General features: G+C 35.5%; 6 protein-coding genes and 1 long non-coding RNA gene across 8 annotated transcripts; 6 read left to right on the top strand and 1 right to left on the bottom strand.

Moving 5' to 3' along the window:
• The first annotated feature begins 1,092 nt into the window (after positions 1-1,092).
• LOC133796486 (chaperone protein dnaJ 8, chloroplastic) lies at positions 1,093-2,251 on the top strand. Its single transcript, XM_062234016.1, has 3 exons — positions 1,093-1,540; positions 1,641-1,709; positions 1,801-2,251. Exons 1-3 carry the CDS (start codon positions 1,316-1,318, stop codon positions 1,978-1,980), a joined length of 474 nt encoding a protein of 157 aa, XP_062090000.1. The 5' UTR covers positions 1,093-1,315; the 3' UTR covers positions 1,981-2,251.
• Positions 2,252-17,348: 15,097 nt separating this feature from the next.
• LOC133796485 (magnesium transporter MRS2-1-like) lies at positions 17,349-20,463 on the top strand. Of its 2 annotated transcripts, none has more exons than XM_062234015.1 (6): positions 17,349-17,526; positions 18,135-18,736; positions 19,159-19,287; positions 19,382-19,714; positions 19,811-19,858; positions 20,160-20,463. In XM_062234015.1, the coding sequence occupies exons 2-6, from the start codon at positions 18,146-18,148 to the stop codon at positions 20,388-20,390; spliced, it is 1,332 nt and encodes a 443-aa protein (XP_062089999.1). In that variant the 5' UTR covers positions 17,349-17,526; positions 18,135-18,145; the 3' UTR covers positions 20,391-20,463. The 2 variants fall into 2 exon arrangements, with proteins under 2 accessions (XP_062089999.1, XP_062089998.1); XM_062234014.1 differs by having other exon boundaries at positions 17,350-17,526; positions 18,125-18,736.
• Positions 20,464-22,788: 2,325 nt separating this feature from the next.
• On the top strand, positions 22,789-24,201 carry LOC133796484 (early nodulin-like protein 17). The gene is made up of 2 exons (XM_062234013.1): positions 22,789-23,131; positions 23,444-24,201. Exons 1-2 carry the CDS (start codon positions 22,960-22,962, stop codon positions 23,773-23,775), a joined length of 504 nt encoding a protein of 167 aa, XP_062089997.1. The 5' UTR covers positions 22,789-22,959; the 3' UTR covers positions 23,776-24,201.
• A 7,027-nt stretch (positions 24,202-31,228) lies between these two features.
• LOC133796483 (non-functional pseudokinase ZED1-like) lies at positions 31,229-32,826 on the top strand. The gene has a single exon (XM_062234012.1). It carries the CDS (start codon positions 31,413-31,415, stop codon positions 32,178-32,180), a length of 768 nt encoding a protein of 255 aa, XP_062089996.1. The 5' UTR covers positions 31,229-31,412; the 3' UTR covers positions 32,181-32,826.
• A 6,504-nt stretch (positions 32,827-39,330) lies between these two features.
• Positions 39,331-43,764, top strand: LOC133795172 (non-functional pseudokinase ZRK2-like). The gene is made up of 3 exons (XM_062232625.1): positions 39,331-39,604; positions 43,274-43,441; positions 43,535-43,764. The coding sequence occupies exons 1-3, from the start codon at positions 39,331-39,333 to the stop codon at positions 43,762-43,764; spliced, it is 672 nt and encodes a 223-aa protein (XP_062088609.1).
• An 8,789-nt stretch (positions 43,765-52,553) lies between these two features.
• LOC133796482 (serine/threonine-protein kinase ZRK1-like) lies at positions 52,554-53,713 on the top strand. The gene has a single exon (XM_062234011.1). The coding sequence runs from the start codon at positions 52,583-52,585 to the stop codon at positions 53,585-53,587; it is 1,005 nt and encodes a 334-aa protein (XP_062089995.1). The 5' UTR covers positions 52,554-52,582; the 3' UTR covers positions 53,588-53,713.
• A 6,323-nt stretch (positions 53,714-60,036) lies between these two features.
• Positions 60,037-60,982, bottom strand: LOC133796481 (uncharacterized). Its single transcript, XR_009875460.1, has 2 exons — positions 60,725-60,982; positions 60,037-60,603 (listed from the first exon to the last, which is right to left on the bottom strand). It is a non-coding gene; the product is annotated as an uncharacterized LOC133796481 (long non-coding RNA).
• Positions 60,983-72,089: the final 11,107 nt, after the last annotated feature.

The raw sequence follows: 72,089 nt of genomic DNA, 5'->3' as shown, positions 1-72,089 counted from the left end.
TTAATATTAATAATTATATTCATTTTAAATATTTATAAGTAAAATAAATAAATTTATAATTATTATTATTAACATACAAAAAGTATGGATGAACTAATATTAGTGACGAGAAAAAGATAAAAGAAAAAATAACAGAAGTGTAAATAATGGAAAAAAAAGAATGAGATAAGTGAGATATTATTATCTATGTATAAATATATATTTATTTATTTTGCAGTTTATAAATGGCCGGTTAGCAAACAAAAATTACTTAGTTACATGTATTATATAAATATATATATAGACATCTATTTACGTATATAGATAATATATTAGTCTGAGTATTGGAATTGATAGCAAATAAATTTTAAGGGGAGCAAATATGTTATACGGCAAACAATAATAAATTTTACCGTAAATGTATAATTATTTTAGTTAACCGTAAAAAACGATATTTTTTTAATATTACCGTGAAGATTGTAATTTATCCAAAAAAAAATTGTATTGGTATAAATTTATAAATTTTGTTTACAAAAATAAAACTCTGTATTTACGCTTATGTCAATTCGTATTTTTGTAATTTTTTACAAATTCTGTAATTTTAATATGTTTGTGAATTTTCTTTAAATTAAATCTTGTTCTGGATAAACTTTTCTATTAACGAATAAACCAATCAATACGCACCACATAATCATTTCAATCTTCTAAGTTTCATCCATTTTATCATTCAAACTTATATTTAATTCCGAATTAAACGTTCAAAATATATAGAAAATAATACAAATTAACAGTCCTTAAATTCAAACTTACATATTTCCTCCTTTTTTTAAATAATTATAATAAAAAGTAGAAAATAATCAAAATAACAGTCCTTAATAAAGTTAAAATAAAAAATCCAAAACAAAAGTTATAATCTGACTCGGATCAACAGAGAATTGATAAGCACAGAAGCTCTTACTCTCTTATTTTGGGATTTTTATTTATTTAATTTTAAATTTGTAAGGGACACGTCAGCATGAAGGATGACCCAGTTGGATAAGGACTATCCACCCCACCCTCCACACCACACGATTTCTATAAATACACATGTTCCATCCCGTTTTTGAAAGGGTCTATTCTTATTCTATTCTCTCATTTCCCTTATTTCTTCCTAATCTATTTTTCTTTTTCTATTTAATTCATCGAATCATTGAGTCTAAAGCAAAGCTTCCCATCCAAATCAATCTCCCTTGCCCACTGATCCATCCAATCCACAGGTTTTGGTTTCTGGTTTTGAGATCGTCTAGATTTCTGATTTTTATTGGTATCTTTTTCTTCGTAATCTCTGAGAATCGCAATGGCTGCTGCTACTACTGGGCTTATCGGTCTTAATGGATCGTCTTGGATTCAGTTCAAGGAGAGTGATAAGAAGAGGTCTGCGGTGAACAGAGTTAGGGTTTGCCGAGCTTCTTATTCGTCGTCTCCTTCCTCTTCTGTAATGGATCCGTACAAGACTCTCAGGATCCAACCTGGTGCCTCCGAATCTGAGGTCAGGAAGGCTTTCAGGCAACTCGCTTTGCAGGTTCGATTTTTATTTTGATTTTTCTAATTTTTTAGATTTTTTTTTAAAAAAAAAATCTTTGGTTTTCCTTTTTCTTATTTTTTGATTGTTTGGATTACAGTATCATCCAGATGTGTGCAGAGGAAGCAATTGTGGAGTACAATTTTCCAGAATCAACGAAGCTTACGATGTAAATACTTACTCATACCTTTTAAATAATTAAAAATATATTTTATTTTTGGATTTATGAATTAATTTGGGATCATAATCTAAATATGCAGATTGTGATGAGTAATCTGAGAGAAGAAACAACAACGAGGGATTTATACGAGTCGTACGATCAAGGAATTGATGAACCGATGAGAGGAATGAACGATGATTGGGACATGTGGGAGGAATGGATGGGCTGGGAAGGAGCTGGAATTAGAGACTACACTTCTCACATTAATCCTTACATTTAAAAAAAAAATACCTAATTTGAAAAGAAAAAAAAACTGTGAATTTGTAAATGGGTCATCTGGATTGATCGAGTAGTTAAAATGGTGGGTCTAATATATTTTAAATATTACTATGTGAATATTAATATTAATAATAGTAATAATAATAATCCGATTTAAAGGATATTATTATTGAATGATTAAAATGATTGTAATCAAAATTGTGTACATATAGTTGGTGCTGAGTTTATGCGCTCGGCCCTGATAATTGAAAAAGTACACCAATTTCATTCTCTTTTTTTTATTATAATTTTCCGTTTATTACAATAATTATTTATTTTATTATTATGATGAATGGATGTTGTATTTATCGCAATATAGTATTGTTGTGATTGTTTTTTTGTTTTTGTTTTATTATTTGTTTATTCTAAACTTGGTTGGTGGAATTACTCGGCCAATAGTTTCCATTGACGTTGTTTTGGAATATAATAAAAAAAAAGGAAGATTATTTGAGGAAGGACCATTCATACTTTATTGGGTCCACTCCATTATTATATTTTTCTGTGACTGTGTTGAAAAGTAGAGTTTTTCCTGGTCTTTTCTTTCTTTTTTGGTACCATTATGGGACTGGACGGGAGTGAAGTGGATAAAGATGCTTCTATATCTATGTTATTTATTTGTTTATTATTAATAATTAGCATAACTCAAGTAAAATCAAAAGGTCTAAATGCGGATAATTCATAGGTGGATAATGATTGATTACCCTCTTTGGTTCCTTTAAACTCTTGAGGAATATTCGTTTGTTTTCATAACTTTCACCTGTATTATAGGAGATTAATTTGAGTGTAGAAAACTTTTTAAGTGTGAAACAAGTTAAAAGAACTTTTCATTTTGAAGAACAATATTATAGAAGTGGATGGATAAGATGCTTCTTTCTTTATTTCATGCTCTTTTTTTTTTCTTTCAATAATGATCATAGGATAGGAGGATAATGATTGATTACCACATTTGGTTTTTTAAGCTGTTGATAACTTTAGGTTAAGGATTTGTCATACTTATTCTCTTAACTTGACTATTATATTTGCCACAATTTTTAGTGCTATGCTCCAATGCATAATTATAAAAATGGATGCAAAAATTAATATTTCTTTAATACTTATTTGATATTTATTTAAAATATATAAAAAATAATACTTTTATTTTATATTTTATTGTTGGTAGTTAAAAATAATAATAAAATAATAGAGTAAAAACTCTAGCATTTAACGATGATAGATAAATATAATAATAAAATGATAAAAAATGACATAAAAGTAAATAAAAAAATGTATCATTTATGGTGATGCAAATTATGCATCATACTATATTCTAGGGGTACACAAAAAAAATGCTAATCCGCCCTACCGGCCCAACCCATCAAAATCCGCCTGCTTTGAACTCGCCCATTAAAATCTGTTGAATAATATAAGGTGGGTCCAACCCGCACCTATTACTTTATTTTTTTTATATATATTTTAATCATAATATAAACTTAAAAATACAGCCCATAAATGATTCATTAAAAATTATAAAGTTTGTGACCTTTTAACATTGAATTTTGAGATAAGAATCGTTGTATTCTTTATATTTATACATATATATATACATATTTATATAAGTTCAAATATTTAACTTTTTCTAATGAAAGCTTTCGTTGCAATGAGATTAATGGTAATAACTTAGTAATTGTATATAAAAACTTGTTTAGGAAAAATAGATGAAAAAATAAATAATGTTACTTGTATAGATTGTTTAAATATTAGTAAAACTTTTCATAATAAAACTCAAATTATTGAAATTATCAATGTGTGGATTGATAAGTTTAATACCATTTATAATTTGTATAATTTAGATAATTATTATACTAATTATTAAAAAAAATTATGAAGTTTTAAATTAAAGTTTAAGATATAATAATATTTTATCAAGTTATTATTCATAATGACATTGATGAGTGAAAAATGTATAAGTTTGAACTTTATAGTGTACAATTTTTTTTTTTTAAATATCATAAGTCGATAATTTTGAATTTTAAATCAACTCCACTCATCTATGAAAACCGCACAACCCATTAAAAACCACCCAAACTGCATACTTGTTGGGCAGTTATGAGTTGCATTTTTCTAAAACCGCAAAATAAAAAAAATCGCGCAAACCGCCCAAAACCCATCCATCGTGCACCCTTACAATATTGTTTGCCAAATTTGGTAAAATTTTTAGCATGTGCTAAATTTGACACAACTTGTGGCACGCCATTGAAGAAGCATTTCTGTAATGTGAGCTATATTTTAGCATTGCATCACTAATTTGGCACTCTGTTGTAGATGCTCTAATTTTATTCCAGAATACGTTTTTAAAAAGTGTATGGAATAGCTAAAAAAAGAAATTTTGTTATAGGCCCATACTTAGGGTCAATTTCCTTTGAAAAAAGGTTAATTTATCAAAGTTTAGTACAAATGAAATCACTAATAGCACAATAAGCTAATAAAATTTCACCATCTAAATTTATCCCATCAATAACCTCATCCTTGTGCAAATAGCAACAATTTCTTAATTCCTTAATGGCAAAGAAGTTTTGCCATTTCTACAATAAATCGTTGAAATATAGTCTAAAAAATGGTAAATACTTTTTATATATATGGGATATTGGGGGCAATAATACCCAAATTTTTTTAAAAATTACAATTTAATATCTATTTTTTTTGCAGTAATGATACATAAATCTACAATTTTGGTACAACCGTTAGTACTCACCGTTAAGTATCCACGTGATACATTTTTATACTCGTAAATTTAAGTATTAAAGTATAACTTTATAAATGATTTGAGTATTATCGCCACCAATATTCATAAATTCTTTAAATACTATAAAAATTATTTAAAATTTTAAAAAATATAAGAGATTATTAGAAACTAATTAATAAAACTAAAATTTGTAAATTCGAAACAACTCAAAGTAAAATTTAAACTCAAAATCATCCCTAAATCCATATTATTAATTAATTTTTAATAATCTTGTAGATTTTTAAAAATTTAAAATAATTTTTTATAATATTTAAATTTTTTTAATAATTTAGTCTAAAATCATCCCCAAATCCATATGTGTTACATGGATACTTAACGGGCAGTTAACGGTGAGTACTAAATGTTGCTCCAAAATTGTAGATTTAGATATTACCGCAAAAAAAAAAGTTGGGCATTGAAGTGTAACTTTTGAAAAGATTTGAGTATTATCGCCACCAATTAGACTAATGAAAATGTGTCACGTAGATACTTAACGGGGAGTTAACGGTTGCACCAAAATTATATATTTAGATATTATTACAGCAAAAAAAAAGGGTATTAATTAAAGTGCAAATTTTGGAAAAAAATTAGGTATTATGGCCGTCAATATCCCTATATATATAATAATGATCATTTCATACTTTCTAATCCTACTTATTTAGTACCTGTGACAAATTTAGTTAAAAAAATATGACTAGATTACCATATTTTAACGTTGAAATTAAATTTCTTTTGTTATTTTATTATTTTGAAAGGGTAAATACTCATTTGGTACCTGTGTTTTATCGAAATACACAATTGATACTCTATGTTTATAATAATGACCATTCGGTACTCTCTATTTTCAATTTGTACTGGTTTGGCATTGGGCGGGTTGGTCGGGTTATAAGGCATTTTTACCCGTCCAATGTCATAATCGGGTTAGCAAAAGTGACCCGTAACTTGCACAATTAAAAAAAAAAAAAATTTAACACGTCCAATAATTTGGGCTGGTTGGTCGGGTTAACCCGCCCAAACCGAAATGGTATTTTTTTTGGCGGGTTGGTCGGGTCAACCTGCCCAAACAAAAATGGTTTTTTTTATTTACATTTTTGTAATTTTTTTCTTTTAAATATTAGTACTAATAGTGCGAAGTTTATCTTTTTAAGCTTAAAACAATATTTTAAATTTATAGTAAAAAAATTAAAACAAAACTTAATTAATTTATATATTTATTTGAATATATTAAAAATAATAAATTCTTAATTGGGCGGGTTGATAATTATTTTCAACCCGCCCAATGTAACAATTGGGCAGTTTAAATTTTGGTCGGTTTATTCGGGTTGCGTTTTTTGGCGGTTTTTTCGGGTTGGTTTGGGCGAATTATTCGGGTTGGGCGGGTTGTAAAAATTTCTGTACAGCCTTAGTTTGGCACCCTCTGCTGGAATCTGATCAACGCAAAGTTCAAATATGACCATATTGCTCATTCTTTTAATGATTTTTTTGATTTTCTTTTGTATTTATTCCTTTAAAATTATTTTATGAATTAATAAAACAAAAAAAAATGTTTATAAGTTAATCAATGAAAAGTAATTGAAAATAAAATTTTAAATAAAAATTAATTAATTAATTTTAAAATAAAAATATGTGATAAAACAATTTTAATCGAATAAATAAACATAAATATTTTTAATTTCAAATATAGGTTTTTTTAAAAAAAAAAAAAACTAAAGTAATATTTTAAAATTGGGTTATTTGCGGCAATAATGCCTATGTAGTTAAGTTTTTTGTACTTAAATGCTTATGTAAAAAAAATTGCGGCAATAATGTCTACCGTTACGAATTTGGTGCAGCCGTTGGTCCCTGGCCGTTAACTCTCATTAGGGACCAACGTGTAGCCATGTGGCGGCACCTGATTGGCCCAATCATTTTTATTTTAATAAAATATTATAAAAATATATTTTTTAAATTTAGTTAATTAAAATTTTAATTTAAAAATATAAAAAATATATTAAAAAAAATTAAACTGATTATTAAAAAATAATGTCTTCTTCAACCTCATCTCCCCCCGACCCCATCTTCAACCTCTTCTCCCCCTGACCCCATGGGTTTTCTTCAACCTCACCTCCCCCGACCCCATGGGTTTTCTTCAACCTCTTCTCCCCTCGACCCCATGGGCTCCAACCTCCTCGATCCCCTCGACAAGCTCCGGTCCCCCGACCCCATGGGTCTTCTTCATATATATTCCATATGTAATACTATCTAAAATCTCTGTAGCTTTCCTTCTATTTTTATTTTTCTGGGTTGAATTGAGTTCTTTCAAGCTTGGGCGAGCAGGAGGTTCATACACGGTGAGTTTCATATATATTCTTCTTGTTTTTTTTCCCAGTCGGTTCATACACAATGAGGTTGGGCTAAATCTGAAGATGAGATCGAGGTTGGCAGAGAGAAGAAATTTCAACTCCCCCCGACCCCTGCCTTGCGATGGTCAACTGGTTTGGTTCGTGGTGTGATGGTCAATTTTCTCTTCCTCCCGTCCTTCTTCTTCTTCTTCTTCCCGTCTTCTTCTTCTTCTTTTCCAGCAGTAGATCTCGATTGCAACCTTGACTATCTAGGCAAAACTTTGATGGCCAGCGACAGATAGGTTCGAAGCTTTGGGCAAATCTTGATGACGACTGCAACTTTGACTACCTGGGCAAAGCTTTGAAGACCGGCGAAAAACGAGTTCAAAGCTTTGAAGATCTCACCCAGGCCTTCTTCTCCGGCCCCGTCCCTCATCTCGCCTAGGCCTTCTTCTCCGGTCCCTTCCCTCGTAGCCCTGCTCGCCCAAGCATAAGACCTTCAGATCTAGATAAAGAAAAATGAACCCAAACAACAAGCATGAAGAAGAAAAAGATCTTGAGTTTTCGGGTTCAAGCTTCTGGTTTGTGTGGGACAATTGGGAGAAGAGAATGAAAAGAAGAAAAATAAAATGAGGATTAGGATTAGGATTCGGGATGAACAAGAGGTAGGAAGAAGGGGAGAAAAAGAAAATAAAAAAATGTTTAAAATAGATTTTTTTAAAAAAATAATTTTTAAGGATTTTTAAAATATTTAATAAATTAAAATTAATTTGACCGAATCAGGTACTGCCACGTATACCCCTTTATACATTTAACGGCTCAAGGACCAACGACTGCACCAAATTCGTAACGGTAGGCATTATTGCCGCCAAAATTTTTACATAAGCATTTAAGTGCAACAAACTTAACTATATAGGTATTATTGCCGCAAATAACCCTTTTAAAATTAATTAAAGTAAACTATAAATCTATTTTTTTCTACAAAGTTTCAATTAAACTATTTTGTTTGAATTCTGTTTAAATTTTGGCTTTTAAATTTAGGGTGTTGATTTAGGTCTAAGTTTAGGGGTTAGATTTATTTATTTATTTATTTTTAAATGATTTTAAAAAAAATTCTGAACTAATAAAACAAAAACAAAAAAGGTTGTTATTAGATAAAAATTATTTGAAAATAAAAAATATAATAACAGAGGTAACAAATGATCATTATTATAAACATAAGGTAACAAGTGTATTTCAATATGAAAATTTGACTATTGATGCATTAAATATGGTACCATAACAAAAATACCCTACCCACTTTATACATGTCCATTTGATTATAGTATTTTCCTTAGTTCCAAAAACACATTTGTCATTTGTTTCCCATTTTCTCTCTCTACTCTCTCGGTCCCTCTTTATTCTCTCCCCCACTCTCTCGGCCCCGAAACCAAAATCCTCAAAATCCCCAAAATCTCTCACTCTACTTTCACATTCATTGTCAAATCTGTGGGCATTGTCTTCCACAACCACAACCACAACCACAACCACACATCAGTGGCAATAAATCTCGACCAGAGTAGGCGAGAAAATCCAAGAGATCGACGAAACAACCTTGAAATAGAAAAATGTGAGGGAATTACTTGTTTATTCTGCAATAAATTGTCTGGGCCTGGTTTATTTGTTAATTTTTTGTTCATAGGATAGATCGGGGCTGGGGAATGAAGAAATCTGAGTTTTTTTTTCTTCGAGATTTTTATTCATCTCGATAGGCCTTGATAGTATATGTTAGGTTCTGAGTTTGATTGTGCCTCGATAGGCCTTGATAGACCTTGTACGCCCTGATTTTCCAATGGGCTATTAGCGAGCTGAGATGTGGCCTAATTATATCAGCCACGTGGATACCCCATGACCGGAGCTTCCGTCGTCAGGTTCTACCTCTTTAGCTCGAGGTAACCAAAAGGTTCGTCAAGATTACTCAAGGGCCGAGTCAGGACTATGAAGGCCGCAAGTCGACGCTATGACCTTTTATAAAGTCAACCACGCAATGTAAACGTGCATATATCAGACATCACGTGTCTGATATATCCCTGAATTCTCGGACACGCAGCATGAACGTGCGTATTCAGACACCCACGGCTGGGTTGGGCCGTGCGGCCCATTATCCTTCTTACCTGTTGATTAGACCACACTTCATTTGTCAGGGTTTAGGAATTAATCATGAATGTCACAGAAGTGATATGATGGATACGAAGGTCACGGGATGATCCCCCTTACCAACTTCCAGGTGTCCTCTCCTATAAATATGGAGACCCTGGGAGTTGCAAGGGGTTGGATTCTATTGTGTAAAAAAGTACCATGTAAAGAATACCATGCATATAGCAATAATATTGACTGGTGGAGTAGAATGATTTTAACCTTTGAACCACCTAAAAAAGTAGTTGTGTCATCAATCCATAAAAATATCATTTATTGATTTTGGTTCATTATTAAGCACTAATCTCTTTTTCTTATTTTCTTAATTACCTGTTGGCGAAGAACCGCGTCAACAGACCTCGATAAACCTCGATAGAATTATGCATACTCTAATTTTTTGCACCTGTCTCGATAGGCCTTGATAGAGTTAGACATATTATGATTTTGCACTGTCTCGATAGAGTTAGATATATTCTGATTTTCCATTGCCTCGATAGACCTCGATAAGCCTTGATAGACCTCGATAGCCCATGCAAAATCATAAAATACCTAATTCTATCAAGGCCTGTTGAGGTCTATCGAGGCAGATGCAAAAAATCAGAGTATGCCTAATTCTATCGAGGCTTGTCGAGGCTTATCAAAGCCTATCGAGGCACAATCAAACCCAGAACCTAACATATACTATCGATGCCTATCAATTTCTATCGAGGTGAATAAAAATCTCGAAAAAAAATCTAGATTTTTTCATTCGTCAACTCCGATCTATCCTATGAACAAAAAGTTAACAAATAAACTAGGCCCAGATAATTTATTGCAGAATAAACAAGTAAATGCCTTACATTTTTCTATTTCGGGGTTGTTTCGTCGATCTCTTGGGTTTTCTCGCCTACCCGCCTTCTCCAGTTGAGATTTCTTGCCATTGATGTGCGGTCGTGGAAGACAATGCCCACAGATTCGACAGTGACTGCGAAATGGGAGTGAGAGATTTTGGAAATTTTAGTTTCGAGATGGAGAAAGCGAGGGAGAGAATAGAGAGAGTAGAGAGAGAAAGTGGAAAACAAATGATAATGTATTTTTGGAATTAAGGAAAATACTAGAATCAAATAGACATGTATATAATGAGTATGGTATTTTTGTTATGGTACCCTATTTATTGCATAAATATTCAAATTTCCTGCCATAAAACACAAATAACAAATAAGTATTTAACTTTTTAAAAAATAAAAAGTAAATAAATTGATATTAAAGTTAAAAATATATATCTATATTTTCTTTCTTTTCCTTTTTTCACTGTCCGTCTTCCTTCTTTCTCTCTCTTCACCGTCTTCTATGCATAGCTCGTGAATTCAACCAATCTGATGAATTCCGAGTCCCTTTTGAGTCGCTGGCAAGGCATCCTCCGTACACGATAAAGGCCTTTTTAGGAATATAAAACCATCTTTCTGTATCTTGTCGACTATATATAAATTTGATGAGCTTTTTGGTATATGGTATAGTATAGATTTAAGATTGATTATACAAAAAATGTGAAAGAGATATAAAGCCTTGCAAATGTTCCTAAGGCCAAGTTACAGTCTATGTATTAAAAAAAAACCCATTTTTATTGGATATTTATTGCTTTTCTTTATTGTGCTATCATTCCTCTCAAGCAATCTTCATGAATGTACTCGAACCAGTAGCATATATTACACGATTGAATAGCTTAACCAAAAAATAAAAATAAGATAAGATAATTGATAAAGTGGTGATAATCATGCATTTTGCTGGGTTCTTGAAATTGGGGCCATGAAGAACGAGAGTTAAAGGAAGGGAAGGAAGGAGGGAGAGAAAATACTTTATTATTTGTTTCAATGTTTAATTTTTATCAAAATATACTTTAAAATTAATTTTTAAAAATTTATAAACCGAACCATTGAAATTTGAGAGTTGTTTTTTTTAAAAAAAAAAATCAATTTTAATTAATTACAACTAGAGTAATCTCATTGTTTTTAAGATAAGAGTTGACTAAATTTGAAATATTAAATATGTATTATTTACAATTAAGGGTTTATACATTTTTAGACCCTGTATTTTATCTCATTATCTGTTTGGACCCTGTGTTTTGACAAATTATTTTTTAGACCTTATGTTTTGTAAAATAGTTCAAATAGAACCATAAACTCAATTTTGATGAAGAAAAAATTGAATATAACAACACAGTTTTTAAGCAGAATGATTTTATTTTTGTTCTGAATTGTTAGGTTGGTAAATTATTTGTGATTTTAGTTGAGAAAACATAGACCAAAATCGGGTTTAAGGTTCTATTTTAACCATTTTATAAAATATAGGGTCCAAAAAATAATTTATCAAAACACAAAGTCTAAACATATAATAAGACAAAATACAAAGTCCAAAAAAATATAAACCCTATTTTGAAATATAAATGAGCAAATTTGTAAATCGATAAATGACCATCAACCAAATAAGTATTTACTTTCTAAAAAAACATATAAAAAACGACCGCAAATAATCTCCAATGACTTTACATATACATCCACGTGCCTTAATTTATTAAATTACTATCAGTTTTAGTTTACTAGCAAATGTGGTTTACTAGCAAACTATATAAAATTAGTATAAATTAATCAAAAAATAATAATGTTATAAATCATTAAGTTTACATATTTTTTGGTACATTTAACAGTTCGAGCATGGACATTATAGAAGGAGGTTGGCTTTAATGGTAAAACTCAATTTTTAGATACAGCCCAACTTTGACAGGTTTGGGCCCACTGTTCTCGGTTGGGCTAATGATATTCAATCCAGGGAAATCTACAAAAATGCACTAAAAGTTAAAAAAAATCTGAAAAATACGGAATTTTTGGATAAAAATATAAAATGACAAAATTGTAAATACGGAGTGGCAAAATAATAAATAAAAGCTGTAAAATACAATTCTTTGTGATCAACGTTTACAAACTAGTAAATATCTGTTACAAACTTGTAAATATCTGTTACGTGTTTGTAAATAATATTTACAAAATCAATTATAGAATTGTAGATTTTTTTTTTTGTAGATAAAACTTACAAACAAATTCGTAACTAAATTTTTTACTTTTGTAACAATAGTTTACAAATCTAGTTTTACAACTAAGAAATATATTTTTGTAACTAACATTTACAAAAATATTTTATAGTTAAGAAATCATAAACAAAATATACATAAAAATATTATACTTTTCCATATTGTTACAATATTGTACCAAAAAATTACATGAACCATCATATTTATGCTATACAACTTAAAAATACAAATTTAAGATATTCATTATTTATAAAACACTTTATTGAATAAAGCGGTAAAATACAATATTTTTTTAAAACAAGTTTTACATTTTTGTAACAACAATTTACAAAACTAATTTCACAACTAAAAAGTTTATTTTTGTAACTCACATTTACATAAATATTTATAAATTTATTTAACATGATTATTACAAAGATTTACAAAACTAATTTTTTAACTTTAAATATATTTTTGTAACAAAACTTGAAACTTGGATCATATTATGATTTTGGTTCAACATTGAGTGTTTAGACTTGACTAGTTATGATTTAAAAAATATATATACTATTTTTATAAAGAATAATAATATTGTGACATATAGTTATTAATATTAATTTTAATTAACAGCATATTGTAACTTGTATAAATATTTATTTATTTTTTGAGTAATTGTATAAATATTAATTTTAATATTAATAAATACATTCATTTTAAATAAAAATAAATTAATCTACTTTATTTTATTTTATTGAAGGTAGTAACTATATTTTTTATTATATTATTTGATATACCTAAATTCTTATTAAAAATTAAGATAAAAAAAATAAAACAAAATGTCAACATATATATATATATACAGCTTTTCCCAGCTGTATTTTTGTAATTTATTGAACATACCGTATAAAACAATTTTTTTTTTATATTACGGTGGAAGATGTAATTATTCCTTCAATCTAGAAGAAATTACATCAAATATGAGATTTTTTTATAAACTTTGAAAAATATGGTAGTTTTTTTTTTTTAAGTTTTTTATGGCATATTTTTTTTGTTTACATTTTTATGGGATTTTTTCCCCATATATATGTACAACTTTATTTGTATACCATATTTTATCTTTTATTATTTTTTAGTACCTATTTTTGATATATTTTGAAATTATTTTAATAATTTTAATCTATTTGTGTTAATTTTTATCATTTATATTTGATAAAATATTTTTTTACATAATTCTTTAAAAGAAAAAACTAAGATATATTCAAAAGAAAACACATGTATTGATTATTCTTATATTATTATTGGTAGTATTATTTTTTTTCTTCTTTTCTCTTCTGTTGATTTTTCGGATTCTTATTGTCTCTCTATATTTATCTATCTATATATCAATCTCTCTCTTCTCTTCATATGCTTTGATTTTTTTTCTTAATTGTTTGAAAGTTGCTGTTGGGTTTTCAAATTCATATGGATGTGTCTTCATATAATTTGGATTGATCTTATCTTCTTCGTCTTCTTCTTCATCATCTTTTTCTTATTTTCTTGGAGATATATTAGAAAGTGTTTGCATTGCATATTACAGCAGCCTAATTCATCCACTGCTACTCTCACTTCCTCAATTGTTTTCACCACTGCTCCGCCAAAGAAGAGAAGAAATCAATCATCATCAAGCAAGTATCATTTATATTTTGAGATTATTTTAATAATTTTAATCTATTTTTGTTAATTTTTATCATTTATTTTTTATAAAATATTTTTTTACATTATTATTTGAAAGAAAAAACTGAGACATTCATCACCGTACTTTTTATTCTCATTTCTTCTTTTTTTTTCCCATTTTTTATCTTCTTTAATCATTATTTTATCCACAGTAACTGCTTATCCTTATCAAAATAATTTTGATTTTTTTTGTGATAATAATCGTATGCCATTGTCTATTTTTTTTAATGATGTGTGGTAACCAGTTACAACTATAAAAATCAGATTTATTATTTAAGAGGTGTTGTAGTAACTGGTTATAACTATAAAAATAATTTTTATTTTTTTAAGTAATGTACCATTATCAAGATATCAACTGAATTGTAACTAGTTACTCAGTGAGATTTGGAAGAAAAAAAAATGATATGAAAAAAATAAACTAAATTGATCTTGAAAGTAACTGGTTACAACTAGATCTGAAAAAAAATGAAAAAAAACAGAGACAATTGCAATTTTAAACGATTACTTAGCCAGACTTGGAAAAAAATAAGATTCAAACAGAAAATCTAAACTAATCATAATCGTAACTGGTTACAGCGAGGTTTGAAAAAAAAATCAAATCTAAAAAAAGAACCAATTGCTATGGTACCTCGTTACTTAGTCAAGTGTGAAAACAAAATCAAATCTAAACAAAAGAATCTAAATTAATCGTTATTGTAACTGGTTATTCATAGGTCTAAAAAAAATCAGATATGAATAAAATGAATTAGGCGTCATGGTACCTGGTTACTTAAACAGATTTGGAAAAAAAAAACTGATATGAAAAAAAATAAACTAAATTGATCTTGAAGGTAACTGGTTACAACTAGGTCTGAAAAAAAAAAAACAGTGACAGTTGCAATGGTAAACTATTACTTAGCCAGACTTGGAAAAAAAATAAGATTCAAACAAAAAATCTAAACTAATCATAATCATAACTCGTTACAACTAGGTCCACAAAAAAACTCAGATCTAAAAAATAAAATAAAATCGTGATAGTAACTGGTTACTTAGGTAGTTTTATAAAGAAAACCAAATCTAAAAAACAAAATCATATTTTAAAATAACAATGAAGAAGGAAATTAAATAAAGTAACTGGTTATGGTTACAGCTAGGTCTATAAAAATTGGTAAGGAACATCCAGTAAACACGCACCCTCTACGAGCCAAAAATCCCATAAAGTCCAAGTACCGTAGTTCCTAAAACTATCAAGAAGAAACATTTCAAAGGGTAGTAGCTAAAAGAAGACCCAATTTCGTCAAACTTTCCATAAGCAACACATTGAAGACGACTCTGCTTTCCATTCTCCAAGTAGTTCTTCCTTTGGTTAGCACTTTCGTTAATCACCTTGGTAAAGCGAATAAATGATTTTTTAAGCTCACTCTGGTCAATTTCAAGATGCTTATGCGTCCCTTGATCACCACCACTAGCACCGCCACCACTACTAGAGCCTTGCCTGAACCCTACATTATTATCATGACCCCCAACACCCCTCATATATTTGTTAGATCTCGAATCTTTGCCATTTTTCCCGGCCGAAAACTCACCACTGCGATGGCCATGACCCGCCGGAAAACCATTCGGATTCCCATATGGCATGTAGTGCTGTTCATGCTGCCTTCGTTTCACGAAATCTTCCATAAGATCCTTCTCTTTCTCATTCTCCTCCTCTTCCGAGTACTTCCTCTTCAGTGACCCTTCACTGGGTCCACGCCCGTCAAGCCCAAGCGAATTCCAGTAATCTTGGTTCCGATTATACCTTCCTCCACCGGGACTCGTCGGTCCACCATGTGGAAAACGTCGGTCCAACCCTCCCATTTCATAACCATGACCCGGTGGACCGGAAGAGAGAGTGTGTATTTTTTTTATGGTATTTTGTGGGATTCCCATATTTAAATTTTTTTTTGCTAGAATTACCATATTTTGTGGCATAACTTTAATACCCATTAATGTAAAAAATAATTTATTTTTTCCCATATTTTTGTAAAGTTCTCTTCAATCTATGTGCCCACTATGTCAACATGGGCAATGGAATGGGCCCTTGTGAATTGGTTTGGTTTTTGGGTCTTTAGGGTACAACAATGTATGTGTATCCAAAATATAAATATGTACTTAAATTTTTGTGAGGATAACAAATTTTTGTGTAACTTTTAATTATGGATTAAGTATGTTAACAACAATGTTTTTTTATTAGTTTATTCATTATCTTACATATTTTTCTTTGGTGGTATTATAGAATAAATAAACTGTCTCTACTACGTCCACGCTCCAAATCTTGAAAGATCAGCTTAAGATTATTTAAAGAAAACTTATTATTTTACCAAAATAAAAGGTGAAACAATGACACCACTCTAATTTGTCCTGAGGTTTCCCTTTTAACAGAATTTTTAATGCTCAAATAATATTTTTTCTCATTAAATTTCAATGATATATACATGAAATTTGTTGTTTCGTCATTTTTGTTCTAAGTGATTGAGATTTGATTTGGAAAAATTTAACCAAAATGCTAAACGACAAAATCATTTTTCTAGGTACCACTCTCCACCTGCTATTTCTTATAAAAAATTCATTTTTTTTCAGAACAAATAACTTCTTTAAAACTCTCTCCTAAATTAAACAAATTAAAAATAAATAAATAAATGATCGGCATCTTTCACGAGTAAGCCAAATCTTTTATTTTGCTCAATTTGGTATTTAAGTTTCATTTGGTCAATCAATAGTAAAATTTGATTTTTACTAATAAAAATAAAAATATATTTTTATTCTGTAGTCGAATATTTTTCGTTGTCGTGAGATTTTGGAAAAAGAAAATGATAGAATCGGTGATACAAGAAATCTATATTAAATAAACAAATACTGATTTACCTATTCAATTATTAATTTAGGGAAATTTTAGCACACTTTTTGGTACTCACATGATTTTTCGCACAGTCATTTTATATAAAATTGTATATATTTTAATTATTTAGAGTATTCTATAAATTTTTAAAATTTTTTAAATAATTTAAAATGCAAAAAATAAAATTTAAATTTATTATTTTCTACTTACATAAAAAAAAATAAACCACCCGTGAAAAAAACTATTTTAATCTAGTTTTCAACCCACTCAATTATTCAAAAAAATTTGAAAAATTTACTTATAATTTAAATAATTACAACCTACACAGTAATAAAAAAAAATTAATTTGGCTGAAAATTTGGGTGCACAATGCATCGTATTTGGGTGCCCGGTAGACCCTATTTGGGTGCAACATAGAATTCCCCATTACTTTGTTGTTTTTTACTTCATTAACTGTGAGAATAAAATAATAAAAAAAAGAAAGGGCGAAGTTAACCGCCAGGAGTGAAGACCAGCACCATTAAAGTTAAGCTTGTACAATTCTATTGTAATGCCCTTTGCTCTCATTTCTTCTCCGTTTGGCTTTTGAGCCTCGTCATCCCCATCGCCATCGCTTCACGAGGTTTCACTCTCTTCAGGTATCTCTTTTCCAATCTAGGGTTTCGTTTCTTTTCTGATTAATTTATACCCGAATTTGTCCATTTCTTCATTGTTTAGTCTTTTAGATGTCGAGTTTTCGTATAATTGAGTATACGATCAAAGACTATCTAAATTGTCATCGCATAGGGCCTTACAAACAACGCTTGTTATCTCATTAGAGGTGATTCTTATGGTGTGGATTGTGCTTATGAATGTTTATGTGATTGTTTACATGGACGAACGTATGAAGCTGAGAACTCTAGAATTGTTTGTTTTTTTCGTCTTCATAGTCCATTCTCAAAATTTAATAGATGCTTGTTTGTATTTGGCTTCGATCTTAATTTTGGAAATGGACCCTTTTCTGTGCTTCACTTATTACAAAGATTAAACAAAACTACATTCAAATATATTTATTTTTTCTTGTAATTTTGTTGCCCGGATATAATGAATGGCATTTGAAGTAAGGTAGATTTTGAAAACCTAATTATAAAGGTGAAGAGCTAAATCTATATTGGAGAACTTTTGGGTTTGTAGGTTTATTTATTGATTTTAGAGTGTGTTCTTAGTTGAAACATTTGTCTGTTTTTCATGTTGAAGCAATTTACAGCTGATTCTTTGATGGCGGACCTCAAAGAGCGGTTGCTTCCGCCGAAGCCTGCATCTGCAATAAACCTGAGGGAATCTTCATATCGACCGTCGCCCTTTGGAAGGCAACCTTTTCAAGGAGTGGATGTTGTGGGACTTAAGAAGCGTGGCCAAGGAATTAGGTCTTGGATTCGGGTTGACTCTTCTGGGGATTCTCAGGTAATTGAGGTTGACAAATTTACCATGATGCGTCGCTGTGACTTACCTGCTCGTGATCTGCGCCTGCTTGATCCTCTCTTTGTTTATCCTTCAACCATCCTTGGCAGAGAGAGGGCTATTGTTGTTAATTTGGAACAAATTCGGTGTATCATTACAGCAGATGAGGTTTTAATTCTGAATTCCCTGGATAGCTGTGTATTGCAATATGTAATGGAACTACAACGGCGATTGACTCCATCCGGGGTACCAGAGGTCTGGCAAACAGACAATGCTGATTTGAGTCGGAGGAGGGGAAGTAAAAGTTTTGACAATGTTTTTGGAAATACATCTCCTGACTATTTGCCCTTTGAGTTTAGCGCTTTGGAAGTTGCTTTAGAGGCTGCTTGCACTTTTCTTGATTCTCAAGTGAGTAAAGTATTAGTAAATCTCAAGATTTACTGTCCCTTTCATCTATCCCATAATCTCACACATAGAGAAACAGAAAAACATTGTGTATATTCTGAATTTTAGTAGCATTAGACTTTGACTCATATAAAAGCAGTATCCTGCATACATGCTGAAGTAGTTTTGGTCAGAGTACAATTACAAAAATTTCTAAAAAGGTACTACAAAAAGAGGGTTTTGCCAAAGTCAACAATTTTCACTTGTAATACTGTTTTTATCATTTCATGTAAAATGCCACTATTTTACATGTAATGAAATTTTTTGCATGTACAATTACAGAATGATCTTTGCTTTTATCTCTCCCCCCCCTCTTTCTGGTATGTTTTTTTTTTCTTCTTTCCCTTGTGATATACTTAAGTTGACTAGTTTTCCCTTTTCTAAAGGCAGCAGAGTTAGAAATCGAAGCATACCCGTTGTTGGATGGATTAACATCGAAGATCAGTACATTAAACTTGGAACGGGTTCGTCGGTTGAAAAGCAGACTTGTTGCCTTGACTCGGAGAGTGCAGAAGGTATGCAGAAATGCATATTATTAATTTATTTTCCTTATCTCATAAGAGTAGAAAAAGATGTCCAACACTTCCCTCTATTTATGTGTTTGTTTAGGTTAGGGATGAGATAGAGCAACTCATGGATGATGATGGGGATATGGCTGAGATGTATCTCACTGAGAAGAAAAGTAGGATGGAAACGTCATTTTATGGTGATCAGTCTTTAATGGGATACAGATCTAATGATTGTGCATCTATTTCTGCTCCCGTATCTCCTGTCTCTTCACCCCCTGAGTCTAGAAGGCTTGAGAAGACCTTGAGCCTTGCAAGGAGTCGACATGAGAGTATGAGGAGTTCGGACAGCAATACAGAAAGAATAGAAGAGCTTGAGATGTTGCTGGAAGCGTACTTTGTTGTTATAGACAGCACTCTTAACAAGCTCACATCGGTATTCACAGCAGTTTTTCTTTATTTATTTGCCGTTCATATAAATTCGAGTAGGGTAATACAGTGTTTAATAATTTCTTATTTTTCTATGTTTCAGCTGAAGGAATACATTGATGACACTGAAGATTTCATCAATATTCAGCTGGTATTATGCTCTCTTTATTAATAATATTTGTCTATTGTATATACAACCATTCATAGTGTGTAGATTACCACCTAGATATTTAAGGGCTTTGTCTTGCAAAAGGATTCAGATAGTTTCCAACTGAACTGAATCTATATTAAGTGCACAGTGAAGAAAGGAAAAAGGAAAAAGGAAACTGCATTGCATGTTTCTTCAATCGATTGATAATAGCTGAAATATCATTCATGTACCTAGAATATTTTAGCTCTTCACAAACTACTGTAGATTAATCTTATTCTTCAAATATTTATTATGTTTGCAGGATAATGTTAGAAACCAGCTTATTCAATTTGAGCTACTTCTCACAACTGCAACATTTGTGGTGGCCATTTTCGGGGTGGTTGCAGGAATCTTTGGCATGAACTTCCCCATATCATTGTTTGACAGTCCTGCGGCTTTTAAATGGGTCCTCATAATTACCGGGATAACAGGCATGGCCATATTTTGTGTGTTTGTATTGTTTTTCAAGCATAGAAGGCTCATGCCATTGTAGGTGCTCTAAGACCCTTAATTAAAATGATTTAATTGAAAATAAACAAAATATAAAAGAGGAAGAATTTTGTTTCTGTCTTTTTTTTTTAACTTTATATATTCAATGAGAAATAGGAAATAAAAGCTAGTCCTCTTGGAGGGATTCCTTTAACTTTAACTTTGTGAATGTTAGTCTATAATGGTTCAAAAGCAAGGACGTATCATCATCGTCCATTGTTGGCGAAAACAATGTGCAAACACTTGCAAATGGTTACTAAATATGAGAGGCATAACTGTAACGAATATTTTCAATAATAAAGGCAAGAAGTTTACGATCAACAGTCAAAATTGTTTTCTTATTTAACAATAAACACTTCTTAGTATTAGAGCCGAATATGTCGAGAAGCAGAAGTACATTTAACCCAACGTACTTCTTATTGTACTCCTCAAGACTTATCAGAAGCCGCTCTTGTGCGAAAGAGTTTTTAACAACAAGGAGCTATCAACCTTCCAACATTAAATTTCTCAAAGGAGCGAGTAGTATCCGCTTCATCCAAAAGAAAAGTAAAAAAAAAAAAGAAAACTTTGCAGCATCATTTAGCAGATGATGAACCTGAAGAAGTCTTTGACTACGAGCTTTATCTGCTTTTTCCAAATAATCTTGATGAGAATGATGCTTTGCCCCTGAAAGATAACACAAGCATATAAGAGAGGAAGATTGACCATGGTCCTTCTCAAGTTCGGAATACTTAGCAAGAGCTAAAAGGCAAATAAACCAACTAAATTGAGTCAGAGGCAGTCATGCAGAGCAGATCAGGAAATAAGATCAACCAATAAGTTAATAACTTGGATCAAGTATTATTTAAAAACTACAGAAAATCTTACTTTCAATATATTAGTCAGAATGCATGTAAAGAAAAATATTGGTCTTGGTCATATGTATATCCATAGTGCAGCTTAGGTAAGCCTGCTCTAAGAGCTTTGTTTTCCTTTAGGCTTATACCCTATTAGATTCAAGCGTATCTTTCAAGTTATATTTTGAGGTGTCTAATAGTATCAATTGACTCAATAGACAAACAACCAACAAATTGAAAAGCTACATACACGTGCATTGCTCCGTAAGTACATTTCAGGGTTAACTCACTGACTACACCATTAATCTTTAAGTTAAGGCCATAAATTGTTCAATACATGAAATGCTTGAAGTTGAAATGTAAGTGCAGAAGAAAATATGGCGGTGTAAAAATAGATGTTCAATCAATGACAAGACAAGAGAATAGATTTGAGTGAAATTAAACATCAGAACCAAGCTATATGAAAGAAAAACAATCTAAAGAGAAACAAAACGAAAAGATAATATATTTGTACAAGGCTACTTTTGTCAAGGGGTGCATAATACGAAAACAGCTTAAATTTTATTGGCACCTTGTGTTCTATCAGCGAGTTCATGTATAAAGTATCAACATTAAAACTAATCCAAAGTAAAATGCAACAATACCAATTAGAGATTTCATACCAAGAAAACAATTAAATTTAAACAAACCATTTCTATATTCACATCAAAACAAACCATTTCATTGCACATGTGGAGACTTGGCTTGTACTCACCACTGAAGAAGCTGCTAATGTAGTTTTTTATTAAAAGATGTTAGCCTGAGATTGTGATTCGGCAGTCGTGAAACACTACATGACATGTAAACATTTCATTTAAGAATACTTAATATGGTCACATCTGGTATGCACAATTCTCGATATACAACTATACCATGGAAGCCTTACTTGCAGGCCATTTCCCCCTCAAATTTAAACAGCAGCCGAATTAGTATTGGATCACTTGTGTGTTTTTTCATTTGATTCTTCTTGTTCATGTTTTCATGATTGTTTCAGCAACTTTATTTTTCTAGTGAGCCCTCAACAGTGGACTGGACAAGGGTGGAAAGAAAAAAAGGAACTTCATCCATTCCCAAAATTTCATCGTCACCATTATGACAGATGCAACTGCGGTCTGATCAAATTGCTTTCTCATATTTGTTATTGATTTATTTTCCGGGAACTTCTTTATAGTCTCTTTAAGAGTATCAAGAAACACCAAAATCCCACAGAGCATAGTTAAAAGCAAATACTTTTGACACACCAACTTATCTATAACCTGATTCCAGCAAAAAAAAAAAAAACTAATCTTTAGCCTTAATTTGTAGACAGACACAATGGCCCACTTGAATAAAGTAGTCTGTTTTCATCCTATATTTATATTGTAAGAGTGGAGCGTAGCGGACCCTTCCTGGCGATGCCGCTTTAATTCAAATGCAACGATCATTCAAGTGAAAACGGTAATATATTGATCATGATCCTACTACAGGGACCACTCTTTGTTACTTTTCTTGGACCTGTTACCTATGTAGTTGCTCCTGCATCTACCCAATATATATTCTCCAGTGTGTTCCAGCTTCCAGACAAAAAAACAAAAAAGTTCACTGTAGTGTGTCGAGTCCAGTCAGTCATACTCGATAAAGATTTATTTTTTCCGAGAAAGAGAGTGAAAGAAACAACAATACCCCAACCAAGCCAACTAACCAACCACAGAAGTGAAAATGTCCAGCTCAGTGTACCTTATCTTCTCCATCGTTCTCATCTCCGCCGTTTCAACCCTCCCTCCTATCTTTGCCACCGACCATATTGTTGGGGCTAATAAGGGTTGGAATCCCGGTCTAAACTACACCCTTTGGGCTAACAACCACACATTTTATGTTGGCGACTTTATCTGTAAGTTCTTTCTTCTCTCTCTCTTTCTGTACTTGTGTATCAGTTTGCTTATATATGGGGATTTTGTTAAAAGATCTTGAGAACCCACTTCTCGTTTCCACTTCCACGCTGTTTTTTCAAAGAAAAAGAACTGCTGTATTAGTTTCTCAGTGAGAAAAGATAGAATTTTGAGCTAAAATACTTCGTTTTTGTGTTGTGTTAGTTTAATGATTGAAAACAGTCAACTTTACTTTCTTGTGTAAACTTTAGCTTTGTGGCTTTCATTTTCCTAGCCTTTTTCTTTTGGTCCTGAAGATGCATTGTTTGTCACAGCATTTAGGTACCAAAAGAACCAGTACAATGTGTTTGAGGTGAACCAAACTGGATATGACAACTGCACAACTGAAGGTGCAGTAGGGAACTGGACCAGCGGCAAAGACTTCATACTCCTCACTGAGGCCAAAAGGTACTACTTCATTTGTGGAAATGGGCAGTGCTTCAGTGGCATGAAGGTATCTGTGGTTGTCCACCATCTGCCGCCGCCTCCATCCTCTGCTCCCAAGCACTCTTCTCAGAATTCCACTGCCGCAGCAGTTCCAAGCCCTGGATTCCGGGCGTTGACAGTGTCATTGGCATTCATCTGGTTTGGATCTTGGGGGCTTTAGTGTTGTTGTAGCAGCTTTAGATCAGGGAAGTGTATTATTGAATCATTTCATTATTGGGGTCTTTTATTTTGTGTGTGCCAAACTCTTTGGAGACAGTCCTTTTCAATTGACTTTTCCCCTCCTACTTCTGTGAGATTAGTTCTCATTTTGCATTGACTGCATTTCTTTCTTAATGTTATTGTCATTTTAGGGGAAGAAAAAGAAAATGGCAAAGTCCATATTTAGGGCAAGGCTTCTTTTGGTATTTATTGGATTGTGTATACTAAGTAGGAGAAAGAATACTGATTTAGAGTATTTTTTGAGGTGTATGTTATCTTCCCATAACCGGTTTTAATTAGGTTTGCATTTCAATGCAGGTAAAGCTCTGCATTCAATATTCTCTGTTTTTTATTTGAACTCATAAAAAGTACAGATTTTATTTATTTATTTATTTTTCTTTTGAGGTGTCATCAATTGTTTGTAACCATAAAAAGTCATCTCATCATGAGTCAAACAAAGGAAGCCCATTTTGAAATAATACAGTGAGCAGCATTACAATTCTACAACCAGAGAGAGGCATGTAGGCCAACTTCTAAGCTCATACGAATACGTACCGTCCGTCCCACTTCCCTGCCCGCATGCCCATTAACTCACACAGCCTCGGCCAGTTTAGCAGAATGATATTGAAAATCAAAGCTACACCACCGTTAAGCTTGTAGTATAACTAGTTATAAACACATTTGGTGTTCTTTTCCTAAGTCACCATATAATACCCAACGCACTCTTCGAGTCAGTGCCAAACTCCCAAATGCCTTTCAGCTTGATATTTCTTTGCATAAAAAATCCCATTGTTTTACATCTGAGTATTTATATGATTAAGAAAAATCTACACGGTTTCACAAAATGAAAAATGCAACAGAAAATTGGAAATTGGTGAAGAAAAATCTACACGGTTTCTCAGCTCCTCTCCATTCCAACAAACTCCTTCATCCAGCTTGGCTTCACGCGCACCCTCTTCCCACGCGCTCTTTCTCCTTCTGCAGGTTCATCGGCTGGAGCCATTTCCCCCGTGCTAGTTCCTTCACCTTCTTTATCTCTTTCTGAGTTATGACTTTGGGCTTCCACCTGGATCCATTTGTGAACTTGTTTCCCCATGGGCTCTTGGTCTAATGCTATTGGGCCTCCTCCTTGGGCTGAGTCCAGTTCTCTAACAATACCCCCCTCCTCAAAAATAACCTTGTCCTCAAGGTTGGTCAGCCCGTACGTGTTGCAAAAAGAAGCAAAATTTTCCCAGGTTGCGTCTTCTGGGGAACTCAGAGTCCATTGGACTAAAACTTGTTTAATCGAGCCCGTGGAACCTGGAATGATGCGTGTAGCTAGGATGGCATTTGGCAACATCAGAGGTTTATTGGCCACACTTAGCTCTGGTAATGGATAACATGTAGCAGGGTCATTTCCGTGGTATGGCTTCAGCAGAGATACATGAAACGTAGGATGAATGCGGCTGTTAGGGGGTAATGCGAGCTTGTATGCGACGTTCCCTACTCTGGCTGTAACTGCAAAAGGCCCAAAGAAACGGCGGCAAAGTTTAGCATTCAACCTTTTAGCCACTGTTGTTTGTCGGTACGGCTGTAACTTGACTAAGACCAAGTCCCCCACTTGAAAGTCGATGTCTCTACGCTGTTTATTTGCTTGTTGCTGCATTCGGTGTCGTGCTCGCTCTAAATGGGTTTTTAAATGCTGCAGAATGTCATCCCGAGTTAACAATTCATCTTCAACAGCCTGTATCGCGGTGGTTCCCCTCGTGTATGTCGGTATTGTTGGAGGTGTTCTACCATAAACTGCCTGGAACGGTGTCATCCCAATAGCTGAATGGTGACTTGTGTTGTAGTGATATTCAGCCCATGACAAAAATCTGCTCCACTGTTTGGGGTTGTCCGCTGAAAATGCTCTTAAGTATTGCTCCAAATATCTATTTGTAACCTCCGTTTGTCCGTCCGTTTGAGGGTGATAAGAGGAGCTCATGTTGAGAGATGTTCCCATGAGCTCAAACAACTTTTTCCAAAAGGCGCTTGTAAATATCGGGTCACGATCCGACACTATTGTTCTTGGTAACCCGTGTAATTTAATCACCATATTAGTAAACAGTTCGGCAACTTTTGTGGCTGAGTAATGATGTGGGAGTGCTCCAAAGTGAGCATATTTAGTAAATCTGTCCACCACAACCAGAATGTTGGTAGCCCCATTCGAATTTGGCAAACCCACAATAAAATCCATCGCCAAGTCCTCCCAAACCCTTTCCGGCATTGCTAAAGGTTGAAGTAACCCATATGGCGCCTTTGTCGAATACTTGATTGTTTGACACGTTGGGCAGGCTCGGACGAACTCCCTGACGTCTTTGCGCATCCCTGACCAGAAGAAATTGGCTCCCAACCGTAGAAATGTCCGCTCAACACCTGCATGACCTCCTATACGCGAAGAGTGAAATTCGGACAATAACTGGGCCTTCAAATTAGAGTGCTTACTGATCAAAAGGCGGTGACGGTGATAAAGGAGGCCATCTCGGGCAGAGTACAGCGAGGTGTCCCCGATCCCCTCTTGTAGCTGGCTGTGTATCAACCGTAAATCTGGGCAAGTCATATTCTCCTGCCTCAACTCATCAAGAAACTCGTATGACCCCGTACTCATTGCTAAAAAGAGAGTTGGTTGTGGTTCAGCTTGCTGCCGCGAGAGCGCATCCGCCGCGGAATTCTGTTTCCCCATTTTATACTCAATAGAAAATTGGTAGCCCATCAACTTGTGTAAAAATCGCTGCTGCTCCGGAGTTTGAATTACTTGAGTGAGTAATTCTTTGAGGCTCCGGTGGTCTGTCCGAATAATGAAGTGCCTGCCCAACAAATATTGGCGCCATTTAGTGACCGCCTCCACTATCGCCCTCATCTCTTTACTGTATGTGGAAGCTGTAGCAAATTTTGGGCCCAGTTTTTTACTGAAAAAGGCTAATGGATGACCCTCCTGCATCAAAACACCACCAATACCCACATTAGAAGCATCAGTTTCTACCACAAAATTCTTAGAGAAATCAGGTAAATGAAGGACTGGTGTGGTCGTCATAGCTGTTTTTAACTTCGTAAAAGCCTCTGCTGCCTCGGTTGACCAGTGAAAATTATCCTTCTTGAGGAGTGCGGTCAGTGGGGCAGCGATGGTGGCATATCGAGCTACGAAGCGGCGATAGTATCTCGTCAAACCCAAGAACCCACGGAGCTGTTTAAGCGTGTTCGGAGTCGGCCAATTCACCATGGCATCTGTTTTTGTTGGGTCTGCCCGAACTCCTTGGGAGGAGACAATATGACCCAAATATTCAATAGTATCTCGGAAGAATTGGCACTTGCTACGCTTCGCATAAAAGTTGTGACTCCGCAATAGTTGTAACACTGATCTCAAATGGCTCACATGCTCCTCACAAGAACGGCTATATACCAAAATATCGTCGAAAAACACAGTGACGAAACGCCGCAAAAACGGTCTGAAAACATGGTTCATTGTTGCCTGAAAAGTTGATGGGGCGTTGGTAAGCCCAAACGGCATGACGACAAACTCGTAATGTTCTTCATGGGTGCGGAAGGCGGTCTTATGGATATCCCTCGGATCCATTCTGATTTGATGGTACCCGGCCCGAAGATCAAGCTTAGAGAATACTTGAGCTTGGCCCAACTCATCTAATAGTTCGTCGATTGTCGGAATTGGAAAACGATCCTTGATGGTGATGCCGTTGAGAGCCCTATAATCCACACAAAATCTCCATGTACCATCCTTTTTCTTTACCAATATAACCGGTGATGAGTAAGGACTAGTGCTAGCTCGTATGAATCCACATTCCTTCATTTCTTGAATCAGTTGCTCAATGATATCCTTTTGGAAATAAGGATATCTGTATGGTCTCACATTAATAGGCAACGTCCCTGGCTGTAAGAAGATCCTATGATCCATATTGCGGTGTGGTGGAAGATGTTTCGGTTCGGTGAAAACATCTTGAAACTCCGTCACTAGCTCGGTCCCTTCTCTCGGCAAGACCGCTTGAACTTCAGTGAGTGCTTCCGTATCATTGTTCAGTTCTGTTATAGTCGCGCAGAGTCTGAAACAATCCCGAACGTCCCCTTCTCGGATCAATGTATGTAGCTGGGAAAAGGATAATTGGTGCGCCTCCACGTCCTTTGAACCAGCAAGTTTAACCACACTGCCTTCCCATGAAAACTCCATAGTAAGAGCCTTGTGGTCATGGATACAAGGGCCTAGAGTTTGTAACCACTGCATCCCTAACACCACATCCAAACCGCAAATTGGTAGCACGTATAAATCGACCACAAATCGATGTCCCTGCAACATTAATTCCACTCCTCGGCACAGTTTTGAACACAACAGAAAATGACCACTGCCCATATAAACTTTGAAACGTTTTGTTTCCTCCCATTGCAATCGTAGTTGAGCCGCTAGCGATTCCTGGATAAAATTGTTGTTGCTACCCGTATCAATTAATACCTCCAATTGCTCGGACCCGTGTTGTGCCATGATTCTGAATATTCTTGGATTTAATGGGTTTGACAGAGAATTCAAGCTGACCTCATCTTCTGTATTATCCTCCAACTCGTTGCACGTGGTCTCCATTGCAGTATCAGTATCATCTTCCTCTAACGCACATAAGATGAGCATGCGATTCTTACATTTGTGTCCGAAACTGAACTTCTCGTCACAAGTAAAACAGAGACCCTTATCCCTCCGGTCTTTGAGCTCGGCTGGAGATAGTTTCTTGATCGGCAGTGGGGCGATGCTAGATGCTTGGGTGGGTTGCTGAGAGGTACCTAGTTTATATGGCCCCATCGGACTAGTTGGGGTAATCGTTGTTGTAGTCGTGGGCTTAGTGTACCACGTAGTCCGTGGTGTGTCCACCCGACGTCGGCCACCCAGATCCTCATTCCGGTCTTCATATAATTGAGCCTTCGCCATTGCATCGCTTAAATCGATAGGTTTCGACAGTAGTAATTCCCTCCTAATATCCATCTTCAAACCCCAGACGAAAAAATTCAGAAACATTGCGTCCGACACACCTGTAATCCTTGGCATCAACGCTTCGAATTCTGCTCGATATTCCGAGACTCGACCCGACTGAGTCAGTTTAGAGATCCTTCCCAAGGGGTCATCATAGATAGATGTCCCAAAACGCTGTTGTAGTGCTCGCAGAAAAGAAGACCAATCCGTGATTGCACCCCCTTTTTCCATCCATTGGAACCATGTTGATGGGGTCCCCTCCAAGTGAAAAGCCACCATTGCCAGTCGCATGTCATCATCCACCTTATGCAAGTCAAAGAACTTGTTTATTTTGTACACCCAGTCATCTACATTGGCTCCATCAAACCTGGGTACCTTCACCCTCAATGTCTTGAGTAAGGAATTCAGTTCCCGACTGTCAGCCACATTCTCCGATCGTTTGCTCCCCGAACGGCCAGTCTCCCGGTCCACACTTGCACGACCCTCCGATTCCCCCGAGCTAGGAGGTGGCATCTGAGCTAGTCGCTCCTCAGTCTTGGAAACATGCTGATCCAACAGAGCTGAAAACTTCTGGAATTGAGCATCTGAATGCTGCTTAAAGTTGAGCTCCAATGCTTGCAGCAGTCCGGCGATCTCCTCGTTCTTCATGGTGAGTAAAATCAATGAAAGCACCAATAATACCCAACGCACTCTTCGAGTCAGTGCCAAACTCCCAAATGCCTTTCAGCTTGATATTTCTTTGCATAAAAAATCCCATTGTTTTACATCTGAGTATTTATATGATTAAGAAAAATCTACACGGTTTCACAAAATGAAAAATGCAACAGAAAATTGGAAATTGGTGAAGAAAAATCTACACGGTTTCTCAGCTCCTCTCCATTCCAACAAACTCCTTCATCCAGCTTGGCTTCACGCGCACCCTCTTCCCACGCGCTCTTTCTCCTTCTGCAGGTTCATCGGCTGGAGCCATTTCCCCCGTGCTAGTTCCTTCACCTTCTTTATCTCTTTCTGAGTTATGACTTTGGGCTTCCACCTGGATCCATTTGTGAACTTGTTTCCCCATGGGCTCTTGGTCTAATGCTATTGGGCCTCCTCCTTGGGCTGAGTCCAGTTCTCTAACACCATATGAACTCCTAAATTTACAGAATACAACTAATTGCTTTGAGAGCATAATCGGATAGCTTTAGAATTTCACTTCATTTTACGGGAAGAAAACTAACTGTAAACTGAATTGCCATTTTTAGTCACCTCCCCTTTTCTACTTAGATATTTTTATCCCAATTCAATCAAAAGGGTGAGTATATAAGGAAGAAAACTCGTTGATTGATCACCACTCGTCTTACTCGTTTAGAAAAGTGATTGAATCATTACCACTTGTTTCCCTTGTCATAGTCAATATATGTTTATTTCATAATACATTTATTCACACGAGAATGAGATTATATATGAGACCAGGCCACCTATCTCCTCAAAATCAATCTTCTTGTTCTTCTTCCATTATGTTTTCATGCTACACAGAAAAAAACGAGATTAAGACACAGGAAAAGGAAAATGGTTTCTTTTTGAAGAATGGAGGTGCAGTGTTAGAGCAGACCATTCTTTCGTAGCCAATGCACTTGCTTATCTCCACCACGGCCATTTAAAGACCTTCATCTATAGAGATATACATAGCCACATAGCTTTCTTAGACCAAGACTATGGTGCCGAGCTGTTTGATTTCCAAGCATCACTTCCGATTCCTGCAGGCAAAGCCCATTTAGATGTGCATCGTATAATTGGGACTGTTGGGTACATGTCTCCAGAGGCATGTACTCTCGGACGTTATACAGAAAGGAGTGATTGGAAATGTGAGTTGGAGGCCAATATGTTGCAAGAAGAAGAAGAAAGAAAAAATCAAACTCAATTATTGGAATGTGCCAAGCTAATAGAAAAGTGTGTTAAATATAGTGTGGATGAAAGACCTAACATGGTGGAAGTAGGAAAAGCTCTGTTGTTGATCAAAACCAACAACACTTGTTAATGCTTACACTAACAGTATCTATGTTGTTTGCCTTAATATGTTGGTTAGTAATGTCATAAAAGCCACATTTTTTTTAAAATTCTCAAAAATAAATTTGAAGTCTACAGATTATTAATTTATATGCAGTGGTACCACTTATTTCAGGCGTCGTAAATTTAGTTACTAGGAAATTGCCCGAGTCAAAGTAAACGTGTTTCTGTTAATTATGTGCTATTCGTCAACGTGAACCTTTAATTAAATTTATTTCATACCAAATAAATTTAACCAGAAAAGAATCACAACATAACATATCTAATTGCTTTGTGATAGCTTTAGAATTTCACTTTTTAAGGTAAGAAAACTAACTGTAATCTCAGTCACCACTTTTAGTCACCTCACCTTAGTTAGGCCTGCTGTCAATATTATCTGGTTTATGTCTGTATAATATATATTAATGATCGATGTTTGTTTACAAAACTCCCTTATTATATACTTTCTTGGTTTTTTGGATTAGTAAGCTCACAGCATAAAAAATATAGATCTAAATAGAAACAAAAGAGTTGGCCTTTAAAGAGAGACCACACCACCCAGTGCTATAGAATCTTCTCCCATTATGTTTTCAGGCTTCAGTAACAAAAAGAATATGACACAGAAAAAGGCTTTCTTTATGAAGAATGGAGGTGCAGTGTTGGAGCAGACCATTCTTTTGTTTAATGGAAAATCCAATCCACTTCGGTCATACTCTTCTCAACAACTGAAGATGGCTACACACAACTTCGATTTCAGCAGACTGATACATGAGGGTGCGGGCTACAGAATGTACAAGGGAGTTGATAAAGAAGACGATTGTGAGATTTCGGTGAAAAAATTCTCATATTATTCACGTTTTAATAGAAATGAAAGTTTGGAAAAGATTGCAAATGAAGTTGCAATTGCATCACAGATGAGCAACCACAAGAACGTTTTGAAGCTATTGGGGTACTGCCTTGAGACTGAGTTGCCCATGTTGGTGTACGAGCTCCCTGTTCATGGTAACCTCTCCCGTTTCGCCGAGAGAATTGGTAAAGAAGCACAGCTGACATTTGAGACCAAGTTAAGGATTGGTATTGGAATTGCAAATGCGGTTGCGTACCTCCACCACGGCCATTCACAGACCTTCATCCATCGAGATATCCATAGCGGACAAGTGTTCTTAGACCAAGACTACGGTGCTAAGCTGTGTAGTTTCTATGCGTCCATCCCAATTCCAGAAGGTGAAACTCATGTAGAAGCCGATGTATTTGGGACAAAAGGGTTTACTTCTCCAGAGGTAGCAAGGTACGGCGTTATACAGAAAGGAGTGATGCCTATGACTTTGGGATTCTATTGTCTGAATTGTTGACAGGAAAGAGTTGGAGTCAAATACTTTGGGATAATGAGAATGATTCGGCTGAGATTGATAGTTTGAATGATCGGAATGACACTTATTATGCTAAATTCAAACGTGAGTTGGATGCCAAGATGTTGGTAGAAGAAGAAGAAGAAATAAGAGGTCAAGTAATGGAATGCACCGAGCTAGTAGAGAGGTGTATCAATGAAGCCGTGGAGGAGAGACCTAACATGGTGGAAGTAGCAAAAGCTCTCATTTTGATCAAAACCAACACTACCCAATAATAATAACAATAATAAGTAGTGTTTTACTTGTTATGCTTAGATGCATCAGTATCTCTCTGCTTCATGCATCTAATATATATATATATATATTTTTTTCTCTTTAATATGCGGCTTATTTATTTAACTTGATTTTGAATTTGTTTAGCTTGATTGATGGGTATTAGTTCATTGAAAAAAATGTTTTTATTCGCATTTTGAATTTCTAAACACAAAACGGTGGCTACTTAATATTAATATTAAGAAATATAATTTTGTACAATTTTGAAATTATATACTCTGTCTTCCTAAATGTATGATCTTTAAACTGCTTTGGTGTATAAGATCAAAGAAGAAAGTGGCACTACAAAATTTGTGATGAAGAAATTTGGTCTAAACATCGTCGTACTTGTGTTGCCAATAAAAAGTTCATGACTAACTAAAACAATAAAAAATACATATTTAACTTCAACAAATATTCTATCACTGCTTAAAAAATTGGAACTATAAAACTACCGTGCTGTTTGGTAACTATTAAAAAATCAGTTTTTTATTTAATTAATTAAAAATTTGACAATTAAACATAAAATAGTGTTTGGTAACTCTATTTTTATTTCTTATTTTTTTAAATTTTAAACAAAATTTATTAAATTTTAAAAATAGAAAATTTTCACTTTCAAAATTTTTTAAAATTGTTTTTAACTTTTAATTTTTTTTTCTTCTCTTCTTCAAATCACCACTTCATTGCTAAACAAAACATAAAAATAAAAGTTATCAAACGAATTTATTATTTTTTATTTTTAAAAATAAAAAACAAAAATAGTTATCAAACATATTTTTATTTTTTAAAAATAGAAAACAAAATAAAAATAATATTTCTATTTTTGTGTTTAAAAAATTCAAAAACAAAATTTTTACCAAACACAAATAATTTTTTATTGAGACTAAAAATAAGTAATATTCAGTCAAAAACATCTATGTTGTGACTAAAAATATTGAGACTAAAAATAATATTTAGCCACAAAAAATTTATGTTGTGACTTAAAAAATTGAGACTAAAAGTAATATTTAGCCGAATCTGTTGTGACTAAAATATTGAGACTAAAGAGTAACTTTTTTTTAGTATGGTATAATTAATGTCTAATTTCAGAAAGTTTTTGTAATATATTTCTGTTTTTAACTATTAGATGTCCATCTATAAAAATCCCTTTACGATATATACTCTTTAGGTTTTTTGGATTGTAGTTTTTTCTCATGTTGCTGGAGAAGAAAAAGGACCGAACTATGAAGTTGACTTTCAAAAACTGACAGCTTAAAGGCTAAAAATGCAAAGAGGTAGTACTAGTAGGGTCATTACTTGTCCGGTTATTCATTTATATTTCTTTGCGTTTATGCTTTTCCACGTGTTTTCATTCTTGGACAAAATATGAAGCAAGCCATGACCTTTCCTCTTGAATTAATTAATTTATATGTCAATATCATATACGACTTTCCTGTATGAATTGAAATTGAACTCTCTTTTTAATTTTATGACTTTGCTTTTTGCTAGAGGAAACTACTCAAGGAAGCCCCACTTTGTAAAAGCCATAAGCTCTCCTATATTTTATTTTAAGATGCTCTTTCACATTCAAATATGCTGCGTCCCACTTAAGCTTGTACTACAACTATGTATAAAGGCGATTTCCATTGTAAGAGCATCATTATAGGGAAAAATAAAATAAAAAAGGTCAATGAGTAAAAGTATTTTTGAAATTGATGTTCATTTGAGATATTTGAAAAATAATTAACAAGAAAAAAAGTGTTTTTATTAGTTTATCTATCTATAATTAACAAGAATTTGAAGGGAGCAACGACTGCTCTATCTGGAGAAAAAACAAATACAATAAAGCAATTTGACTCGATTAGCAACTCGATATGGCCAAATATATATTGATGTGTTATATCTTCCCATCCAATATTTGATTTGAAATAAGAAATAATAATAAAATAAGTCCACTAAAATATATATTCTATATAATAAATGTGCAGATAACGAAAATTCTTAGTTTTAATAGTTTTTTATTCTTTTAATGTTAACTTTAACAAAATATTCTTACATTTACCATATTATTCTTATATTTAAAAATAGTCTGTAAATATTTAAACTTAAATAAAATAAAATAAATAATTAAAAAAATTAAAATAGAATCTTTTTGATATATTTTACAATGATAATTATTTAAAAATAATAAAATTATATGTTTTATAACTTAAATAAAATTTAATTAAACTTAAACTCATAATATCATATTAAACATATAATATAATTTACTGTGAATTAGCAACAAATTATTTTTTTTTAAAAATTAGCAAGAAATTTAAATTTAAAATTTACGTATAATATTTAATATTACATTAAACATATAATATATAATCTCTTGTTGCCATTTCCAAATTCAAAAACTAGAACAAACATAAACTTAAACAAAAATAAATAAATTATTTAGTTAAAATATGATACTTATTTGAAATTTATATGACATTAATATAAATTTAATAAAAATAATTAATAAATTCTATAAATAAAACTAAGGCATATTACATGTTGCTTGTATATAGTATATAATATAAATATACAATAATATAATTTTTTTGTTACAAATATATAGATAAAAAATCCCATATATTTGATTTAAAAATCCTAATTTAATAAAAATAAAAACCTATATTTATAAAAAAAAAAATTTAAGAAAAGCCATTTTTTTGTGGTAAAAAAATTTCCATATTAAATGTAAATTTCACATGCTAATAAGAATAGAGTAATAATATTTGCACTTAAACTATGCATCCAAATATTATTAAGGTGACACTAAAAGAATAATAAATCCCAATTTACAAAGTATCACTCACTCATTGTACTATCTGGGTGCATCATTAAGAGCACTCCCAATGGATGAGCTAAAAAGTGTTATTTTTTATAATATAGAGAAAAAAATAGTTAAGTAGTCTTCCAATAGGTGATGTAAAGTTATATTTTTTTTACCTAAATGAATAGTATTTCTCTATATGTAGTGAAACACTATTCATCAAGCTATAAATATTTTATTATTTTTTTTATAAACTTTTGTATATATATATATGAGTATGATATTATTATATTTAATTATTTTATTTCTTAAAATGAATAAAATATTTTTAAAAATATAATATATAAATGATGTAGAGAAAAAATGGAGAAGCAGATGTATGGTATAATGTAAAAGTTTGAGGTAAATTATAAAAATGTATGTTTTTGTGATATATTTTGTAATACACTTTCTCTATAATATTTAGCTAAAACTCATACAAACATCTTCCATCAGCTCCTTTATACATATATTTATTATAGTTATGCACAAACTCCAATTAATTCATATCTATATTTACATATCATTTATATAATATTTTAATATTATTATTTTTCTTTATAAGCTTTCTCTCTCCATTTAGTATATATTTATTATTTCTTTTTTATTTTTTAATTATTTTATTTTACTTTAAGTAATAAAATATGTTTAAAGATATAATATTTAAATGATGTAGAGAAATATATAGAGAAGCTGATGTATGGTATAATGTAAAATTTAGAGGTAAAATAGAAAAGTGTGTATTTTGATGAGGTATTTTAAAAGATGGAGTAGAACACCTATTGTGAGTGCTGTAATAATATCTAACTAACCTTACCCCACAAAATGAATTTCACAAAGACTCGTAGCCACAAAAAAACAAAAAGATATATTTTTCGTTAAATCGAGTTTAAACCATCGTCATCGCCTGAGAGCCAGAGGTCCCTAACTGTGGCGCGGGCTTGGTTGGTCACGACTCACGACGATGTGCAGCTATGGGTTGGCGACGGGTTCGCAGGCGCGAGAGGTCTGGACAAGGTGTCTAGAACGTGAATGAGTCTCTGATTCACAATGGTGAAGTCGGTGCGGGTGCGGGTGCGGCACATCGTATATTGAATTGAGGTTGATATATCGAATATATTTGTTCTTTTTTTGTCGTTTTCCAAAACTTTTATTATTAGTATAATGAGGGAGCAAACTGTGATGAAACAACCACCATTTTTGTAACGCCCTACTACCTTAGAGCCGTTACTAAGTGAGTTTAAAATGTGCAATTAACTCGCTAAGCGAGGTTTTTAGAACAAAAGTGTGCTTTAAACAAAAAGTCAAGGCTGTAATATTTAAAAGTACTTCATTTCACTAAAAGTTCCAGTTATTTAACATTTGGGATCCCAAAACAAGGTTTGTAAACTATTTACAACTCAAAATAGATACACAGTGGATAAATTATCAAAAACAGAGTTTAGTACAACCATTTCTCAAAAATGCCCCCAACCAAAGCAGTTGGGCAAGCCAAACATGTACGCGCCGCCCCCACGCTCTCCGTACTCATGGTTAGTTGACTTTCTCTTTGCCCTTACCTGCAACACAAAGCACCCGTGAGCTGAAGCCCAGCAAGAAAACTCAAACAGTACATAAGATATGCATAATATACAGTCACTACAGCAGATAGCTCATATCTAATACGACAGTCCACGAAATCTAACACATATACGGCCATGCCGTCCCAAAGGCGTTACCAAAGCCTGGGATTTCGGTCTATACCGTAAGGATATCCCATGTATCCATTGGGGTCTCACCCTAACCACGAGCACTCCATGTGCTAAGTGGTATTCCCAGCCCCACTGCCGTTCTCGGCCCTTCGCCATTCCTGGCCCTTCGTCGTTCATCCTGCTATTACCACATTTAGCATTCTTAAATAGCAATCAAATATATAATCATTCATTTTAAGCTATATCCTAACAATGATACAATCTAGGGCCGCGCCCTGCAACAATTCAATGGGCCCAAGCTCTGCTCTACGGGTGCTACAGTTTTCTTACTTGTATCCCGAGCTTTCCGATGCACCAAGGTCGCGAGCACGGTCCTCTAACCCGAGCCTCTCCGGAGACCTAGTCACAACACATATAAAACACCCTTTAATACTAACCAATCCAAAACCACTTCTCGGGACCAATCCCACACTCTCGGAATCCCCAAATTCCTAAAACGATACATCAAAAACATCCCCTGAACCCCTAGAGCAAAAGCTCAAAATTGCAAAATCCCATGTTCTGAAAATAGCCTAGCGCCGCGGCGCTGCCCTAGAGGGCCACGGTGCCCAGCAAGTCAGAAAGCTTCCCCTGCCTAGAAACAGCCTCGCGTCGCGGCGCCCAAGAACAGGGCCGCGGCGCTCCTTCGCGAACCCAGAAATCTGGGTTTTTCCCTTGCATTTCCCCGAGCCAAAACACTCCCAATTCATCCCAAACTCATACCTAAGCCCCAAAATCAATTCAAAACCCCAAATAGACCATTCAACAACATATAAACATCATAACCAAGCTCAATTACACAATCACTCCCAAAATTCATACTTGAGTTTCATATTTCAAATACTTAAACCAAAACTTGAGAGAAGTGCAAACCAGACTTCTAGACTCTTAACCCATAACAGTTATGAGATTTCAAACATGTTTAATACTCTTACCTAAATCAAAAATTCAACTTGAGCTCCCTCCAATCCCAACTTTAAACCAAATTCCTCTTGATAAACTAGCTGAATTCTCATGCAAAACAAGCCATGACTATCCTTCAATTTTCATTCTTACCTTCTAAAATCAAGTTCAAAACTTAACAAAACAAGGGGATAAATCCTTACCTCAGAGTAGTCCTTGACCTGAGTTTGATTCCACACCCTTAAGCTCTTCACTAGCCTCAAAGAACTCAGCTCACTTCCTCTTCCACTTTGCCTTCTAGGTTCTTAGTTTTTTTCCTTTTCCTTCTTGATTTCTCTAGACCTCCAAAACTTGGCTTCAGTCATACTTAGCATAAAGTATCGTGTATATTCATTTCCCTCAGCTAAAGCTATCTAAACCTTTGCCAAAAGACCATCTTATCCCTCCATCAAAATCCCTTCCTAACTAAACCTCAAGGGCACTTTTGTCCTTTCACCTATATTGCAATTCTACCATTTCTTCCACCTAAACTTGTTACTCTCAGCAGTAACTAATGGTTACCCAGGTTACTCAATCACCAATAACCATTAACCACAAATTCTCAACTCAACTCACAAAATTCCCCAAAGTACCCCTAGGCTCCTCCCGAGCCGGGTATAAAATCTCGTTGTGACTTTTGAGTTATCTAGTTCTCTAGGACCGTCTCGGCACGTGCATCACATTAATATCACCACACCCATGCGGTACAAACCACATAATACAATTATCATATTTATGCCCTCAACGGGCTAAAATTACCAATTTACCCCTATCATGCAAACGGGGCCCACATGTATATTTATACCACCTAAACGTGCATTCTAATCATATATTCATTCAAATTCATATATTAACATGTTAACTCATTTATTTCCCTCCAGGCACGCTAATCAAGGTCCTAAACCTTATTAGCAACTTAGGGTGTTACAATTTTCCTCTTCAATTGATCAAAATCAAGTGATTTCGACGTCTATAGCTTTGATAGGCGACCTCCGTCGATGTCACCAGACGTTGGTCTCTCTATCTCTCAACCCAATCAACATGTTTACTCACATAATCACGTCAGGATGATTATGAGAGCAGACCACCCACTACATCTCCTCAAAATCATTCTTTTTCTTCTTCGTCTCCTTTCATTATGTTTTCCTGCTACACAACAAACAACAAGAATAAGACACATGAAAATGGTTTTTTTCTTAGGAACGGAGCTGCAGTGTTAGAGCAGAGCATTCGTTTGTTTGATGGAAAATGCAATCCAATTCGGACATACTCTTCTCAACAACTGAACAGGGCAGCACATAACTTTGATTTTAACAGACTGATACACTAGGGTGCGTGCTACAAAATGTATAAGGGAGTTGATGATGAAGAAGAAGAGTCTAACATTTTTGTAAAAATGTTTTTGCCAAGGTTTAAAAAAGAACTAGACTTGAAAATGATTGCAAATGAAGTTGCAATTGCATCACAAATGAGCAACCACAAGAATGTTTTGAAGCTCTTGGGGTACTGCCTAGACACAGAGTTGCCTATGTTGGTGTATGAACTTCCAGTTCAAAGTATTCTCTCCCATTTTCTCGTTGAAAACGATGGACTGCCATTTGAGACGAAGTTAAGGATTGGTATTGGAATAACAAATTGATGGACCCAAAACGGGTATGTTTTAAATATTTATACTCGCAAGCGCACGAATCGTATTTATAGAATAATGTTCGTGTAAGCACGAGGTCGAACTCAAATGAGTTGACTTAAATCAAAAGAGAAAACTATTTTTACCAAAGTGAAATAAATTTCTAACTTAGTTCCAAAAATTGATGTGTTTTGTTTTAAAATAAAGAAAGAAAATACTAAAACAAATTAAAATAAATAAACTAAAAAAGATTTGTTTTTAATAGTTATTTATAAAATTATTAAGATTTTAGAATCCACAAAATATAAATAATAATATTTATTAATATGTTGACTTCCCAATTTTTAGTGATAATTGAAATCAATCTAATTACCTTTTCCAAAACATTATACTTCCTTTTAGCTCTCTTTAATTAAAAAATATAGATTTTCCTTCACTTCAATAGTATAACTTCAAAGCATTAGTTGTGAATCAATTTAATGAAACTACAAAAAAAATCAAATAATGTTATTTCTAAAGCAAAATATAGTATTTTTGTTCTAAGCATTGGATGTGAACAATTTAATGACACTGTAACGACCCAAATTCGCTATTAAGGCTTAAGGGCCTTGATTAGTGTGCCAGGAGGGCAGGTTGGAATTTATGTGTGATTTTATGAATTTAATGCATGGTTATGGTTTAAAGCATGTTATTTGGCTATTTGTTTAACTGAGATGCATGGTTATGTTTACTAGTATGCATGTAGGCCCGGATCGTGTTAGAAGGGCGTAATTGTAATTTTGGCCATGTTGGGCATATCTGTATTGATATGTGATAATTGTATTCTGTGAATTGTACCACGTGAGTGTGGTTTTATTATTGTGATGCACGTGCCGAGACGGTCCTAGAGAGCTAGTTTAACTTAGATGTCACAACGGGATTTTATACCCGGCTCGGGGGGAGCCTAAGGGTAATTCGAGGATTTTGTAACTCAGTTCTTGAGAGATTTTGGTAACTTGTGTGACTGTTAGTAACCATAGAGAGTAACAGGTTTTGATGGTAAAATGGTAGAATTGTAATGGATAGGAAATGACAAGTAAGCCCTTGAGGTTTAGTTATGAAAGGATATGCAAGGAGGGGTAAAGTGGTCATTTGGCAAGGTTAATAGACAAATTTGAGCTGTGTTATAGGGGTACACGGTTTGGTCTTGGCATTGATTGGTTTTGATAAAAAACTAAAGAGAAGAAAAACCAAAGAGAAGGGAAGTTAGGGCAATGGGAAGAAGAAGAAGAAGAAGAAGAGAAGTGAAGGAGCTGAAATTTGGAGACTTAGGAGATGAATCAAGGGAGCTTGGGATGGGATTCTCTACTTGAGGTAAGGAATTTATACACATTTAAGACTTGATTATGTTATGGGTTAAGAGATTTGAGCATGGTTTAAGTTTGAACTTTGAGTTTTTAATTTTCTGAAATTTAAATCAAGGATGTGGATTTTGGGGATTTGATTGTGTGTTTGATTGCTTTGATGATGTTTATGGGTTGTTAGATGGGTCATATGAAGTTTGGATTTGATTTTGGGGTTTGGGTATTGGTTTGGTATGAATTGGGAAGGTTTTAGCTCGGAGAAAACGCAGGAGAAAACCCAGAATTCTGGGTCTGCGAAGGCGTGCCGCGGCACAACTTTTTCGTGTCGCGGCGAGGAGCCCCTGTCTGATGGGTGCTGCGGCACAACTTTCTTGTGCCGCGGCACAAGGCCATTTTCAGGGCACCAAAAGTTGCATTTTTGAGCTTTTGCTCCGGGGGTTCGGGGGATGTTTCCGGCGAATTGTTTTAGGGATTTGGGAATCCCGAGAGTGCGGGATTGGTCCCGGGAAGTGGTTTTGGGTTGATTAGTAATGAGGGATGTTTCTTGTGCGTTGTGACTAGGTTGTTGGTGAGGCTCGTGCTAGAGGACCGTGCTCGTGGCTTTAGTGCATCAGGAGGCTCGGAATGCAGGTAAGAAAACTATAACACCCGTAGGATAGGGCGTGGGCCCATAGTATGATTGCGGGGGCGCGGCCCTATATTGCATCACATGTTAGGGTGCAGACTTAAATGAATTAATATTTGATTGCATGTTGTTGCGTTATATTATATGTGTGATTATGATGAAATGAGCGGCAAGGGCCGAGTACGGCGTAGGCCGGGGCGGCCGTGGGCCGAAAGTAACACCTAGCACATGGGATGCTATATTCAGGGTGGGACCCAAGGGATACATGAGTTATCCTCGCGGTGAGAACCGATACCCCAGGGCTTTGGTAAGGGTCCTGGGGCGGCATGGCCGTGTTTGCTTAGTCTAATGGTTGACTTGTTTATTTGTGGATTATCTGTTATGATAAACTGTATACATTGCATATGTTATATTCTGCATGAGTTTTCTTGCTGGGCTTCGGCTCACGGGTGCTCTGTGTTGCAGGTAGGGCAATGACTGAGTCAACCAACCATGAGTACGGAGAGCGTGAAGCGACGCGTACATGTTTGGCCTGCCCGACTGCTTTGGTTGGGGGTTTATTTGAAATTGGCTGTAATAATCTATGATTTTATAACTGATCAACTGTAAACTTATTTCAAGATGTAAATAGTTTTCAAACCTTATTTTTGGGATCCCAATTGTTTAATACTAGAAGTTTTTATTGAGTCAACGCATTTTCAAAGATTACAGCCTTAACTTTTATTAGTCACACTTTTGCTTCAAAACCTCAGTTAGCGAGTTCATTGCACTGTTATGTCTTAAAACTCACTTAGTAACGGCTCTAAGGAAGTAGGGCGTTACAGACACATCTTAATCAAAGAATACTATGTTTTTGCACAATTAAGAACCAAGTAAAATATGTTCTAACAATCTAAAATGCATGATATTATAGATGAAAGAAATATTTAGAAGAAGAAAAATCATAAACTTTATTGCTCATTTTGGGAGGTCAACATAAAATAAACACTATATAGTTATATCTTGGTTTATCCTCCACCTTAATAATTTTAAGTGGATTAGAAACCCATAACTATCAAAAACAAAATAAAAATTACAACATAAATAGGAAAATTTGGAGGAGGAGCCTCCAAATTATTCATCTAAAAATACATAAAAACTAATCTAAGAAAAGAAAAAGATTGAGAGAATATAGAGATGGAATAAGTGGTGTAAGAGAATGTGTGTTTGAAATTGTGAAATGAGACTCCTATTTATAGATAAATTCTTTGGTAAATGAAAACACTCCTATTGGTCTAAAAAAAAGAAGCACATGGATTCATGCTCAAAATTGTCATCTTTTCCTATAGTTACAAATCCAATGGTGGAGAAAGAAGCACATGGATTGATGACATGACATTGTCAAGAATTGGATTGGGCCTTTCATTTTGGGCTTGATTTCTTCATTTCTTTATACCAACATTTTATCAACATTTCATTTGCTCCCAACAAATACACCTACATAAAGAAATTAAACACACATAAATTAGTAACAACATAATTAAACAAAATAAATACAAAAAACAAATAAAAATACATAAAATCAAAATAAAACTAATAAATTCAAAATTACTTAAAAAATTGATAAATTAATTAAAAACTCAAGAACTAAGCAATAATTGCCTTATAAAATGTGGTAAAATAACTTTATTTTGTAGAGTTATCACAAATGCAGTAACGTATCTCCACCACGACCATTTAAAGACCTTCGTCCATAGAAATATCCATAGCAAACAAGTGTTCTTAGACCAAGACTATGGTGCCAAGCTGTTTGATTTTCAAGCATCACTTCCACTTCCTGAAGGCAAAACTCATGTAGATGCGGATGTTATTGGTACTAAAGGTTATATATCTCCAGAGGCATGTATTTATGGACAGTATACAGTAAGGAGTGACGTCTATAGCTTTGGGATTCTATTGTCTGAATTATTGACAGGAAATAATTTGGGACAACTACTTTGGTATGTTTATGATCCAGCTGATAGAAATGACAGGGTCGATGCTTGGAAACGTGAATCGGAGACCAATTTGTTGCAAGAAAAAGAAGAAAAAAGAGGTCAAATAATGGAATGTGCCAAACTAGTGGAGAGGTGTGTTAAACAGAATGTGGATTGGAGACCTAACATGGTGGAAGTGTTAGAAAATGAAATGAGTCAGCAGTCATGATTTCCACATTTGCTCCAGTGCTCTGCCAGCAGCTGATTACTCTTGATTTTGTGGTCCCATCATATAACAAATTCTCTGTCATTACCGTTAGAATATTTCTTGGGATTGTTAATTGTAATGATTGATATGAGCTGTAATTATCTAGAATATTCTTTGTATTCATTCTCTCTATATAATGAAAAAGGCAGCCAACCTCAATTGATGAGCTGAGCATTTTATTCATTGAGCATTTCTCTGTTTTTTTGCAAGTTTTCTTTATTTTTAAACTTGGTATCAGAGCCAGGTTCTCCGGTGGTGTTAAGTTTGCTCCATGGCCGATCAAACTCCTCCCCATGGTGGTCAAGATGAGTCTGCTGCAAAGACTACGTCCAGTACCATTGCTCAATCCTCAGCTCCATCCATGGTTGTTCATGGACCACAAGTTGCAAGCACTCTAACTCAGCCGTTTGCTCTGAAGTTAGACCCGAACAACTATACGCTCTGGAAAACTATGGTCTCTGCCATAGTTCATGGCCATCGTTTAGATGGATATCTTAGTGGGACAAAGGTGAAGCCGACTGAGTTTCTCCCACCTGATGAAGTTTCAGATGGAAGCACTGTTACTGTCAACCCAGAGTTTGAAACCTGGATAGTACATGACCAACTTCTCCTTGGTTGGCTATATGGATCTATGATCGAAAGCATTGCCTCAAAAGTCATGGGGTGTGATTCGTCTTCAAGTCTGTGGAAAGCTCTGGAAACTTTATTTGGTGCGCACTCTCGTGTGAAGATGGACGAATATCGCACGAAGATTCAAACTGCCAGGAAAGGAGTGATGTCAATGGCATATTACTTGCGTCAAAAACGACAGTGGGCTGATGTACTAGCTCTTGCAGGTGACCCGTATCCAGAAAAACAACTCATATCTAATGTTTTATCTGGTCTTGATATTGAATACTTACCAATTATTGTGCAAGTTGAAGCCAGGTCCTCCACAACCTGGCAAGAATTACAGGACATCTTGCTGAGTTTCAATAGCAAGATTGAAAGGCTAAGCACTCTGTCTGGTACCAACAAGAATGTACCAACCAATGCTGTGAATCCTAGTGCTAACATAGCAACAACAAGACCTCATGGTTTCTCTAGTGGTAGGGGAAATCAAGCAAATCAGAAAGGTGGTGGAAATCGTGGAGGAAACTCAGGACAGTTTAGAGGAGGCAGAGGTTCTGGTGGAAGGTTTCGAGGTCGAGGAGGTGGTAGACATAGCAGTAACTTAAAACCAACATGCCAAGTTTGTGGTCGCTATGGTCATTCAGCAGCCTACTGCTATAACTGCTATGATGAATCCTATATGGGCACAGATCCGACTGGTGTTAACAACCTCAACAAAAGTGGTCTGAGTGGTGCTGCTGCATTTATTGCAACTCCTGAGATGGTAGATGACACAACTTGGTATGCAGATAGTGGTGTAAATAACCACATCACAGCTGATGCAAACCAGATGACCCAAAAGAACGAGTATAATGGTAAGGAGACCTTAACAGTGGGTAATGGTTCCAAACTTAACATTAACCATGTTGGCTCTCTCTCTCTACCCTCTTATACCTCCAATCCTTTATTACTCAAAGATATTCTTCATGTACCAGAGATCACTAAAAACTTGATTAGTATATCAAAACTAACCTGTGATAATAATGTCTCTGTGGAATTTTTCTCTGATTTCTTTGTTGTGAAGGACATTGTAACGCACTGGTTACCCCAGAATAGTTACGGTGATCGGTGAATCGGAAATTTGACCCACTACCCGAGTCCTTTGGTTAAAAACGTGCTCTAAATGTGATTAACAGGTTAAGGTGGAAAATCAATAAAAGGAAATGATAGTTTATATTATAAATTTGCTCTACAGAGCTAGACAAAACATTTACAAGTTGTTCTCAGTACAAAATGGTCATTACTGTTTCAAATTTACAATCCCGCCGACCTAAGCGGCAAAATAGGGTAAGCCCCCTAGTTCCTCTGAGAACTCCTTGACCGTGGTGGTCAAGCGGCCACATATGTACACATCACCACCTAAGCTTTCCACTCAAGGCTGTGTGGGTTTTTCTTTCCCTTTAACTGCACCACATAGCACCCATGAGCCAAGGCCCAGCAAGAAAACACAATAAAGCATGATATAATATCAACAATGATCATAATAATCATTTAGGACCATCAGTCCAAAGCAGATAGGTGACAGTTGCAAAAGTCACTAAACTGGGAATAACTCCCTTTAGCCTTGTGACTATAGGGTCACCAGAGCACAACAGGTAAATAAACCTTTCATTAGCTTTAACATGATAGGTGTATGGTGGCTGGTCACCAACATAACCTTTCTCATGACCATAGAGTCATAACCCTGGAACAACGTTCCCTAGCCATGTGACAAGCAGTCACCTAGGCCTTATGCCCTGACTCTCAGTAATTAGTCTTACACTAGCCAAGCGCTTATAAGTTCATCGACCTTAGGGTCGGTCCAGTGTTAATGCCTTAGAGCCATTCAACACTGATATCGATTAGATCTAATCTTCATTCGGCCCTGCGTTCAGGACGCTTATGCCGTTTCTGACTCTTAGGTCAGTACCCCTGACTAGTCAGTGCCATATACAGATAAACAAAATTTACTAGCATTCAATATGAAATCCATGTCCACATTTATCTATCAACATGCCTCAATAATAATCACGCATGTCAGATATACACAGGGTGCAGTTTTCTTACCTCAGGTTCGAGCGAAAAGTATAATAAGGACGACCCCTGAGAACGATCGATCTTTTGGTTCCTTAGCGGTTACCTAATCACAACCAATTATAATCTCCATTAATGAGAATCAACATAGATAGGGTCTTAACCTAAGCACCACTCTCGGGACCTCGAAACATGCCCACACGGTGAGTAGATTCGATCCCAGGCCTTAAGGATTGAAACCCCAAGTCAAAAACCCTTAAAAACACTCAAAATGGGACTTTGAAGGAATAGGGTAGCGCTACAGCGCTGACCCCTAGCGCCCCAGCGCTATTCCCAGAACCCTCAACACGCCCATTTGCCTCATGCGGAGTGCTGTAGCGCCCTAAGGTGGGCGCTATAGCGCTACCTCCAGACCAAAACTCCCCTGAACCGACCTTCTTCAACTCCTTCGATTCCAACCTAATTCCCAAGCTCCCAAATCCCATTCTTGATGCCAAATGAACCCAAAAACCATCCTAACACACCCCAAACATCACAAGAATAGGAACCCTAGCCAAAACTCCCAACAAAACCAAGTATTCACCCTAGAAATCTCAACTGCAAAACAGAACCAAAACATGGAAAACCAGAGAATTCTATGGTTAGAAACTTACCCAAAGCTCAGCTTATGATGCTCTTCAATGGAGGAACACACTCCCAAACTCCCAAGGCTTGTTTCCCAAGCTTGAATCCTCAAGAATGATTCAAAAACCACAAAGAAAACTGAAGGAGAAAGAGGTTATGGGAGAAGCTTCAAGTTACTCTATTTTTGCTATCTTCTTCTCAGCCAAAATGGTTTTATCTATCCTAGGTGTGAAATGACCATTTTACCCCTAGGTCAATTTAAGATTTCTAAAAGCTCCCAAGGGTAGAATTGGTATTTTCATCCTATCTCGTTAATCATAATTAACGCTCTCCAATTCCTGCTATTCTCGATAATCTCAAACACCAATAATTCACATCCCGTTACCCTTTAATTCCCAGTAACGCTCTAATCATTAAAATCACCCCGAGACTCAACCCGTGCCCCGCACTAAAACCTATTGTGACTAGACCACTAATCAATAATCCAAGATCGTCCCATGCTGAATAGCTCGAACCAACCCACATTATAATGTGGTCTCAACATATCTCACCGACATGCATACAATTATACCCTCAACGGGCCAAATTACTATCACACCCCTGTAATTAAAATGTGGACCCACATGCATGCATTTAACATCATATCATAATATAATTCATATATACATGCATAATATCAATTAATGGCATAATTAAACAGGTATGACCCTCCCGGCCTACTAATCTCTCCATTATACCACATCGGAAAATTCGGGGCATTACAGACATGGTAACAAAGAAGGTGCTCCTCCAAGGGAAGCTTAAAGAAGGACTGTACCAGTTTGAGGAGCTGCAAAGAAGTTAGAAGTCATCATCCACCAAAATCACTCCAGAAAAGAAAGCCTCCTATGTCATCAACTCAGCTTTAATTTCCACTGTTAAGTTTGTTTCAATCAAGGACAAGTGGCACAAGAGACTTGGCCACCCATCCAATAGAGTCTTGAATGTTGTTTTGAGTCAAGTTAATGTTAGAACTAGTATTAATGAAAAACATAACTTCTGTGAAGCATGCCAATTTGGCAAATCTCATGCTCTCCCTTTCACTCTTAACAATGAACGAGCTAAATTTCCTTTAGACTTGATACATACAGATCTTTGGGGGCCTGCACCAGTGTTGTCTAATACAAATTACCAATTTTATATACATTTTATTGATGATCATAGTAGATTTACTTGGATTTATCTACTTAAAAACAAATATGAAGCTATCTCAGCCTTTATTAAATTCAAAGCTTTGGTTGAAAATCAATTTGAAAGGAAAATCAAAGCTTTGAAAACCGATTGGGGAGGGGAATTTCAAGCTTTCATTGAAATTGTCTCTGAAAATGGAATTAACTTCCAGCACTCATGTCCTCACACCTCAGCCCAAAATGGAAGGGCTGAGAGAAAACATAGGCACATTGTAGAGAAGGGATTGACACTTTTAGCCCAAGCCTACATGCCACTCAAATATTGGTGGGATGCCTTCCAAACAGCAGTATATTTGATAAATAGGCTACCAACACCCATACTCAATGATCAATCTCCCTTTCAGATTGTCTATTCCAAACAGCCTGACTACAAATTTCTTAAGGTCTTTGGAACAGCTTGTTATCCATGTATTAGACCTTATCAATCTCACAAATTTCAATTCCACTCCACTAAATGTGTCAATCTTGGCTATAGTGATGCTCATAAAGGATACAAATGTCTTAGCTCCACTGGAAGATTATATATCTCTCGGAATGTTATTTTTAATGAGTCTGATTTTCCTTTCAAAGATGGTTTCTTAAACACATATCAATCTGAATAACAAGTTCAAGTTCATGTCCCATCTTGGTCTACCTCATTCAATCCTATCAACTCTGCAGCAGATGCTCAAAGGCTCAATCAGACTGGTACACGACAAAGATAAGGTTCCCTTGGAGATGCATCAAGCCCTCTGTCCACTTCACATAGTGAAAGTCAGGTTAGAGAACCCTCCTTGTCATCTCTTCAGCATATTGAATCCCCTATTATTCAATCTGCTATTGACAGTACCACAAATCAAATTGAAGAGCCTTCTTTGCCATCACTAGACATTGACAAGATTGCTCCCTTGGCTCCAACTCATACCATGATTACTCGAGCAAAATCAGGAATCTTCAAGCCAAAAACTTATTTTGGTCAGTCTGCCTGGTTTGACAGCTTGAAAGCAACACTACTGCAATGGAAATTTCAGAACTCTAAGGCAGATTCCTCATTGTTCTTTTACAAAACTTCTCAAATTATAATCCTAGTACTAATCTACGTGGATGACATTATTGTCACTGGAAATAGCAACTCTGATCTCAAGAAATTCACCACTAGGTTGAATGATCATTTTTGCCTTAAAGGATCTCGGCTCTCTCAGTTTCTTTTTGGGTATTAAGGTTCACAGGGATGACACTGGAATTTATCTCAATTGAGCTAGATATATAAAAGAGCTTATAATCAAGACAGGAATGGAGCATCTCAAGCCTTGTTCTACTCCCATGACAGTTGGAAAAATGCTGTCAAAATCTAATGGAGAGCCATTTGATAATCCAACTGCATATCGAAGTGTGATTGGAGGCTTGCAGTACTTAACACACACACGACCTAACTTATCTTTTGCTATAAACAAGTTAAGTCAATTCTTGCAAGCTCCTACTACTGCTCACTGGAGTGCTATGAAACGAGTGCTCAGATATCTTAAAGGTACTCTTCACCATGGGTTACACATCAAGTACTCAGAGAAATTGCCTCTGACAGGCTACTCAGATGCTGATTGGGCATGCTATCCAGATGATCGAAGAAGTGTAGCAGGGTATTGTGTGTACGTGGGTGATACCTTAGTATCTTGGTCATCAAAGAAGCAGGCTGTTGTTTCTCGGTCCAGCACAAAATCCGAATACAAAGCATTGGCACATGTGGCTGCCGAGATATCCTGGACTCAAAGTTTGTTAAAAGAATTTGGCTTCCCTCTGCCTCAAACACATGTGACTTGGTGTGATAATATGAGTGTCAGTGCTCTTGCAGCAAATCCCGTTTATCATGCCAGGACCAAGCATATTGAATTAGATGTCCACTTTGTAAGAGACAAGGTCCTGAGCAAAAGCCTTGACATTCGATATATACCATCATATGACCAAACATCAGGCTGTCTAACAAAAAGTCTCACTCATCATCGGTTTCATTTCCTGATCAACAAGCTTGGTGTGGTGGAAACCCCTTCCAGCTTGAGAAGGGCTGTTAGAAAATGAAATGAGTCAGCAGTCATGATTTCCACCTTTGCTCCAGTGCTCTGCCAGCAGCTGATTACTCTTGATTTTGTGGTCCCATCATATAACAAATTCTCTGTCATTACCGTTAGAATATTTCTTGGGATTGTTAATTGTAATGATTGATATGAGCTATAATTATCTAGAATATTATTTGTATTCATTCTCTCTATATAATGAAAAAGGCAGCCAGCCTCAATTGATGAGCTAAGCATTTTATTCATTGAGCATTTTTCTTTCTGCAAGTTTTCTTTATTTTTAAACTGGAAGTAGCAAAAGCTGTCGTGTTGATCGAAACCAACAATGCACAATAATACTCAATATTTTTTCCCTTGTTATTATGTTATCCTGAGATTCACCAAATCTTCTCTCTTTTTCTGCTTCCAACAACTTATACTCGTTTTCTTGATTGTTAATATTCCTCTTCCCCATTTCCCTTTGTTTGTTTCTATCTTATTTAGGATTTTTTTAGTTCACATCTTAAATTTGTAAACACAAAATTAAAACTAACAGGTGGGTACTTAATAATAAGAAAATAACAGGTTCATTAATATGTCGAATAATACCATACATAAAAACGTAATTACTTTATTATTACAAAAGTAATTACATTAAGGCTTTGATACAATATTTGACCATAACATACTCTTAACACATACACATTTTGTTTTAAAATGCTCACATTTTTTAGAAACATTTATATAGTTCTCATTTAGACTCACATTTTTATGAACACTCTTTTAAACACACTTTGCTACAAATTTGAACATAAATCTTAAGAGATCCAAGATCTCTATTTATACTACTCAAAGTCGGTTGTATTTACAGACTATTATATGCTATAAATTTCTAGCAAATTGTATTACTAAAAGTACTTTTGAAGCTTCTACAAGTTATGGAATTGGCCCAAAATGCTAGAGACATCTAGCTATTATATTATTCCTATAAAATTCTGTAACTATTGAAAGTAGGTGGTGACTTTAACATAATATTAATATTCCTCAAAGTACGGTCTTTATAGTTTATAGTGCTTTAGTCAAGTTAATTTTGTACGATTTTGATCTTAAATTAATAGATATATTTCATCGTTTATATATGGTATAACGTCTAAATGGTGGCTACTCAATATTAAGAATATATATTCTGACAAAAAAAAGAAAATATAATTTCACTAATATTCCTAAATATGTCGTTTGTTAAGTTAAATGTCATTTCCATCATTTATGTCGTTTTTCAAGTTTAGTGTCGTGTTATGCAATTATGGTCGTTTTTGCGAAATAATTCATTTTTGTAGTTGATTGTCGTTTCTTGCAGTTAATGCGTCTCATACCAAATAAAAAGTAGAAAAGAATCACATGAAATTACCAGAGAGGGAATCAACGTCACAATATTGATTATGTCAGCTCTTCACTCATTTTTTGAATATGTTTTGTTATAATCTTCCTTTAGATTTGGTAGATTTACTCTGACTCCTTTCTCTCATTGTAATTTCAAATATATTAGTTGTAGTCTTTCCTATAAATAGGATAGTTGATATATTCCTAAGATAGAGGATATTAATTATTGTATTATTTAAAGAATTGACGTTAATGAAAAAGATTGAACCTTTCATAAAAAAAAAAAGAGTGAAGAGCTGACATAGTCAATACACAACACCTTAGTCGTTATGCGTCTCAATCAATATGTTCAAATAGCTGAAATTGGAAACCAAACCAAATGAGAATATTGAGATCAGAGAGCCTGACCACACAGTATAGTAACCTCCCCTTCTTCGACTCCATTATCTTTGCTAAATTATTCCATTCCATCTCCACTAAATTAACTTTCTTCTATAATTATGTTTTCATGCTACACAACAAACGAAAAGAATAAGAGCAAAAAAGAATAAATACTAATGTTGAGATATTACTTTAAAATTTTATGATTCAACAAAAGTGTTATAAAATATCTTGTGCTTCATAATTCAAGTGACGCGCGTAGTCTATAATTTTGACTGGGAAGAAAAGTCGTCGATTGAATACCTCTAGTTTTATGCGGTTTGAAAAGTCTTTGATTTAATATACCACTTGTTTGTCGACTCATAGTCAAAGTTACAACATATTGGTCCTCTGTGTCCCAATCAATATGTTTATTGAAATTGGAAACCAATACCATATCCTCAAAATGATCGATCTTTTTCTTCTTCTTTCATTATGTACAAGAATAAGACCACACAGGAAAAAAGTTTCTTTTTGAAGAATGGAGCTGCGGTGTTAGAGCAGAGCATTCGTTTGTTTAATGGAAAATGCAATCCAATTCGGACATACTCTTCTCAACAACTCAAGAGGGCAACGCATAACTTCGATCAAAGCAGACTCATTCACTCGGGTATAAACTACCAATTGTACAGGGGAGATGATGAAGAAGAAGATCGTGAAATTTCGGTGAAAGTGTTCTTCCCAAGATCTAACCATGAACGACACTTGAAAATGATTGCAAACGAAGTTGCAGTGGCATCAAAGATGAGCAACCACAAAAACGTTTTGAAGCTCTTGGGGTACTGCCCTCACACAGAGTTGCCCATGTTGGTGTATGAGCTCCCTGTTCATGGTAATCTCCTCCATATTGTCAGTGCAGATGGTGAAGAAGCACCATTTGAGACCAAGTTAAGGATTGGTATTGGAGTAGCCAATGCGGTTGCGTATCTCCACCACGGCCATTCAAAGACCTTCATCAATCGAGATATCCGTAGGGGACAAGTGTTTTTAGACCAAGACTATGGTGCCAAGCTGTGTAGTTTCTATGCGTCAATCCCAATTCCAGAAGGTGAAACTCATGTAGAAGCCGATGTTTTTGGGACTAAAGGGTTTACTCCTCCAGAGGTAGCAAGGTACGGACGTTATACAGAAAGGAGTGATGTCTATGACTTTGGGATTCTATTGTCTGAATTGTTGACAGGAAAGAGCTGGGGACAAATACTTTGGGATAATATGATTGATCTGGCTAGTCGGAATGACTTGAATGACACGGATTATGATGAAATAATGAAACGTGAGTTAGATGGCATGATGTTGCTAGAAGATGAAGAAATAGGAGGTCAATTAATAGAATGCGCCAAACTAGTAGAAAAGTGTATCAATGAAAATGTAAATGAGAGACCCAACATGGTGGAAGTAGCAAAAGCTCTCATTTTGATCAAAACCAACACTACCCAATAATAATAATAATATCAACTATTTTACCTGTTATGTTGAGATGCACCATCTAATATTTATGTTTTTTTTCCTTCTTCTTTAATATGCTGCTTATTTAACTTGATCTATTTTGATTTTGAGTTTGTCTCTCTTTTTTTTCTTCCCAATTATCTACTTGTCGTTTCCTCATCTTGTTGTCGTTTTCATATTAATTTCTGTATTATCTCAAGAGTAATGATATGTGAATCCAAAATATGCACCCAAACATTACACACAAAGATGTGACACTGCTTTTTTTAAAACAGTAGATCTCAGTTTTAATAAATGTGATTGACTAAACTAAACTGCCACGTTACTTTGTGTAATGTTTGAGTACATATTTTAGATGCACATATCTTACTCATTATCTAAAGGAGTGTAGTTTTTCATGTTGTTGGAGGTTAATTTTGTTATATTATTCATATAATATAATATTATATTAAATAGTATGACAAAATGTGATTTGTCACACCTTATACCATATAATTGAGAATTACAAAATTGGACACATGTGTGTGCCCAAATGTAACATATTTTGGAGTTACAAAATCAGTTATAAATTTGTAACTCCCAAATATTACCCAATAATGTGTAGCTTTTATGTTACACATTTTTTATTTGAATTGATCAAAACCATTAGTGATATGACTGTTTGAGACACGATTTTAACCCCTATAATGTGTTTGGAGGTTACAAAGTCATGTGAGAATAATATAGAATCGTTTGGAAAAATGCACAAAAGTGACATGTTGAAAATTATTGGCTTGTGGCTGCGGCCACAAGTGTCCCTGGCCGCAACCACAAGTGTCCTTGGTCGCGGCCTGGTGGACAGATGTACACGGCCGCGACCAGGAATGCTTGTGGCCGCGGCTGGAGATGTGTGCAACTAATTTTATACTCATTTTTCAACTTTGAATGGTTCTAAAAGCTCATGTAACTCCCAAAATTCTTTTTTAATTTCATAAATATCCAATAAACATTGGTAATAGCCACAAGTGATGGTGGAATTTGAAATTCAAAGGGTGTCTCAAAACTCTTTAAATATGAGCCTATTGCTCACTTGTAAGACAACACTATTTTTAATCCACTAAAGCACTTGGATAGAAATTCACCATAGATGCTTGATTATTCCAGAGAGCTATTTCCATTTGTGAGAGTTCCATTAGTGCTTAAGATAGGGGAAATAAACTTTTGAACAAAGGTTGTAAACCTTGTTCAAGTTGGTGATTCTCAATACTCTTCACTTTGGTTGTGTGAGTAAGAGAGTTTTGCTTATTGTTTTTGTTATTTGTTATTTTTACTATTGCTTTTTATCTTTTCCTCTTCTATTTTCTCTTTACATATTTATTTGTTTTAGAGTTGTAGTTCTTATAATTTTCTTCTTCCTCTTATTTCTACATTTAATTGTATTTTGGTTATCGAGTTGTAATCTTATTTAATCAATAATATTGTCTTTGTATTATTTTGCTTAGAGTTTTAAGAGTCTTGTTATTTTCCATTGAGGCAATATATATATCTCTAACAATAAAAAACTTATACCCTTGTTTGTTTCAATGGAAGGTGAGACTATCAAGATCATGAACCAAGACTTAGTGAAGTTGGATAGGTTTGATGGATCCAATTTCACTAGGTGGTAAGATAAGATAAGTGTAAAAGTTATACACTATTTTATATAATAGTAATGAGATTGTATTAGCATTCTTTCATATGTTGATATATGAATTAATGTATATGTTATCCCCATTTCCTATCGTGGGCCGGGACGAAGGTCCAGGCCCAAGCCCGCTTGGTACAGGAGTAACCAAGGGCCACGGCTCTAGTGTGATTTTGGACCCAGATGGTGTCCGGATGGTGATCCAGGACAGTCGTCCGGGAGACTTATAGAGTTCAGATTACAGTTGAAGCTGAAGCATACGAAAACGATCCCAGAGTCTGGTAAACGGTCCGGGCCTGTGGTAAATGAAGAGGGACAAAGGTAAATGAACCCGGATCAGGTCCTCCCAGTTTGGCAGGGAAAAGCATCCATGACCGCCCCACGACGCGTGGGGGTTGTCCCCACTTTTCACCTGCGGAAGAGGCCACCTCGGGATTGCACGCCGCTGTTTTAGACTTGCACTGCCAAGTACTCTGACTGTTTTTGTCCCCTGAATCTGCCTCGTAACTCGGAGTGCCCAGACCAAAAGCACCGTTTTGTCAGGTGAAATATAGTTCTTAGGCCGCCCCATTGGGCCTTAATTAGTCTTGGACCTATGTATGTTTAATCTTTTATATTGGGCTTCCGCCAGAGAAGCCAAGAGTACCCACGTCTTTGATAGGCCCGGGTCATACCCGGCCCAGATCGAGTCTTCCTACGAGCCTATAAATACAGGCGATAGAGCACTAAAAAAAGGATCTCTCTTCGACTTGTATATTGTTACTCTGTCAAAAAATAGAGAGAAACTCTATTGTAAAAGACTTTCCAAGCTCTAATACAACTGACTTGTGGACTAAGGCTAATTAACGCCCCAACCATGTAAAAATCCTGTGTTAATCTTCTACATTCCATATCATTAGTCTTAGCTAATCTTCATTAATATAGTTACCGAAAATCTCGGTAAACAGTATAGTTGTTAACATGTTAACATAATATGAGATACATTGTGATATATTTGACACATATATTTGTGAAAGTTAATGTGTAATCCTTAGAAGTGAACTTTTGACATGATTTTCATAATATATGGATTGTAAAACTTATTTGTATGCTATAGGTGAGATAGTTATACATTGATATGCAAATTATGTTTTGAGATTTTGTAAAGCATGATAATTTGGTAGTTTTGACATGCCTATGTATTGATTTTGTGAATCAATAGAATATATCAATATGTAGATATGAGAATTATTGTATGATATTTGTGATATGCTTACAATTAATAATGTGATTCAAAATGCATGTTAATATGATAGGCATATGTTGACAAATTATGTGAAATTACATTGAGACATAATTTTGTTAATATATAAAAGTATATTGATATATACATGTGAATTATCATGATTTTATGGTGTGACATATAATATGACTATTATGTTGTGATAAGTTACCATTTATTTGGTAAATAAAAAAAATTATTTGATAAATTAAAATTTCTCATTTAAGTGTTAAGCATCACAACTTATAAGATAAGAAAAGATGAACCAAAGGGGGTTACATCTTTTATTGGAAGTGTATTAATTATTCAAGACTACTAGGTTCATTTTGATAAAAGATGACATGAGGACCATGGATCTTTGAACTCAAGCTCCAATAAGTTACTGTGAGTTTATTTATAACAAATAAACTCACTACCTTATCAATTCCTCGTGACTCCACTATTGACTCAGAATTGCACTCTTGAATTCATAGAACGCTTTACATCAAATGTAAATACGTTTTCCATTGTTATAACCATAACCGCCGTTCAATCCTCTATGGATGATCTACTAATTAGACGGGTGAAAATTATCGTCTTACCCATCATTGATATTTTATCCTTAACTCCCACTAAGTTCCTTGTAAATGATATTTCCGTAAACTTAATTACAGAAATGAGTACTCTATCATTTAACACTTAAACTAAGCTATAAGGAAATCATCATTTCACTTCTTAAATTGAAGCTATAGATTTCATGTCTATGATAAATATTCCCACTCAATTATACTACCAAATCTCCAATATGTAAGTATGAGCTAGTCCATAGGGTAAGGTGGTAACGAACAAATCAAAAGACTTGTATAATACAATTAGCAGAATATTAATCACTCATAATTAAGATTGAATTGCCCTATGGTCAACGTTGTGATATGATTAGATTAGATAATAACGATACTTACTTATCTTATCAATAATTAATATCGGTCCAGTCCAATGTAACAAAATACATCCGATCTTATGTACTTGGTCAATGCCTTGGATAAGCCATCTCACCCCGAATGTGTAAGTAGATCATATTGTAGATTACCAGATTAGTGAAAATCCAATGTACTGACTTAAACTTAGGACTCGTTCTTTTGAACATATAATTACAATTATAATCCACTGTGACTTAGTCACTATAATTGTAATTATTTATATGTTCGGAATTTTATAAATGTTTATATTATTGAAATAATCATGTAATAAAACAAGCAAGCAACACGGTTGTCAAACTAAATGATTTCTACTTCTTTTATTGACAATATAAAATCGCGTTACATGTCCGATATGGTTTTATAAGGGCATAAAACTTAACAAAATAGGTAATAACAAGTCAATCAAGTGAATATTAGTAGTACTCAATTTTTTCCCACCTGAGAAATGAGTACTAGAGTGTTACCAAAATGAGGGTAAAAACCGAAAGATTTTTTTATTACAACTCAGTCTTGAAAAGACAAGTATTTTAGGGTAACAAAATATTGTAAGAGTTCTACCTATATAGACCTAGGGGTGGTGCCGCCCCTCATGAGAATTAGGAGTCCTTCTCAAGAAAATTCTATGAATGGAATGTGCACGTGGCCATTAACGGCGAAAAAGTGAGACATTGATGTCTCAAGTGAACATAGCAAAGGTGTGGGTGTGTTATCACCGGTTTGTTATCAAGGGATAGTGATTCAATGCTTCAGCAAACAAAATTTTAACAAATTTTTTTTATAATTACACTAAGGTGAAATTCAAGTTGAAAGACATTTTACTTTATGCACCAATGCAAATGTTTCTATAGAGAGTAATTATTTAATCAAATGAGGGACTATTACATTTTAATATAATGTTTGATTGATTAAATAAGTGTTACAAAAAGTGATTATTTAATCTGCTGGAGGAATGTTATAATATCTCATATAATATAATATTAGATTAAATAATGTGACAAAATGTGATTTGTCACACCTTATAACATATAATTGAGAGTTAAAAAATTAGACACATGTGTGCGCCCAAATGTAATATATTTTAGAGTTACAAAATCAGTTACAAATTTGTAACTCCCAATTATCACCCAATAATGTGTAGATTTTATGTTACACATTTTTTTATTTGAATTGATCAAAGGAACTAGCGATATTATCAAAGCCTTCGCATGAGCAACAAAAAGTTCTATCTTTTACTTTTCCATCTATATTATCCTTATGCCCTTTGCTTCTTCGTATGCTAAATCCAACTTTATAAGCATAATCATTATAAAAATTGTAAGCTTGTTTTTCAGTTTTAAATTCCATACTAACCTTTGGTATCTCTTCACCAGGAATGTTGGAATAAATCTGCTTTATTTATACTGCACCATCAATTGTAGCTTCTTGCTCTTTATTACTTTGATTGTTGGACTGTCTTTCCATATTATCTATATCTATATTCATTATCTTAAAAAAAATCGGATGTTAATTTATATATGTTTAAAATAGACTATATGCTAAAATTAATCTAATATGTAGAAAAAATGAATTTATTGTTGCTAATATACAATAAAAAAGAAAGAATAAAACAACAATTTGAAGAAGATATTTCATTAGTTGAAGATAATATCAACTAACCTAGCATAGTATATGAGAAATAAATAAATAAAACAAAAACACAATTTTGCATCAAAGAAAAAAATTCGATATCAGAAAAATTAAGTTTTAAATAAATACTAATTAATATAAAACAACTCAAGTAATCATATTATAGATATATGACAAATAACAAAAAAAAAAATTAATGAAACCGTAGAGAATAAAGTTATTAGCAACAGGCCTAGCAAAGAGCAAAAATATCATAGAATAAGCAATTAAGTAAAAGAGCTCTTTTTGTATAAATATATCTACTTATATATAACGATTCCAATTTATGTTAATAGTTTGATCATATAATAATAATAAAGAGAAAAAAGTTTGAATCACAAAATATATAATAATAGTTTGATCATATATTAAAATATATTTGCGTAGAATCACAAAAGAAAAAAAAAATAGAAGTGTATACACATAAAAAACAGTAGCATATCTTTAATAATTTAAAAAAAAAAATCAAAAAATATTACTTACTTGTATTCTTCTGCAATAAAATAAGAGCAAAGAAAAGAAAGAACGTTTTCTTTTGCAAAAAAATAGGAGAAAGAATAAAATTGATTGTTTAATCTTAATGTGAATAGGAAATGTAAGATATTAATGTTAAATTTAATATTAATTGAGGAGAGAGAATTAAAAGTTCCGTTAACGTTAACGTTATGAAGCAATTTAATTAACTGTTAGGTAAATAAATGAGATGTCTCAAAATAATTGGCGAAACAGGAAGGGGATAGTAAATTGGGGACATCAGATTTTTTTTCATGCTTCAAAATATGACGTCCATAGCTTTGACAATGAAGAAAATTAGTTGATGGTTTTATGCGTCATGGTCGTCGAGGCACTTACTAGGAAATCAACCGAGGGGAAGGTCATAGCACCTTAGTCTATCTGTGTCTCAACCAATGTGTTTAATTAATTGAAACTAAAAACCAAACCAGATGAGAATATTGAGAACAGAGAGACCACCCAGACCCAGTAATAGTATCCAGCTCCCCTTCTTCCTCTAAATCACTCTTCTTCTATTATATTTTCAGGTTACAAAAACAAAAAGAATATGATTACACAGGAAAATGGTTTCTTTTTGAAGAATATGGAGTTGCAGTGTTGGAGCAAACCATTCCTTTGTTTAATGGAAATCCAATCCACTTCGGTCATACTCTTCTCAACAACTCAATAGGGCTACCCATAACTTTAATTCTAGCAGATTGAAACACTATGGTGCAAGCTACATGTTGTTTGGATCCAGTCATAAGCCAAGACTCAAATTAGTTACAACTTACACATAACAAACTCTCAACAAAATATCCAATAGTTTTTCTTTATACCGACTCTCTACCAATCACATAGACAAGGATATATATATATATATAAGGAGGGAAAAAGAGATAGAAGTTCACTGATCATAAATTACCAAGCGAGATTCAAGAACCCATCAAAAGCTTTTCCAGTTTATGTCCTTGTTCCAAGAGAGAGTGAGGTTTTGGTTCATGTAATAGAAAGAAACAGAGGGAGTGAGATTGAGAGAAAAGAAACAAACAAAGTCAGAGAGTTTTGAAGAGAAAATACAAAGAGATTACCAGTTATTCTTCTGTAACTTAGAATCTCAAAAATTATGTGTAATCACCATTGATATAGTGCAGGAGCTAGCCAAATCTCTAAGGCGAGCTCGACGAGGACGTAGCCCAATTGTTTGGTGAACCTCGATAGAAATATTTGGGTGCCTTCTTCTTTTCCTTCTTCTTCATCTTACTGCTTTGATTGGTATCTCTGATATTGATGTATATTTGTTGTGTCTGAATGCCCTGGAACTTCTCAGTCACGAGAAGGGTTTGTGTTTATCTGGAAAGAGTAAATTAAAATGAATTAAATATACATATATCAATATAATGTTACATTTTGTCTTCTTGTGTGTGTGTAAGGTCGAAATTAACCTTGGTGACTTACATTGTTACTCAGTGGTATAGACATGGGTTATATTGTAAAATATAACAGTGGTATTAGAGCCAGGTTTCGACTAAGATAACCTAGTCACAAGTGATAAGGAAAAGAAGCAATACTTGAGGAACAAGATCCTCAAGAAGCAGAGTATAGGGCGGATGAATTTGTAGATGTTGACCGCGTTTTTGGCCAACGACGTGTAGACGTCAAAACGACAAAAAACCTTCAAGAGAAATATACGACACAGACAATTTTTATAGTGGTTCAGCGTCAATGTGTTGGTAATAGCCTAGTCCACTTAGAGTTATGATTATAGATCTGCACTCAAGATCAGATGAACCTGAGTCAACTGAGTTTCTTTAGTGCAGATGAAATGAATACAATATTTCTCCAGATACAAATATTCTCCCAGAAAATTAGAATCAAATCCTCTTTATGATGCCATGGGCCTTGTATTTATAGGCTCGGGATCGTACAAATGATGTCCCCCATAATCGGGATATTTCGCTATTCTCACTATATTCAATTAATAATAATATTCAAAATACAACAATACACTATTTTTGTGGGATAATCTGAGAGATTCTCGCACAGGTATGACCGATTCTTGTTGAAACCATTACTGGGATCCTTTGCGTAGCACTGTTCTGTCTAGTCGGTCCACATCACACTCAGGAGGAGAACTGAAGGGCCAAAATTCCTCACTGGTCGGCCAAACCTTCACTGGTCGGCCAAGACAAGTGACAGGTCGGACAAGCACCTGACTGGGTGGACAAGCACATGTCTGGTCGGCCAATGACATGACTGGTCGGTCATGCACATGACTGGTCGGCCAAGGGCATTGACTGGGCGGACAAGCACATGACTGGTCGGCCAAGGTCATGACTAGTCAGTCAAAAATCTTCACTGGTCTACCGGGTCACTCCTAAGCCAGATTACCCAATCATTCCTTGCCACTTTTCACTCCTATTGCCACGTCATCTTTTTCAAATTTTGAGGATAACAGTAGACATTCCATTGAATGATCCAAGAGAAGACATTCAAACTTTATCTTTCTTGAATTCTTATTTTTTAGTTATGAGTAATTTAAAAGTTGACATTGACAAATTTGATGGGTCCGATGATTACAGGATATGGAGGAGAAAAATCAGATCACTACTTGCTAAGCAAAAGTTACTGAGAGTGCTAGAAGAACCAATAGAGTGGCCAGAAAATACTTCAAAGATTCAGCAAGAAGAGTTTCTTGAAACAGCCACAGGCATCATCATATTCAATTTATCAGATTCAATAATCAGACTTGTGGATAAAGAAAAGACTCCAACCAAGATTTGGAAGAAACTTGACGAACAATTTCAGCAAAAGTCTCTCACAAATAAAATCTTCTTGAAAGAAAGGATATTTGGATATAAAATGAGTCATTCAAAGACTTTTGGTACAGAATTTGGATGAATTCTTAAGGATGCATATCGAATTGGCAAATTCAGGAGAGAATGAAGCCTTAAGTGATGAGAATCAAGCTATCATAATACTTAATTCCCTACCAGATTCCTACATGGAGGTCAAAACCGCAATTAAGTATGGTAGGACATAAATTACTCTTAATGAAGTAATTTCTGCCCTTAAATCCAAAGACTTGGAAATGAAGACTGAGAAACAGGGAAATACAAATGGAGAATTGAACCTAAGTCATGGAAGACATCACCAAATAAAACCACACAACAATAGAGTAAGAAGTCTGAGCAGGGAACATTCTAGAGGACCACATAACAGTAGAGCAGATCAAACTCTAGAGGCCCAAATGACCAGAACTGTGGAAAATTGGGACATTTCAAAAGAGACTGTTATCTGTTTCAGAGAAAGAACAAAGGCAAGAATGAAGGAAAATATAATGAATCTCAGGACAATGATCATCAATCGGCCAACCTAAGCAGTGGTTATGATAGTGGGGAAGTCTATATGGCAGTAACATCTTCCAAGGATGATTGGATTATTCACTCATGATGTACTTTTCACATGACAAATAACAAAAAAATTCTTGCTGATTTCAGGGAATCAAAAGGAGGAAAAGTCATTTTGGGAAATAATCAAGCATACCAAATTGAAGGCTCGGGTACTGTAAGTTTCAAAATGTATGATGGAATTATAAGGTCACTCACTGAGGTCAGGTATGTACCTAATCTTGCACGAAATCTAATTTTTATTAGTGTTTTGGATGACCTTTGTATTGTGAGTAAAGTGGAAGCAGGTACAATGAAACTTAACAAAGGCTTAATGACCATCATGAAAGGGCAGAAATATGAAGGCCTATACTACTTGAAGGGAGAACCGATTACAAGCTGCTATAATACTACAATAGCTACACCAGAAGATAAAAAAGCTGACTTGTGGCATAAAAGGCTTGGGCATATAAGTGAGAAAGGACTACAACTAATGAGTGAACAAAACTTACTAGGAAAGGGCAAGGTTAGTAAAGTGGATTTTTGTGAATCATGTGTATTAGGTAAACATCACAGATTGAAATTTAAAACTGGTATTCATAAAACTAAAAATATTTTAGAATATATTCACTCAGATTTATGGGGACTCGAAAAGGTACCCACTGTAACGCCCTGGCTACCCCAGAATAGTTACGGTGAACAGTGAATCGGAAATTTGACTCTCTACCCGAGTCCTTTGGTCAAAACGTGATCTAAGTGTTATTATTAGGTTAAGGTGAAAACCAGTAAAAGGAAAGGATACATTTCATTAAGTAAATAAACTGCTCATGAGCCTTTCAAAATATTTACAAGCTGTTCATAATACAAAAGAGTTGCTACTGTTTCAAATTTACAGTCCCCGCCGGCCTAAGCGGCAAAAATAGGGTAAACCCCTAGTCCCTCTGAGAACTCCATGACCGTGGTGGTCAAGCGGCCCAATATGTACACAACATCGCCCAAGTTCTCCACTCAGGGTTGGGTGAGCTTCTCTTTCCCTTTACCTGCACCACATAGCACCCATGAGCCAAGGCCCAGCAAGAAAACACAATAAAGCATGACATAATATCAACAACGATCATAATAACCATTCAGGACTATCATTCCATAACAGATAGGTGACAATAGCCAAAGTCACAAAAGATGGGTACAGATCCCTCTAGCCATGCGACGATAGGGTCACCAAGGCTTAACTGATAAGTGGTTCTCTCATAAGTTTAACCAGGATAGGTGCATGGTGATTGGTCACCAACATAACCTTCCTCTCGACTCTAGAGTCGTAACTATGGACAGCGTCCCTTAGCCATGTGTCCTGGCTATGAACATCTGGTCTCAGACCAGACAAGTGCTTATAAGTTATTCGACCTTAGGGCCGGTCCCGCATTAATGCCATAGAGCCATTCAATGCGTGTTCATCGACTTTAGGGTCGGTCCCTGACTAGTCAGTACAATAGACAAATAATCATCATTCATTAGCATTTAATATGCTATCCATGTCCACATATATCAACCAACATGCTTTAATAACAAACCATGCATGTCATATACATATACAGGGTGCGACTGTATCCATACACTGTTTTCTTACCTCTGGTTCAAGTGAAAGTTATTAAAAGAACGACCCCTGAGAACGATCAACCTTTAAATTCCTTGACGGTCACCTCAAAACCAGATTTGAACCTTCTTCAATGGCTGAACCAAGTCCACCAACCCAGCCCTTGAATTTCCTAGCTTGAAACCCCACCTAGAGCTCAAAACTTCAAAGAAGAAAATGGTGAAGATTGGTGTACGGGAAGGGAGAAGACAATTCTCTTTTGCTCTGTTATTTCTATAACCTTCTACAGCCAACTAAAGGATAATATAAATCCTTCCAAATGACTAAAATACCCTTAAGTCATTTAAAGCCTCTAAAGCCATTTCAAGGGTAAAATTGGTACTTTCCACTTATCCCGTTAATCATAATTAACGCTTCCCAATTCCCGCTAATCTCAATATTCTCAAACACCAATATTTCATATCCCGTTACCCCAAAATCCCCGGTAACGTCCTAACCATTAAAATCACCCCCGAGACTCACCCCGAGCCCCGAGCTTAAACCTGTTATGACCAAACCAGTAAATCACATTCAAAGATCGTCTCATGCCGAAATACTCGAACCAATCCACATTATAATGTGGTCTCACAATGTATATCATTGGCATGCAAACAACTATACAATTATACCCTCAACGGGCCAAATTACCAACACACCCCTGTAAACAAATGTGGACCCACATGCATGCATTTAACATCATATAATAATATAATTCTCATGGGCATGCATAAACACATTTAATGGCATAATAAAACAGTTATGGCCCTCCCGACCTACTAATCCGGCCATTAAACCTGTTATCCCAAAATTTGAAAATGATGATGTGGCAATAAAATTGACATGTGGCATGGATTAGTTGGGTGATCTGGCTTAGCAGTAGCCCAATGCATCAGTGAAGAGTTTGGACTGCTTGAGAGATGTCATAACCAAGACAAATGCACTCGAGGGGAATACTTGGGCTAAGGTGTGCCCGGTCGGACCTTGGTCCAAGGATGGCATTCCAAGTGATTGGCTCGGACCCTAGTCCGAGGAGTGTCCAAGTGATTGGCTCGGACCTTAGTCCGAGGAATGCCCCAAGTGATTGGCTCGGACCCTAGTCCGAGGAGTGTCCAAGTGATTGGATCGGACCCTAGTCCAAGGAATGCCCCAAGTGATTGGCTCGGACCCTAGTCCGAGGAGTGCCCCAAGTGATTGGCTCGGACCCTAGTCCGAGGAGTGCCCCATGTGATTGGCTCAGACCTTAGTCCGAGGAATTCCCTAAGAGATGGGCTCGGACCCTAGTCCGAGGAGAGGCCATAAGAGGTTCGGTCGGACCTTGATCCGAGGAGGGGCACAAGTGATGTGCTTGGACCTTGGTCCGATGAAGGCATTCCAAGAGGTCTGGTCGGACCATGTCCGAGGAGAAGCCCCATGCATGGCTCGGACCTTAGTCCGAGGAGAGTCAAGGAAGGTGTGGCTCGGACCTTGGTCCGAGGAGCACCCATGAGGGTGTGGTCGGACCTCAGTCCGAGGAAACCCCAAGGCTGTGGTCTGAGGTGAACCCAAAAGGTGACTGGTCGGACTTTGGTCCGAAGAGAGTAAGGGGTATGGTCCGTATGCAGGTATCCAGCATGCATATGTCCGACCAGAAGAAGATATTTATCAAACAAATGGATCAGACTATGTCAAATTCCCATAAACGACTTCAGCAAGAATCGGTCTGGGCACCGCAAGAATCTCTCATTCCTCACTCAAATTGAGGAATCTGTTGTATTTTGAATATTTTGTGTAATTTAAATATAATATAAATAATAGAATATCCCGATCCTAGGGGGATATCAGTTTAGGATCCCAAGCCTATAAATAGAGGGTTAATGGGATCAAAAAAGGACTTTTTGGCAATTTTGAGATTTGGTCTGAGTTCTAGAGAGAGAAAGTGCGTTTTCCTTGAGAGAGAACCCCTTTTTTGTATTCCTGAAAATTTACACTGAAGAAACTCAGTTGACACTGGTTCATCTGATCTTGAGTGTAGATAAAGTAATAAAATCTCTAAAGGGATTAGGCTATTACCGACTGAACGGGGCTGAACCACTATAAAATCTTGTGTGTTATTTACTTTTCTTGATTAAACTGTCTGTGTCGTTGAAATTCTCTTGAAGGTTTGTCGTTACTGGCGTTCTCACGTCGTTGGCTAAAAACACAGTCAACAAAATCATATTAGGGAATCCGAGGCATTACACCCACTCATGGAGGTTGTTCTTACTTTATGTCTATTATTGATGATTATTCTAGGAAAGTGTGGATTTTTCTGTTAAAACATAAAAATGAGGCTTTTGACAAATTTAAACAATGGAAAGTTCTAATGGAAAATCTTATAAACCTTAAAATTAAAACGTTAAGGATTGATAATGGTTTGGAATTTTGTAATGAGCAATTTAACAATTATTGCAAGGAATGTGGTATACAAAGACATAAGACAGTCCGATTAACACCACAACAAAATGGTGTGCCTGAAAGAATGAATTGGACTATCATGAACAAGGTGAGGTGTCTACTGATACATTTTGGTCTAGGAAAAGGGTTTTGGGGAGAGGCTGCTCTTACTGCAATCTATCTAATCAATCAGTTTCCTTCTAGTGTAATAGATTGCAAAACACCCGAGGAGATGTGGTCAGGAAACCCCCTGACTTGTCACACTTGAGAGTATTTGTTTGTGCAGCCTATGCACACCAAAGTATTGGGAAATTGGAGCCTAGAGCACTTAAGTGTGTGTTCTTAGGTTATCCAAAATGGAAAAAAGGGTTTAGATTGTGGGTGAGGGAAAAACCAGGTTTTAAGACTCTTATTAGTAGAGATGTAATTTTTAATGAAGACATTTTCCCTTGTATTACTAACAGTGACTCAAGTGCAGGTACTCCTAAAGAAACTAACCCTGCAGGTACATTTGTGAGCTATGTTCCTAAAGAAGATCAACATGACACCACTCTACAAGAATCAAATCAAGTCCAACACCATACCAAACAGGTGGAACCAAATGGCTGATGAAGAGATCAATATAGAAGAAAATCAGCAAAGACCTAAAGGGTTGGAAGACTACCAACTGGCAAGAGATAGAGCCCAAATGTAACGCCCTAACTCTAGGGACCGTTACGGTGTGTCTTGTAAACAGTGCTAAACTCGCTAATCGAGTTATTTGGCCAAAATCGTATAACTAAGTATGATTAGCGCTTTAGGGAATAAAATTTTGGTTAGGATATAACATTTCATTAGAACGTTTAATATATACATTGAGATCCCAAAATATAATTTCAGAGTCTACTACAAGAAAATATTTACAACAGGCCGATCCAAGCGGCAAAACAGGGTTAAACCCTAGTTCCTCTTCAAACCTCGGCCGTGGTGGTCGAGCAGCTGCATATGTACACATCATCACCTAAGCTCTCCAACTCAAGGATGGTCCAGCTTTCTTTTGTCTTTACCTGCACCACATAGCACCCGTGAGCTGAAGTCCAGCAAGAAAACTTAATATGCTCATGAACAGTAATAACATGTCATCAAATCATAAGGCACATGCCTAGCAGATATAGCCCTAATCAAGCAGGCAAACAAATTCACGTAACAATGGGTATCCAGGATAAAGAATCTTACCCTCCTGAGTGGACGACTATCAAGTCAGTCTCAATCAGATAAGTGATTCAACACTGGTGGTTGGCTAACAGCCCTGAATAAAAGAGTGACAGTGGTACAAGTCACAAAAGTAGGTTCCGCTCCCAATATAAATAAGTGATCCTTTCATTAGCTTAAACAGGATAGGTGCATGATGATTAGTCATCAACATAACCTTCCTCCTGACCCTAGGGTCATAACTATGGAACTCTGTTCCCTAGCCATGTGGCAAGCAGTCACCTAGGCCTTAGGCCCTGGCCCTGAATAACTAGTCAAAGACTAGACAAGCGCTTATAATTTTCATCGACCTTCAAGTCAGTCCAGCATTAATACCCCATATGAGTCATTCAACGTTGATATCGATTAGATCCAATCTTCATTTGGCTCGGCGTTCATGACGCTATGCCATTTCTGACTCTTAGGTCAGTATCCCTGACTAGTCAGTACATATACAAGTAAGCAATGCCACCAAACATATATCACATATCCAATATCTGAATACAAGGCATTCAGCATGCTTACTTAACAAATACTAGCACAATTAGGATCATGCATATACACAGAGGCTCAAGCTCTGAACAATATCATACTCAGTAAACAAAGCATGTCCTAATCACATGTTTCTCATGCATCACATGCATCATATTTAACCACTTGACATGCCTCAACAATAATCATGCATGCCACATTTAATAATCCAACATGCGTCAATAATAACCATGCATGTCACACATACACAGGGTGCAGTTTTCTTACCTCAGGTCCGAGCAAGAACTAGTAAAAGAACGACCCTTGAGAACGATCAATCCTTTGATCCTTTAGCGGTCACCTAGTCATAACCAAATATGGAATCCTATCAATAAAATAAATCATAAAAAGGTTTACATTCTAAACCTCACTTCCGGGATCCATCCCACACTCTCGGGACTCTTAATCTACCCAAACGGGGTAAAGGAACCAACCCTCGAGCCTTAAAAGTCCTCCCGAGCCCTAAAATAAGCTTGCTGGAGAATACACTAGCACTGGGGCGCTGCCCCAAAGTCAGAGAGCCCCAAAAACAGCCCTGCCTAGCGCTGGGGCGCCATCAGCAAACCAAAAACTTTTCTGGTCTTCTCCCCTACGATTTCCCTTGAAAAACAAACCTCCAAACCAATCCTAAACATCATCAAAACATCAAATTCAGCCCCCCAAACTTCTTCTACATCACACCCTCATCAAAACCCAATCAACCAAACTCAAGAACTTCCATTAATCCCCACCACGAACACCTCAAATTCTCAACTGAAAAACCATATGGAAAAACAGGGTATAGCCTATATTCAAGGATGAATTCTTACCTCAAGCTTGATTTATATCCCCTTCAATGATTGAACCAAAGTCCTAAGCCCCCACCTTTGATCTCCTAGCTTGTTACCTCAAGTTGGCTCTCAAAATTTGAAAGGAAGAAGGAGGGAAGAACATGTACGGGAGGGAGAGAAAGAGATGAGGATGATGCTCTATTTTCTTATAATTCCACAGCCTTCTAAACTCAAACGCTGATATATTTCTTAGGGGTGAAAATACCATTTTTCCCCTAGGTCAAATAAAGGCTTCTAAAGACTTCCAAGGGTAAAATCGTCATTTCCCGCCTTTCTCGTTAATTATAATTAACACCCTCCAATTACAGTCATTCTCAATATTCTCAAATACCAATAATTCACATCCCGTTACCCTTTAATTCTCGGCAACGTTCTAATCACCAAATTACCCCAAGAATCACTCCAAGCCCCGAACTTAATCCCGTTATGACTAGACCGAAAACTTGCATTCCATGATCGTCTCATGCCGAATGGCTCGAACCAATCCACATATAATGTGGTATTATTTATAATTCACCCACATGCATGAAAATACACAATCACGCCCTCAACGGGCCAAATTACCAAAATGCCCTTATAATTAAAAATTGAACCCATATGTATGCATTTACCATCATATAATAATATAACTCACATAAACATGCATATAATCATTAAATATCATAATAAATCAATTATGGCCCTCTCGGCCTCCTAATCAAGGTCCTAAACCTTATTAGGAAATTTGGGGCATTACACCAAAGAGTTCCTAAACCAAACCAAAGATTCAGTTTTAATGCTTGGGAAGAAGTTCTAGCCTATGTTTTTGTTACTCCCATGGGATTGGAAAGAAAGGAACCGACTACCTATGAGGAAGCTATTAGTGGAAAGGAGTCAAAACAGTGGTTAAAGGCTATGAATGAGGAGATGGGATCCTTAACAAAGAACAAAACCTAGATGTTAGTACCAAGGCCGAAAGGAAAGGGAGTGTTAGCATGAAAATGGTTGTACAAACTAAAGGAGGGTCCAGGAAATAAATAGTCACCTAGGTTTAAAGCTAGACTAGTAGCTAAGGGATTCACTCAAAGGGAAGGTATTGATTTTACAGAGATTTTTTCTCCAATGGTGAAGTATAAAACCATTCGAATAATGCTTGCTTTGGTTACTATTCACAACCTAGAAGTAGATCAAATGGATGTGACTACTGCATTCCTACATGGTGAATTAGAATAGGATATCCACATGGAATAGCCAAAGGGTTTTGAGGAAAAAGGGAAAGAAAAAATGGTGTGCAAATTGGTTAAGTCATTATATGGTCTCAAATAGTCCCCTAGACAGTGGAATAAGAGGTTTGATGCGTTTATGAGTACTAGGGGGTTTACTAGGAGTTATTATGATACTTGTCTATACTTTAAAGGAACCAAAATTGAAGAAGTTAAATATCTACTCCTATATGTAGATGACATGCTCATAATTAGTAAGGAGAAGTCAAAAATAGAATTAATGAAGAGATGGCTGAAAACAGAATTTGAAATGAAAGACCTAGGTGTTGCTACTAAGATACTAGGAATTAAAATTCAGAGGAGCTAATGAGGAAACTCCTATCGGAGAAAGAGAAAGATGAATATGATTCTGGGGACGAGATGGAGCTCTTCGCCCCCAGCATAGCAGCAACGGCGTACCCACCTGTTTTCCGTATGCCACACCTGTCAAAGTTCAATGGGGACGGAGACCCATCGGACCATCTAGGGATGTTCAACACCCTAATGATGGCCCACAACATTGGCCCTGAGCTAAGGTGTTTAATCTTTCCTTCCACGCTAACTGGACCAGCCAGGTAGTGGTTCAAGCAAGGTAAAAGACAGTCAATCAGCTCCTGGAAAACTTTCTCAGCTGATTTCAAAAGGGCATTCCGAGCCTCCCAGGCTGCCCGCGTCAAGGCCGACTCTCTGGCTAACGTGAGGCAGCAGCCCGGCGAAACTCTGAAGGCTTACCTGAGCAGGTTTGCGAACATCGCTGCTCGGGCCAGAGACGCGGATGACAGCTCCAAACTCATGGCCATGAGAACGGGAATCCTCGTTGGAGGGGGGCTCTGGAAAGATATACAAATGAAGGGAGTTAGCTCGGTTAACGAATTCCTTAATAGGGACCAAGAATGGATCAACTTGGAGGAGGTCGAAGCTTCAGCTGCAGGAACCAGCCAGGTCCCTGAGCAGCCCGCTGGAGTGGGGACGGAGGTCGTGGCAGCGGCCTAAAACGTCACACAGAACAACCAGCCCAATGGAGGCAAAAGAAAGGGAAATGGCGAGGGCAGCCAGCACGGCCAAAAGAAGAATAAGTCCATAGATAAGTTTAAGCCCGTCTTCGCGACTTATACAGAGCTCACCCAGTCTAGGGAGAATATCTTCCTAGCCAACTCTACTCGAGTCCCCTGGAAGAGGCCGGAGCCATTAAA

This window comes from Humulus lupulus, chromosome 8 (genome assembly GCF_963169125.1).
Source record: "Humulus lupulus chromosome 8, drHumLupu1.1, whole genome shotgun sequence".
In the NCBI taxonomy this organism is placed as follows: domain Eukaryota; kingdom Viridiplantae; phylum Streptophyta; class Magnoliopsida; order Rosales; family Cannabaceae; genus Humulus; species Humulus lupulus.
The sequence above is the reverse complement of the archived record's forward strand: the minus strand, read 5'-3'. Positions and strand labels throughout refer to the sequence as shown.

Excerpts from the sequence above, each read along its gene's own strand:
- LOC133796486 (XM_062234016.1), top strand. The coding sequence starts at position 1,316 with ATGGCTGCTGCTACTACTGGGCTTATCGGTCTTAATGGATCGTCTTGG. Across the intron at positions 1,541-1,640 it reads TCAGGCAACTCGCTTTGCAG|TATCATCCAGATGTGTGCAG; the intron begins GTTCGATTTTTA and ends TTTGGATTACAG. Across the intron at positions 1,710-1,800 it reads GAATCAACGAAGCTTACGAT|ATTGTGATGAGTAATCTGAG; the intron begins GTAAATACTTAC and ends CTAAATATGCAG.
- LOC133796485 (XM_062234015.1), top strand. The coding sequence starts at position 18,146 with ATGGCGGACCTCAAAGAGCGGTTGCTTCCGCCGAAGCCTGCATCTGCA. Across the intron at positions 18,737-19,158 it reads GCACTTTTCTTGATTCTCAA|GCAGCAGAGTTAGAAATCGA; the intron begins GTGAGTAAAGTA and ends CCTTTTCTAAAG. Across the intron at positions 19,288-19,381 it reads TGACTCGGAGAGTGCAGAAG|GTTAGGGATGAGATAGAGCA; the intron begins GTATGCAGAAAT and ends GTGTTTGTTTAG.
- LOC133796484 (XM_062234013.1), top strand. The coding sequence starts at position 22,960 with ATGTCCAGCTCAGTGTACCTTATCTTCTCCATCGTTCTCATCTCCGCC. Across the intron at positions 23,132-23,443 it reads TTATGTTGGCGACTTTATCT|CATTTAGGTACCAAAAGAAC; the intron begins GTAAGTTCTTTC and ends TGTTTGTCACAG.
- LOC133796483 (XM_062234012.1), top strand. The coding sequence starts at position 31,413 with ATGTTTTCAGGCTTCAGTAACAAAAAGAATATGACACAGAAAAAGGCT.
- LOC133795172 (XM_062232625.1), top strand. The coding sequence starts at position 39,331 with ATGTATAAGGGAGTTGATGATGAAGAAGAAGAGTCTAACATTTTTGTA. Across the intron at positions 39,605-43,273 it reads TGAGACGAAGTTAAGGATTG|TAACGTATCTCCACCACGAC; the intron begins GTATTGGAATAA and ends TCACAAATGCAG. Across the intron at positions 43,442-43,534 it reads GGATGTTATTGGTACTAAAG|GAAATAATTTGGGACAACTA; the intron begins GTTATATATCTC and ends AATTATTGACAG.
- LOC133796482 (XM_062234011.1), top strand. The coding sequence starts at position 52,583 with ATGTACAAGAATAAGACCACACAGGAAAAAAGTTTCTTTTTGAAGAAT.